The sequence below is a fragment of the Amblyomma americanum genome, chromosome 1 (genome assembly GCF_052857255.1).
Source record: "Amblyomma americanum isolate KBUSLIRL-KWMA chromosome 1, ASM5285725v1, whole genome shotgun sequence".
Classification (NCBI taxonomy): Eukaryota; Metazoa; Arthropoda; class Arachnida; order Ixodida; family Ixodidae; genus Amblyomma; species Amblyomma americanum.
In genome coordinates this window covers 6,426,997-6,487,953 of record NC_135497.1, presented here as the reverse complement: position 1 = coordinate 6,487,953, position 60,957 = coordinate 6,426,997, and the positions used below count along the sequence as shown (strand labels likewise).

Here is a 60,957-nt window from a genome sequence, read left to right as displayed (position 1 = left end):
GAAAAGCAGCTAGCCGCGTGGCATGAGGATGAGCGTTACCGCACTCTGGGGCGCAGAGAGCTTGGCGCGAGCATTTACTACCATAGTTCAGATGTAATTCAAGTATAATTTACTGCAGTTAGCAGTGACAGGAATAATGACGCATTGGCGTTTCGAGTATGCGTATTCCTTTTGGCGCAGTTGTATCTAACGTGCATTTTGCATCACGTCCAGGTGCCGAGCGTGGGCGCAGTTCTGCCGGAACGTCAGCCTGGAGAAGAAGGCGCCGTCGCAGCTACGAGAACTCAGGATTTGCTCTAGGCACTTCGAACCATCTGTGTATCTGCCGTCAGGAAGGCTGCGACACGATGCTTTGCCTACTCGAGCAAGCATTGCCGGTAATTTTTGTTATCAAACTTTTAAGGCATTCGCCGCTCTTGAAATGTCAGGTTTTGTGAAAAAATGAATTTTTTCCTTTTTGTCGTAACCGTAAACAGTCTAGCGTCTTTTGCAAAACGAATTATGTATCTGTGTTGTGACTTTAAAAATTACAGTAAATTTTTACCTGCACCCTGCTAAGCGAAAACGAAAATGGAAGTATCGCTTTCACGTGAGCACATATAATTACATACATATCGTGTAAATATATATATATATATATATATATATATATATATATATATATATATATATATATATATATATATATATATATATATATATATATATAATATTCGTTTTACGTCTCTTGTATGCACTGTACACTGTATGTGAGGTTCGTGAGAAATGTCCAACATAGCATAGAATTAGGTTTGTGCTTGTGGTAAGCTAATGGCACAAGCTTAGTAGGCGAAGGGTGCTCAAGCGAATTTCTAGGCACGGGTGCGGAAAAAGTACACTGACGGTGTGAATACTCTTGCCTGATATTTCCGGTAAAAAAAAGGATAATGGAAGTGGGATATTCGGTAGTCTGGTATGGCAAAGGGCTCCAAAGGATCTTAACGTGAGTCTGTCAGTCTTCCGGTACAGGCTGTTTGATGCCGCTAGCCACTTGAGCAACGGAAACCAGGCGACTCTACATGTTTTGCAGCAAGTGGGAGTTGAATCTTTCATATTCACCGTGAAACCTTGTCTCATGAACGGTCCCTGTCGTGTCCAGAGGGCATTCTCGTCCTTCCTTTGATAGCTCAAAAGAAGTGAGGGGGAAAAAAGGGTGAGCCTTCTAAATGTTTGATGAATTTTAGTACTCCAGAACTTTGCTTTCTTGTATGCAGAGCTTCTTTTTTCATCTTCAGTCTTATCAGGATGCAATCTTATGCCGACTTGGGCAAGGTACGCTTGGTGAAAAGCTTCCCGAGATATTGTGTGCTCATGTGTTATGTATCAAAGCATGCACTGAACGATTATAGAAATGCACTAATAATTGTTTGTGTTGTTGCCTTTTACCTCAATATTCATGCTAGCTAAAGCCAATGTTTGTACAGGTTTTTATTTTTTGCGATAATTGCTTACGAATTCATTCTTGTTGCATCTCATTGCGTAGGCCATAGGCTGACCTGCATAAATCTGTAAACAATATGGGGCACATTACTTGATTTGCGAGCTATCGTTGTTTGTGTGATAGGCGAATTTCGCACTCTTCAAAGTAAAACATAGCATATGAAAATTGCAAATGATTTACTGGTGCTCCACAGCTGCTGATGACATCAAACTAATGTGCCTAACGATTAAGGGTGGTAAACAGAATTTTATTTCATTGGATAAGCATTTTTATTTCTAGAGTGATGACAATTTGAACCGCATGCTGTGGAAGCTATAGTTCTTTGGAAATTATTTACTATAAAGGTACTGAATTCTCTTTTCTCTCCGCAATAATGTTGCCATTTCAGACACCTCAAGCGAATGCAGCAGCGACATGGACTGTTCACAATCTCTGAGCGAAACTTCGGCATCAGTGCGCCGGGCTGGAGAACCAGGTGAGCAGGGTTGTACGCATAACTGACATAAATCTTTTGAAAATGGTGACGACTGAAAGCTCATTGGACTGCTTCCTATGATAGCTGCTGTCTCCGGTGAACCTGTTTCCAAGGGGTACGTCCAGAGTCGGTCGTCCCAGTCGCTGCTACTCTTCCAAGAAGGTGATTGTTATTTCGCATCTGCTCGAACAGCCTGAGGAGGTATGGCTCAGAAATATGCTACAATTCCTTGTCTGTGCGCTGTGCAGATGCAGATGGTGCCAGCCCTACTGGTTCTACGCTGAACCAAGCTTGTTCCCACGCCAGTGGCTTCATAATGGTTCAGTGTAAGTGTTAATTCCGCCTGTGGCGCTTAGTTATTATTTGTGCATTGTTGGGTTGCTGGCTTCCCTGTCAGAACTGTGCTGTTACTATATTTTGTTCTTTATATTCTGTGGGCGCAGCTGACCACACATATGCAGGACCAAGCACTGAAGCAAGCGCTTCATCTCTGGAACCTGGCACGGCAGGGGTGGCCGCAACACTGTCAGCGAGTGCTGATCTGTCACCAGGAGCTCCGTTCAGCAGTTCGCCTCTTTCTTATGAAGGTTAGCAATTTTACAACGCTTTCGCAATATTGCGCACTTTTTGGTGCTACAGGACTACATGCAGCTATGACTAAACCCAACGTAGCAACTTATTGCTCTTCCGTCGACTCTGTACGTTGCAAGGCGTACGTTGCAGGATCTTTCACCAGCCCCATCAATGAAAGGCGGCCACTGCAGAAAGTTCGAGCCCAGCTCAGGCAGCTGCGTAACCGCAACAAGAGGCTGCAAGGACTGCTGCTTCAGCGCCGTCGCATGAAGACCACTGCCGAATTGGTAGATAGTCTGCGTGAGCATTTAACACCAGCTGTTGCTGCTTTTGTTGAAGCTCAGTTAAAGATGCACAATGTCAGCAGGTTTGGCCGTCGATGGTGCAGCCAAAACAAAACCTTTGCTTTAGGTTTATACTTCCACAGCCCAAACGGTTACAGATATTGCAGAAAACTCCTGAAACTTCCATCTGTTAGGTCACTGCAGCTGTGGCTTGCACGCGTACCATTGAGGGTTGGATTTTATCCTGAAGTTTTTGATTTGATCGAGAAACGGGCAGCGTCTTTTCCACGGCAAGACAGGGCTTGCGCCATAATTTTTGATGAAATGCATGTTTCAAAGTAGCTGTCGTACAATCCAGTGTCGGACAGATTTGAAGGCCTTGAAGAGTACAGTGCAGCACAAGGTCCAAATCTTGCAAACAAGGCGCTTGTGTTCATGGCCAAAGGAATATGTACGCCGTGGAAGCAGCCTCTTGGCTACTTCTTTGCAGATAAGGCAGCGCCTGCAACTGTTCTGTATGACCTCCTCTTCAAATGCCACAAAATGTTGGTTGGAGCTGGATTGCAGCCTGTGGCTGTGGTTTGTGATCAGGGGAACCAAAATGTTTCTCTGTTTTCGAAACTTGTGGCCCCTGAAAAGCCGTACTTAAGTGTGAATGGTGAACCGCTTTTTTTTATTTTTGATCCACCGCATTTGCTCAAGTGCTTGCGCAATATGCTCCTCAAGTATGACTTCAGGGTAGGCAGTGACACAATTAAAAGCTCGTACAAACGACAGGCTTATGAGAAGGATCGAGAAATGCAAATTCGGTCCATCCCAAAGTTGAGTGCCCGGCACTTTAATTTAACTTTTGCTTCGAAGATGTCTGTGAAACTCGCAGCACAGGTATTCAGCAATCATTGCGCTGCTGCATTGTGCACATTGGTAACATTCCAACAGTTGCCATCAGAGGCTATCCACACAGCCAGATTTGTTGAGAGGATCGATAGACTCTTTGACAGTCTAAATACTTCACAGAAGCGGGGAAAGTCTCCGTATGCATCTGCAATTTGTGCAGGATCTGTGCATGAAGAGTTTTTGGAAGAGTGTATTGCAGTTTTCGAAAACATCGAAGTTCTAGGCTGTGCGCGGCAGCCTTTTTGCATCCGTGGCTTCTGCCAAACTATGAGGGCTGTGCTGCTGTTATGGAACCACCTGGTCTCTCGCTATGGTTTGACATACCTCCTTACCAGGCACCTGAACCAGGATGCACTTGAAAACACCTTTGCTATTGTTAGGTCGAAATCTGGATCGAACAGCAACTCGTCTTGCCGGCAGTTTCAAGCAGTATTTAGGCATCTTTTAGTTAGCAACCTTTTCAAACTGTCGGAAAGCAGCAACTGTGCTGAAGACATGTCTAGCCTTCTAGCCACTCTCCCAGTTTGTTTATCTAAGTCTGCTCCTTCTCTCTGTACAGCTGCCACATCTTTGCCAGTTGCAGTAGAAGTTTTGCCATATGATTATCAGTCTCCAATACTAGAGAACAACATTGTCTATTTTGCTGGCTGGCTTGCCTACAAGTTTATGAATGATCACAGGTGTGTTACAGGGCCACATACGTGCGAGGTGAGGCTAGAAAATGCCGCCTTTGCCGATCAGAGCCAAGTTCTTGTACTTAAGTGTCAAAAATTCTGGAGAAGGTGACTTTGGGAGCCTGTCAGTTCCTACACCCTCGTTTGTAGCTTTCATCAATGCTCGCGAGCAGGTTTTTGTCGCATCTAGTTCCAATATTGTGGGAAAAGAACAAGTAGGGCATGATCTGTGCATGTTGCTTCATGCCAAGGTAGAAAAATCGCTGACTGTGTGTGGTGATGACGTTTATGATGGTTTGTTTGCCCTGTTCGTCAGGGTGAGGCTGCATTGGCTTGCACGCAGAAAAAATCTTGAACTGCACAGTCAAACTACTAGACGGAAAGCCACGAAGCAAGCACTGAGGCTAAGCAAATGAAAAGGATGCAATTCCCGAGCTGTTGGCTGAATATTTTGTGAAGTTGCAGGCTATTATACAGCCTGTGCAACAAATCAGCTTAGTCTGGTTTAACGGTTGCAAAGGGGTTTTTTCTGGTTCACAGCCTGGTTTTATTCTTTTATTTTTTACTTGTGTATTTTGATTTGCTAGGATGTGACGTGGTTGCTCACAGGGGCAATGGTTTAACAATGTAGCATCTTTCATCGCTCATTCCACTATGTCACTCTTTTAGGGTACTTTTATGCCATGTACAGCCTGTTCAAGTGTCACCTATGTACAGTCGTGAGCAAAAGTGGAGAGATCGGCGCTTCGGCGGCGGGAGCAGTTGCGGGGCCGCCCCACGGCGCTGCTATCTCGCCGCGCTCGCTCGCTGCGAGAGTGCCTCGAGTGACGACAAACTTCCCCCTCGCTCTCGCGCGGGTGTTTATCACGACTGATAAATTCCTAGTGCGGATTTCGGCTACTCTGCTGGTGAACGGTCGCGTCGACGAGGAGTGTGAAAAGAAAAGTGTGTAGTTCCCGAAGGGAAAGTAGCGGCAGCTGCTCCCACTCTCGGCGCGCTTCGGCGGTAACGCCGTCGGTGGCTTGCCTGCCTAATCAGCCGGCGGCTGGCACTTTTCAAGAAAAAAAAATGCTCGGGAAACTTTGCTCGAGCCTTGAGAAGTCACTTTTCAGGCCTGATTTTTGTCTTCAATCAGTAAATAGCTGTGAGAATGCCAAGTTGGGATCGCGGGAAAAACGCAGAAAAAAGCTGTTCTTTAGCACTAATGCATCCGCATATTGAGAGCGCGTGTGAAATGCAAGCAGAGCCTTGATGTTGCGCCTTAAGTGTTGCAAAATTAGCATAGTTTCAACCCTTCACTGTGTGAAATGGGCATAGACTACCTTTACTGAAGTTATTCGTTAGGCGTGTGAATGGTGACGGCCTTGTGATACGAGTTCTCTGTAACAGAGCTCACTATGCACGGAGTCATGTTGCAAATTTGCAAGTCTGATGCGCGCGATTTGCGATGTCCATGAGCGACTGGTGCACCAGAAAGTGTCCCGGAAATGGAATTGTCGCGCAGTAACGGAGCGTCAAACCACTTGGCTCCAGAGTGGTAAAGGGAGGTTTGATGTTAGTTTCACCAATATTTCGCGTTTTATCCATGCTGAAAAAAAAATAGTAATTTTTATCGTCAGTTGGGAACTCGTCTCCATGTTTTTTCTCGTCTAATGCACCTAATAGTAAATTCCAGTCGGCGATCTGGAACAAGCTTTTTTCCTTCATTAAACGGAAAGCGCGTTTCTAAGCAGGATTCGGATTCAGATGCCGAGTTCTGAATGGCTGCTGCCACGCCACGAAGTATTTTCTGCTTCTTCGTTTTCTCACTGTGTTGCTCAAGATCGTACTTAAGCCAAAGTGGAGACACACCGCTGGAACTGCGAGAATACTTCGTGAAAGCGTCATCTCACGGTCCGTGCCTATATGCATCGTGCCTCCTTTTAAATATTGCTATCCTGTTTGCCCAAAGATTTCCACGAGGCAGAGTCTTTGTATACAAAACTGCAGGGTACGTCTCATTATTCTCATGGGGAGAGACTGTCTGGTCGAGCCAGCCGTCTTATATAACTCGATCCCTAATGTGAGCACTTCTCGCGGCGAAGCTGAAGAGCAGATTGCTTGGTATTGAGTGTATATTTGCGGAATAGGCTCGGCAGAAGCAACGTGCGCCTCCCACACGTGTCCTGATTGATTTGGTACAGCGAATACATCAGAAGGAAAACACAAGGCACTCTGGCTCCCCGCTTCATACACCCCCTTCAAATAAGTTACCACAAAATGCAGGGCAATCACGGGATCTTTATTGCCTTGAAAAAAAATTAAAGCAATGGTGCTCTAATACTTTGTAAATTGGCCATTCACGGCAATTACACGAGCTGCACGGCGCGGCATAGACTCGTATATTGCCGGCACAACGCTCTCGCTCTCGCGCAGCCTGTTCAATTCCTGTTGCACGGCACTCCACAGTTCATCTGATGTAGCCGTGCTTAGATTCCGGGCTGCCAGTGCCTTTTTTATCATCCCCCACACATTCTCAATCTGGTTTAGGTCAGCACCTGCTGGTGGCCACTCCAGCGTGCGGATTCCCAGCTGGTTAAGAAGTGTGCCCACGGCGCGAGCTGTGTGCACAGGGCTTCGATCCTGCTGAAACAGGAAGAAGCCGTCGCTGAAGGGGCCACCAAGCACATGGGGGATCAGCTCCTGTTCAATGATGGTAGCATATGCGGATGCGTTGAAGCGGCCCTCAATGCGCACGAGGGGGCCCAGGCCATCCTTGCTGATGCAACCCCACACATTCACAGAGCACCTGCCACTTGAGAGCACGCTTGACGTGTACTCTGGTAGATATCTGTAAAACAGGAGCGTGGACGGAGGTGACGAAGAGAACAAAACAGGTTTACATGATCTCTTTGATCCAAAGGAAGCCCAATAATATATTACAAACCTATATAGAGAAATTTCTGATATTTGACAACCTAAAATCAAGACCTTAACTTTTTTGCAAACGGATACTGCATAAAGACCGGTATTTGAATAAGAGAAGATGAATAACACCGCTACCGCTGTAACAGACCATAGCCATGACAAACATATTTATCTGAAGCGCAGAAAACAAATGTGAGAATTATATTATTTTGAAGTAATGGCACCAATGGCTGAAGGGCGCTAAATTTAACGTCAGTGCTCAACTCTTTTTATGACATGTGCTAACGTTTACGCGTTTCTAATATTACAGAAAGAAAACCATATTAAACCCGCAATTCGGCTAATTATACGTAACGCATTGGATACTCAGCATCGGAGAAACGGTTTTCACATACCTGCAGTTAAAGGCGCCAGACCTTCTGCTGCTGGTCCCACCGACTGGAGAACGTACTCTCGTCAGAAAATACAACCTCCCTCCAGTCGGTGGTCGTCCAGTGCTCCACGGCTTGTGCAAATTGGAGCCGCTGAAGCCGTTGCCTGCTTGTAAGGTATGGCTTCTGGGCCGCAACAGAGATGCTTAAGCCTGCTTCTTTGAGGCGTCTTCGTATTGTTGACGGTGACACCTAAAGGCCGAAGGCTTCACGTATCTCGCGGGAAGTATTGAAGAGGTCTGCCACAAGAGCTGCGACGATCAGCTGATCCGTCTCTTCGTCGGTGATCCGTGGTCGACCACTGCGCTCTGCGTCATCAAGTCGGCCACCTTCATCCCGGTATGCATGTATAGCTCGACTTACGGCATTCCTCGAACGGCCAGTAATCCGGCAAATTGCACTCTGCGAAGTGCCCTGCAATCTCAGTTCGACGATTCGTCTTCGTTCGGCGATAGGCACCGGCGGCGACATACTTGCAAAAGGCAGAGCTTGGCATGAACCAACGGCTAATATAGCCGTCATATCGGACCATGATCACGTGGGAATCGCCAGCACCAAGTGAAAGCCGCGCGATGGCTGAGAAAGCGCAGTACTCGGACGCAGAAGCTTCGACGCGATAGCGGCTCATGATAGAGATCGATTGATAAAGCGACCTCCCAGTGTATCACCAATGCCCTGTTTCGCCACCAAAATGCTTGAACCTGTGGTTTGCTTGTCACTTAAAGCGACTATGTTGCGGCCGTGTTTCAATCTGGACCAAAATGTAGGGCATCTTGGCCGTAGTTGTGCAAGGCTCAGAATTTTGGTAATGCAAATTTACCGCACGCTCGCACGTTTTTACAATATATTAGCCTACGAAGGACAATTATCCTTGATATGGATAGGGCCTTGTCAGGGACCACGGACCCCTACGAGAGCAAGATTTCTGTCTACTACTTATTTCCATCGCATGCCATGTTACCCATTTCCGAGTGGCTGCTACTATTACCATAGTTACCTCTCCGCCGCGGTGACTCAGTGGTTCGCTCGACTGCTGAGCCCTAGGAGGCAGGTTCGATCCAGCCGCGTTCGATGGAGGCAAAACACAAGGCGCCTGTGTACCGTGCGATGTCAGCGGTCATTAAACAACCCCAGGTGGTCGAAATTATCTGGAACACTCCACTACGACGTCCCTCGTAGCCCTAGTTGATTCGGGACATTAAACCTAAAAAAACCGTAAGCTGCAACAGTCACCAACAGCAGCAACCATCCTCATTCAATGGCGAATCGTTTTGTGTTACCCGAGAATCGGAGAGAGCGATTTTTCAGTTCCATTGCTGTATAGACAGGAACAGCAGCTCTGTCTCTGTTGTCCTTCCAAAACGCGTCATTATGCAACTGCTTTCATCAGAAATTCCGAGTTACCTCACGCTGTATTTTATGACACAGCACTCTTCTGCAGATTCAGCAGAATGCATACTGAGCTTGCAGGTATCGTGAATAGAGTTTAAAAAATCTCACGTCTCATAGCACCCTAGTATATTGTGCGGCGCTTCGCAAAGAAACCTGCTTTCAACGCGAATCATTTCACACGCCCGCAGCCTAAAGAAATAAAATTAGCATTTAAAGAAACAACGCTACTAACGCCAACAGGAATTTTTTCTCTTCTTTTCAAGAATTCGCCTGTTTTGTCAGCCAACTCTTGTGGTCGTGTCCCATTCATTTATACTGTACCAAAAAAAAGCTTATCAATCAATCAATCAATCAACTTTATTCAGCATTTTTTGCCCTGAAGAACAGAAAAAAAAATGCTAGGGTAGGAGCAAAAAGCCACAAACTCAGTAGCTTGACGAGGTTCCCACCCCTAATTGACAAGGCCAGCAGACTGTCACGTTATTACATATATATATACACACACACATACATATATATATATATATATATATATATATATATATATATATATATATATATATATATATATATATACATGCAGGACTTAGAACCAGCGAAAAAAAAGTATGCAATGGAATGTGCAGTAAGACAGGTGCTATATCTGAAATAGTTTTGATGTGAGAAATGAACATGTATCTGTGTTAACTCGTCGCAGACTATTTATACATATGAAGATTACAATTCAACGCACAGAAAATGAAAGAAACATATCTAGCAGGAAAACAAAAAAAAATCGCGTCAACAGCTCCAAAGGGTCAAATATAATCAAGTGTACACAAGTTCACATAATAGAAGCAGGAAAATAGACGATGATGAAAAGATACAATACATCCGCAATACAAAAGCAGTTTGTGTCGGAGAAACATAATTAAACTCATATGTCTTCAAGAATAAGGTATTTCTGCCACTTGTATTTGCTAAGGTTATGTATATCTATATTTTTATTTTGTAGGAAATTCAAATATGTAGGCATGTGGTACTGCAGCATGTGCCGACCCTGATTAGTGCGGGAAGAAGGTATAGACCAGTGTTCTCTGTTTCTGAATATGTAGGGCACTTCTAAAGGTCGATGTAAATTACATAAGTTGAGGAAAGTTTCGTTGTTAGTTTGAACACTGTGTTTGTACTTCATAATGAGGTTAAGTTTATGTATATGGTGTATGGGGAGTACATTAAACGAAGCAAAACGTTCTCTTGTATGGGCGTCATATGAGGCATTTGCTACATGACGAATTGCTTTCTTTTGTAATAGCATCAATTTGGTAAGGTTGGATTGAGTTGTGTCCGTCCATACAAGACTGCAGTAGTTAATATGGGGAGCGAAAATTGAATTATAAAGGATTAACTTAATTTTAGTCGGAAGCATCGTTCTAAACTTACACAGTACGCCACAAGCTCTTGCCAGGTTTCCCGCCACGCGTTCCACGTGGGCATTCGAGTTTAGATGTTGATTGAACGTCACACCCAATGTTTTTATTTCTTTAACGACTTTTATTTGTTCGGAACCGAGTTTTATGTCGATATCCCGACTGATAACCTTTTGTACAGGAGTAAATAATATGGCTCTTGTTTTAGCAACGTTAATTTGTAAACTATTTATTTGAGTCCATTGAGAGAATTTTTCAAGTGTAACATTTGCGAAATCAGTGAGTTCTTCAATACTGGATGACTGGAAAAAAATGCTTGTGTCGTCTGCATAAATGATGTAAGATGCAAGTGTGCTGGTGTTTACTATATCATTTATGTAAATATTAAATAAAACCGGTCCGAGTATACTGCCTTGCGGCACACCTGAAGTGACATTTAATAGGGAAGAGTGAGCTTTGTTAATCAGGACGCATTGTTTACGGTGGTTTAAATATGACTTGAGAAGGTTACCAGAAACTCCTCGAAATCCATAATGCTCTAACTTTGTAGATAAAATTTTGTGGTCAATTCTGTCAAATGCTTTCGAGGAATCGATCAGAATACCTAGGGTCATTTTGTTATTTTCAAACCCTCTAAGTATTAATTCCTTCTGCGTCAACAAAGCTAATTCAGTGGACATACCTCGACGGAACCCGAATTGCTGTGGAGATAAAAGCTTGTGCTTATCACAGAAACTGGTGATTCCCTTGCATATTATTTTTTCTAGACCTTTGGAAAAAACGGGTAACACTGAGATCGGTCGATAATTTGAAAAGTTATTTTGATCGCCTGATTTATATATCACTCCTACTCTTGCACACTGCATAATATCTGGAAAGGTACCAGTATGTAAACACTTATTGTAAATGTGACAAAGAGCTGGAGTCAGCAGGTCTAAGACGTATTTAACGGGTTTAATTTCAAGATCATCAATGTCCCGGGCTTTACTATTCTTTAAGGACATAAAGGTAGAGTAAATTTCTTCATCAGTAGTCGGTTCAAAAAAGGCAGATTTAGGATTGGGTGCACCTAAATATTTTTTAATTTCAGCGCTGTCTTGTATAAGTGTTCCCGAGGAAAGATTTGTAAAGTATTTGTTAAACTCGTCCGCTAGGTCCTTCCCTTCTAGTGTTTTAGCATTTACTGTTAGTTGAAGTACTTGATTGTTGCGTGTGCCAGTATTCAATATTTTGTTAAGTTCGCGCCATAGAACATCAGTCTGAATAGTTGAATTGTTAAATAAGTTTTCAAAATACGCATTTTTCGTTTTACGCAAAGTGGTTGTGACAGAATTTCTGTATTTTTTGAAAGCTGAGAGGTCATCTAAGCTCCTTGTCTTCACGAACTTTGCGTATAGTTGTTCCTTTCTCTTAATCATTTTAAAGCACTCATCTGTCATCCAAGGCTTGCGTAACTTTTTAGATTTGTTTACAGTTTTCAGCCTAAAACATGTGTGATAGCATGACTTAAATAATGAGAGAAATATTTCATATGCTTGCTGACCATTTTGGCACGCAAAAACCGGACTCCATTTTATACTGCTTATTTCATTCCTAAACACCTCTAGGGTCCTGGAACTTATATCTCTGACAGTGTACGAATCGGAGTGGCTAATCTTTCTCTTAAGAAATGTATTACATTTGTAGATCATGTATATAGGAAAGTGATCACTTAGTCACGTAATTATTCGGCCCGACTTAGCACAGTCACTCATATTATTAGTCACAAATACATCTAAAAGGCTCTCTGAATGATCGGTGATTCGTTTTGGCTCTGTTATGACATTGCCACAAGATAAAGAAGTAAGCAAAATTTTAAATTCACGCGAGGCAGCAGTGTTACCCAACAGATTAATGTTACAGTCACCACCTTTAATGATTTGCAGCTTATTTGTAATTGTGAAATTCAAGAGCGTTTCTAAAAACTTAAAAAAGCGGTTTATGTTCCCATTAGGTGGTCGGTAAATGACAGCAAACAACTTGTGCTAAGAATATGCTAAGAAAATATGTGCTAAGAAAATAACGGGTAATGTTCTGTGCGTTTTTGTCTGTAGCACCTTCCAAGCTTGCAAAAAAGACCGGTCGCTCATGGACATCGCAAATCGCGCGCATCAGACTTGCAAATTTGCAACATGACTCCGTGCATAGTGAGCTCTGTTACAGAGAACTCGTATCACAAGGCCGTCACCATTCACACGCATAACGAATAACTTCAGTAAAGGTAGCCTATGCCCATTTCACACAGTGAAGGGTTGAAACTATGCTAATTTTGCAACACTTAAGGCGCAACATCAAGGCTCTGCTTGCATTTCACACGCGCTCTCAATATGCGGATGCATTAGTGCTAAAGAACAGCTTTTTTCTGCGTTTTTCCCGCGATCCCAACTTGGCATTCTCACAGCTATTTACTGATTGAAGACAAAAATCAGGCCTGAAAAGTGACTTCTCAAGGCTCGAGCAAAGTTTCCCGAGCATTTTTTTTTTCTTGAAAAGTGCCAGCCGCCGGCTGATTAGGCAGGCAAGCCACCGACGGCGTTACCGCCGAAGCGCGCCGAGAGTGGGAGCAGCTGCCGCTACTTTCCCTTCGGGAACTACACACTTTTCTTTTCACACTCCTCGTCGACGCGACCGTTCACCAGCAGAGTAGCCGAAATCCGCACTAGGAATTTATCAGTCGTGATAAACACCCGCGCGAGAGCGAGGGGGAAGTTTGTCGTCACTCGAGGCACTCTCGCAGCGAGCGAGCGCGGCGAGATAGCAGCGCCGTGGGGCGGCCCCGCAACTGCTCCCGCCGCCGAAGCGCCGATCTCTCCACTTTTGCTCACGACTGTACTTGTGCAATATTGTCAGATAAAACGCCATACCGATAAAGCGAATGCCGCTGAAAGGAGACTTTCTAGGCAATGGATTAACCTAGTTTCCGTGGCGCTGGGATTAATTTTTCCACCTGCTCGCCCCCCCTGCAGTTCCGTGCTGGCAGGTATAATGAAATCAACTATTGTCATCATAACTACCACTCGGCACCACTGGCTACCAGGCCACCTTTTAGCAGGCTAGTTGCATCTCAGAGTTTTTAGTAGGATCTTTGTTAGCGCAACGAACAGAACAGCGCTGGACTTTTATCTGGCTATATTGTAGCGTACAGTACACTGATTACATGCTTTACTGCCCCGCGAATGTCCTTGCACTTCACTCTACGCTGTACTTCATGTGTACTTTTGTTGACGTAAAATTACTTCAAATTGATCCGGCTAACGACTAGAAGTACTCTGGAGATGGTACGCCGGCTCAATGTATGGTATTTGCTCCTACGTTGAGCACGTTTGAGGGTGCTAAAGCTGGCTTTAACATTGCCTTGCAGATGTAAACGCACCTGCTATATTCTTTCAGCTGAAGAAATTAAATGTGAAGAATAATCCCAGTGTGCTCTATGGTCTGTATTGATGCGCCTACTTATGTCATGTTATGTTTGCTTCAGTTGAAGCTGTCGTAGCATTGTTCTCTATACTTTTCAATTTCCTAACTGACAACGTTCGTGGCACTTCAGGGCTTTTTCCTATCTGCACTGAGACTATTGAGATGATTAGCCAACTTAAACAATACTGCTTGTGCTGCCTGTGACATGTATTTTTGTTTGTGTGCCAAGGGTGTGCTTTGTGACTGTATTTGTTTGGTTGCTGCAATAAACAATGAATATTAAACTATGAAAACCATACTTGCCGTACACTCTATTGCGAACTGTGCACTTGAGCCAGTGCTTTGTGCATCATACCTTGCATCATACCTTGCTGTACTCAAAAGCTCTCAAAAGTACTAGCACCAGTATTTGCACTACGAATCATGCATGCTTCGCCAGTGTCTGGAAGTGTTGCTGCCTTTCTATGCTGCCCCTCCTTTACCAGTCACCTTCATTGCATTCCCAATTGCACATTAACAAGGCCATAACTAGCAGGAACTCGAGCACATTTGACTGGCAAAGGTTGGGGCGCGCTGAAAGGCAGCAACCTTCGAGAGGTACGGGGTCGAAAACGCGGATTCTACAGAAAGACCGCTTTATAATTCGCGCCAAAAGCATACGTTGCGTGACGTCATTCTACGTCACGTTTGCGTAGTTTGCCCCCCAAAATCCAGGGGGCGCTGGAGTGCCCACGAGCCGCCATTTTTTGGACCAATGGGCGTCTATGGAGCCTTCGCTACCAGTGTACATCTACCTTGGCACCGCTGCCGATGCGCACACGCGGGAGACGAGATGCGCGGCGGCGCTCCATGCAAATGGGAGCCCTCTTTGGCCCTGACCGCAAGCTGCGAAACAGCTGAACGTCGCACTTGAACTTCATCAACCGCGTGACCTGTCCGCTCGAGATCAAGGGAGAAATCTGTCGTTACAGCGCATACTCTCACAGCGCCGGCGCGAGCGCCGCGGTGTGGCTCGCAGCTGCTCCGCCAATCGGAGCCGTGGGCCGCGTATGTTTGACCGCGCCTACCTCAAGGAAGCATTCTTGGGCCACTATTATTTAACCTATACGTAAATGACATTACCTCCATTCCACATTAAATATCATATGCGGATGACATTACCTTTTTATTTTGCGACCGTAACCTTCAGTCATTAGAGGCTGATATTAACGAAGCGCTTCAAGACCTCAATCAGTGGAGCGCAGCGAATTCCCTGGAAATTAAACACGAAGAAAACTAAGGTTGTCGTCTTCACTCCAAGGCAATTCAAGATACCTCCCGCCTTAAATATCAGATTAGGATCTGAACGAATAGAAAGAATTGATAGAGTTAAACCCCTCAGTGTATAACTAAAAAAAAGGACGTCTTTGGGCACTCATGTTAATTATATTCAGACAAAAATATCGAAATCAGTCGGAATTTTAGCACAATTCCGCTCATACTTACCAGGAGCTGTTAAACTGCACATTTACAATTCCGAGATTTTTTCACACATGAATTATCGCTTTCTTGTTTCGGAAAAATCGACCCTTACTAATCTAAATCGCTTGCATATACTCCAAAAAAATCCATTCGTCATATCGTCGGGGTCGACCCGCAAGCCCACACAGGTGACTTCATCCAGTTTAATATAACAAGTGTACATAATATTTATTTATTTACATTGGCAAAAAGGCGTTAAGAACAACTTCGCAACAATCAGCAAGTAAAATCTATAGCACAAATAACAAGGTCATTATGTGCACGCGATACGCGTTTTCCGATCATTAGAAAACCCTTTACTCACGGACATCTTTGCTCAACAAATGCTGCGTCATTCCCTACCAACATCGCTAAATAAACTTGAGTATAATCGAATAGACATTAGCCACACTACCATCTCTGAAATAAAGCTTGTTCTGTCTGAACGAGTATCGGACAGTTGCATCTGATTACGCTGCCCGAATGTTTATTTGCCATTTTTCTTATGTCAACCGATTGCCCTTATGACTATGTGTTGTAAAGGTGTTTATTAGAAGCGCAAATGGGTTGGCGTTGGTCGAACGGCGACACGACGGACTCACAGGCGTCACTCGAAAATCACAGCTGCACTTCGTCTGCCTCTTCGCTGAGCTGCTTGAACTCCTTCCCATCGGTTCCATTACAGTTTCGTCCCCGCCAAAAAAGGAGACATCCTGGCGACTTACGGAGAGGAAAGCATGGGCGAAACATAATAAGGCTTGAGGCGCTCGACGTGCACAGTTTCTCGCTCCCGGCGACGGTGGTCCGAAGAGGGGGCGAGCGGCTCAACGTTGTTTCGTGCACAGAGGTTTGGTGCACAACGCGGTAAGGTCCGTGATAGCGAGAAAGCAGTTTTGTGTCGAGGCCGGGAGTGGAGGAAGGCACCCAGAGCCAAACGAGGGCGCCGGATGGGTATGACGCGGGAGGGTCTGAGGAATCCCGACGGTCCTTCTGATGCCATCGGAGCTGTGTAGTGAAAGAGCGGGCAAGTTGCCGGCACTCTTCGGCATACAGGTGAGCTTCGGAAAGTGATGTGGTCTCGGAAGGCTCAGGGCGATGGGAAGGATGGTGTCCATGATAAATGTAGGCTCCCTGCCATATAAGAAAAAGAAAGGAGAAAACCCGTCGTTGTCTGCGTAGCCGTATTAGACGCGTACGTGACGAAAGGGAGCACTTGGTCCCAGTTGGAGTGGCCGGTGTCAACGTACATGGCGAGCTTGTAACAGAGTGTACGGCTGCACCGCTCAGTCATGCCGTTCGTCTGGGGGTGATAGGCACTTGTGCAGCGATGAACGATTGGGCATTGCTTTAGCAGGGCCTCGACGGCGTCCGAGAGAAAAACACGGCCGCGGTCACTTAGCAGTTCTTTAGGGGCGCCGTGACGAAGAACAAGACTGTGTAGAATGAAGCAAGCGACATCGTTTGCGGAATCAGATTTGAGAGCCGACGTTTCGACGTAACGTGTGAGACGATGACCCGGTGATTGTTAGCCGAAGTAGTTGGAAGCGGGCCATAAAGATCAGTGCCGACGAGGTGAAAGGGTCGGCCAGGGCAAGGTAACGGCAGCAAAGGAGCGGCGGCGGGGCGGGGTAGAGGATAAACATCCTTGCGAGTGATCTTATTGAGACGGCGGTAGTTCACACATAACCTGATTGAGCCATCTTTTTTCGTCACCAGGACAACAGGAGAGGCCCAAGGGCTGTGAGAGGGCTGTATAATGTCGCGCTGAAGCATGTCGTCAACATTGTCACGGATGACGCGGCGCTCACTCGGCGAGACGCGGTAGGTCGCTGGAGCAAGGTGGCGTGCATACCAGCGTCAATTGCGTGAGAGACGGCCAACGCGCGCCCCAAAGAGGGCTGGGAATGGTCGAAAGAGTTCGAGAAGTTGCAAGATCTGGTCATGGTAAGCGGACGGAAGGTCGGGAGCGATGGTACGGTGAAAGACGTCGGAGGGAAGCTGATCGGGCGCAGTTGCACAACAGGCTAAGGCAGTAGCTGAGGGACAGGCACGGGTGTCGGAGAACTCGGAAGCAAAAGCAGGGTCAAGTTCTTCAATAGAGCCGAGGCTTTTTCCGCGAACAGACGACGGGCAAGAAAATGGGTTAGTGATATAGATGGCGCAGTGGCCGTCGGAAATCGTGACAAGGGCGGAAGGAAGCAGAAGGCGGTGATGGCGGGTGGCGGCTGCGTTGGGTGTGAAAAGAACAGGGCTGCTGAGGGAAGAGTCAGGTCGGAGCGGAACGAGGGCAGAAGAGAAGGCAGGTATGTCGGTGTCGGCAGCTACAAGAAGCTTAGCAGAGCACACAGGCAGGTTACACAATGAAACATTACACACGGGAGAAACCTCAAGTTCAGCACGGGCACAATCAATCCCTGCGCTGTGGCTCGAGAGGAAGTCGCAGCCGAAGATGGCATCGTGAGAGCGGGCGCTCAGCACAAGAAACTCGATGGTATAGGCGACGTCGTTGATAGAAACACAGACCGTGCAAGCTGCGATAGGGTGGATGCACTGAGAGGTGGCCGTACTTAGTGAAAAGTCAGACAGCGGCGTTGTCACCTTACGAAGTTTGCGGCGAAGGGCGTCGCTAATTACTGACACGACAGCACCCGTGTCGACGAGCGCGAGAACGGAGATGCCTTCAACAGACACTTCAATCACGTTAGCAGGAGGGAACGGAGGATTTAACGAGTTCGCAAAACACGCAGTTCTTGCCTCCGGAACTGCTTCATTCAGTTTTCCTCTGGGAGGGGGTCAGGGCGGCGGAGCATCGGAGAAATGGAACGTAGGCGAGGTTAAGGGGAGCGGCGAGTAGGGTACTGGGGGCGAAGCGTAGATGAGCCAGAAGAGACTCTTGGCAAGGGCGGCTCGGAATCGTAGCGGAACATGCGCTCGGTATCCCCAGAACGAGGTGATTGATGACGGCAAAGACGTGCGACATGGCCCGGGAGACCGCAAGAGTAGCATATTGGCCGGTTGTCGTCGGTACGCCATGGGTTCGTAGGGTGTCGACGGGGTCGACGAAACGGGACTGGCGGCAGTGGCATGGACAGCGGTGGAGCATAAATCCCTGGGCTGCTACGGCAGGCGGCAGAGGTTGGCGAGCGCCGTGTACTGGTGACTGCTTCAGCATAGGTGAGCGGTGCTGCCACAGGGGGAAGTGGGGGGATGGATGGAACAACTGCAGCGACCTGCACTTGAAAAGCACGGCGGATAGTGGGAGCAAGGGAGGGCAGACGGAGTCGGGATTGTGATGCACCAAAGAAAGCTGGCGAGCGACTTCTTCGCGGATGAAGTCTTTGACGTGCTGCATGAACAGGGACTGCTCAGAAGACGAGCCACCAAAGGCCAAGCCAGCAAGACCCTCTACAGGCACGCCGGACTGTGGCGTTGATGAGCGTTGCTTTCGTAGTTCGTCGTAGCTTTGGCACAGCTGGAAGACGGTAGCGACGGAGCTGTGGTTCTTCGCCAGGATTATGTGAAAAGCGTCATCGGCGATCCCTTTAAGGATGTGGTTGACTTTATCAGCTTCTCTCATGGACGGGTTGACACGCTTGCACAAGTAAACGATATCTTCGATATAACTAGTGAATTTCTCGGCAGGGAGCTGAGCGCGAGCACGAAAACGTTGCTCGGCGCGAAGTTTCCGGACGGCGGGGTGGCCGAAAACGTCGGCGCAGCTAGTTTTAAAGGAGTACCAGGTGGGAAGATAGGCTTCATGGTTGCGAAACCACAGGTTGGCAACGTCCGTTAGGTAGAAGAGGACGTTGCTCAGTTTACATAATCGTCCCACCAATTGTAAGTGCTGACGCGCTCGTAGGAGTCCAGCCAATCGTCGACGTTCTGGTCGTCCGTGCCACTAAATAGAGTAGGGTCACGCTCTGCGCTGTACCCCGTAACAGAGCACGGTGGCAGGGATGGGCTGCGGTGGTTCGCTTGGACCCTCCGGCGTGGTGGCGGGGACGAGAAGCGTGCCGCTTCGAAGTTCCAGGATGAATACCGGGACGGGAACCGAGAATCCTCCACCAAGTGTAAAGGTGTTTATTCGAAGCACAGGTCGGTTGGCGCTGGAACGGCGACATGACGGACATGCTCACAGGCGTCACTCCAAATCCCAGCTACATTTCGTCTACCTCTTTGCTGAGCTGCTTGAACTCCTGCCGTTTGGTCCCGTTACATTGTATATAGTTTTTTGAAGCGAGATTTATTGCCTCAGAGCATCAATGATGGGCGAAGGTGTGATGAAAGATGTAGTAGTGAATAAATTAATGGAAAAAGGCTAGTTGATTTGATGAAGTCCAGTAGAGAACCATGGTGTGGTCCCAACGTCCAGGCAATATATGAAGCAGGGCTGCGTGGTGAAAGACCCGCTGCCTCCAGGTGCCGGATCCTTGTAGGCTTGAGAGCTCGGCAGCCCCACAGTAAGTGATGAATGTCGGCTTCGATTTCCTCGTGTTTACATATCGGACACCCAGGCCGAGAAAAGAAATCTCGGTACTGAGACCACTTTCGAGTTACAGCAGGTGTGAGGACAACCATGACCCGGATCCCCCTAAGCGCAACCTCCTCTGCACGGGTAAGACCGCGGGGGAGGGCTACCGCACACGGGGGGATGAGAGCACATGTGCGGCGCCGGTAGAGTTCCTTTCTTGATCAAAGGAGGGCGAAGTTGTCCAAATGAAGGAGCCGAGGCAATAATGAGCCTGGAGTCGCGAGGTGGGTCGCTAAATCTGCCTGGCTTTGAGACGTCAGCCGATCCCGTGGGGCCCACTCAATACGTACTGGCTGCGGGATGCGTGCCGCGAGCCGGTGGATGTCCTGACATATCGGTGGACAGCGGCTAACGCGTCGTAGTAACCAGACTACTTGAAGTTCGTCGTTCTCTACTTTGCATTTACTGTACTTAATATAAAATTGTATAAACTCTGCATGAGGCATTTTAAGAGTTATTTCCTATTGTTTCACTGCTTTTTACTATTCTCTTCTGCTGTTGTATACACTGTTCGCCTTATACGGTTAAATGCAAGTGTGTATGTTTTATTCAAAATACTTACCTCTCATTAATGTATGCTATAAAAAAGGGGCTCAAACGCAATCAGGTGAACTTGCTTCACTTTTTATTCAAGCATCCTCCATAGTTTCTTTCGACGCAAACAAAGATCATTTTGATTTTAATTTGAAAAATAATTACCTCTTCCTTTGCTGGCCTTTCGTAGCCACTGGACATAAAATTAGTCGGCAGGGTCTCGTAAATGTCAAAGCTTTCTCTGTAGGAATCTTCCTTGCAGCGGGATACTGAGCTTTGCAGCAAGGCATCGACGTAATCTGCAAGGAGATTAGTGAATTTCAGCATTGTTATGCCGGCTTATTTGTTTCTGTCTCCTTATCAAGACAACAGGGCTCTTAGTTTCTGGTGCATAGCAAGGACGAACACAGCGCGGTGTTCGTCCTTTCCGCCTTTCCTTCTGTGTTCTTATTTGGCCTAGAGACATTGCGCTGTTGTCTACGAACATGTCCAAACTACAGTACCGACTAGCCCAACAATTAACACTTCTGAAGCAATCCTTGTTGTTTCACATCACAATCACCTGCACAACATTCATACACTAGAGTATTCCATTCGAGCTTCTTTTTTTTGATAGCGTTGTTTATTGCCCCTGGGCATAAGAGGGTTAGGAAGAAAAGGGAAAAGAAAGTAAAGAAAAGAGTGGGTGGGTGTTAAATAAAACAGGAAAGATGTGCCGATCTAATGAAGGCGAGGAGGGAGCGGTGATGTAGCCCCTGCGTCCAATCAATATATGAGGACAGGTTGTCTGGGTGGAACCCGCTGCTGCCAGGTGGCGAATTCTGGTTGGCTTCAGTGCCGGGCAATCCCACAAGTGGTGAATATCAGCCTCAGTGTCTTGTGAGTTGCAGACTGGACATGCTGGGCGGGGATATAAGTGGCGAAATTGAGGCCACGTCCGAGTTACGGCAGGAGTGAGGGCAACTCCGACCCGGATCCTCCGGAGCACAACCCCCTCTGCACGGGTAAGACCGCGGGGGAGGGTTATCGCACACGGAGGGACGAGAGCACGTGTGCGGCGCCGGAGGTGTTCCTTTCTTGTGAGTAGGAGGGTAGCATCATCCATACTGAGGAACTGAGGCATTGACGAGGGTAGGGTTGACAATCGGGTTGCAGAATCTGCAGATCTTTGTGAATTGCGCAGGTCACGTGGGACCCACTCAATTCGAATGGCTTGCGGGATGCGAGCCCCCAGGCGATGTATATTCTGGCACGTTTCTGGGCTGCAGCTGACGCGTCGGAGTAGACGAGTTGCTTGAAGGGCGTCAGTATGAATGGTAATGTGAGCTGTAGGGAGCAAAGTAACTGCGACTACAGAGCGAAGCGCATCTTGTATAGCAAGCAACTATGCACAAAAGGAAGTAGGGGGTTCAGCGAATCGAAACCTGGCCGTCTTGTTAAGTGCAGGCTGGCAGGGACAGTGAAGTGCAGTCATCGTTACACAGCCCTGGATACTGGCATCAACATATATATATAATAATTGAGCCGCGGGGTAGGTGGCTATCTTGTTCCGCGATTCGCTCGCTAAGTTACGATGCGGCATAAGGTGCGGTTGGGCGACGTAGATCGGTAGGTTTGTTGTCCCTCAACTGCACAAAGTCCCATGGAGGAAGAACTGACGGTGGCGGCGACAGTATAATGTGTGATGAAGCAAAGGCCCGGAGTGCTCGTGGTGAATGCAAAAGGGTGGCCTTAAGGCTACGAGCATCACGGCGCTGCTGCACAAGCTCGTCAGGGGTATTTAACTGAGCATTTTGAAGTGCCACGATCGGCGTGATGCGTGGAAAGCAAGTGATACCTCTCATTGCCTCTCGATTGACGGCTTCCAGACGATCCCACTGAGCTCTGGTTAAATGTTGAAACTGTGCTTGGTAAATGAGGCGCGGTAGCAAAACCGCTTTCACCAAATGTCGTGCGACATGGGAGCGAGCGCCGCCGGTTTTGGGAGCAATACGCCTGATTAGGCCCAAAGTCTGCAACGCCTGCTTTTTAGCCTGAGAAAGCCAGGCAGTACCTGTTACGAACTGATGTATCGACAAACCCAGAATTTTCAGTGTCGAAGATTCTTGAACTGGGGTTCCAGATAGTTGAAGACGGATTGGCGTGGCAGCAAGCTTACGGCGTCCCCAGCGGTTGGCCACTGAAATGAACGTAGTTTTGCTCACTGAAAGCTGTAGGCCGACAGACATAGCGTAATTGGCGGTAATATCTAAGGCTGATTGTAGGGCCGCCGCTTGAGTTAGCAGGTCATGGTGAGTGCTCCATACCGTGATATCATCAGCGTACAGTAAGAACTTAACGTCAGGGACATCATGTAAGCGCCATGATAGAGGAATGAAGGCAATATTGAACAGTGTTGGTGACAGCACAAAGCCTTGGGGTACACCGCGAACAGATTGAAATGATCCTATGGAGTCACCACTGAGGCGTATGGCAAATCGTCTGCCTTCAAGGAAGGATTTTATAAAATTGCATACTCGAAGAGGGAAAAGCAGCATGTCAATAGAATGCAAAATGGCAGCATGACATATTATCGCAAGCCTTTTCGATATCCATGGCGAGGACGATACGTACAGTGTGGCTGCGGGTTGATGACAGAACTTGCGACGCCAAGACAGCCAAACCATCTTCAGTGCCGATGAATGGACGGAAGCCAATTTGGGCGGGGTGGTAGAAACCGTGGTGCTCCAGCCACCACGACAGTCGTGTCGCTAACATTTTCTCTGTCAGCTTGCACAGTGTTGATTTTAGAGAAATAGGCCTGAAGTTACCAAGATCCGTCGGTGGCTTCCCGGCTTTTGGAATTGGGATCACAGTGGCCAATTTCCAGGTCTCAGGCACAGAGCCGTTTAGCCATACTGTGTTAATGGTGTCGAGAAGTTGAGGGAGGACAGCACAACTCATGTTCTTGTACACCTCATATGGAATGGCATCCAGACCGGGTGATGTCTTTCGTTTAGCCTCATCTATTGCTGCAAGCAACTCGGGCATGGTAAAAGGAGACGCAATACCTTCGGTATCTGGTGCTGATGGCAGTCTATCTACGTGAGCTGGAATCCCTGCCAAGTTAGACTGGTTAGCTGAGGGGGGCAACACATCATATTTTGGAAAGAATTTCCGCGCCGCTTCTCTGGCGAAATCATCCGGAGACAAGTTAGCTGCGAAGCATGCGGTGCTAGCTGCGTCGGGGCGACGGTGGCCGTGTTCCATTGCATGGAAAGTTCGCCAGAGAGATGGATTCGACTACTTCGCAAAAACTGCTCGCAGCACGCATGCCACTGCCTTCGTAATAGATCGCGTTCGTATTTGCGAGCCTTGACAGTAATATAGTTCAGTCTTATACGTGCCTGTGCAGATGTGGAATCACGTGACGCTTCCAGCTCGGCCTGTCGGCGAGCAGCCCACAAGTTTACCAGACCGATATCTGGAACCGGTCGATCGATGTCTGCCCAGGTGCAGGTGGAAACCCTGTTTAACGCGCAATGTATGCGGTCAACAAGCGATGGTGACGACTCTGCAGGGAGATCCTGGAGAATAGCACGGAAACAATCCCAGTTGACCACCGTGCACTTGCGGCGTAACCGTCGAGCACGTGATGGATGAACACCGATGATTATAGGGTGGTGGTCACTGCCCCAACAGTCAGGCTCAAGGTGCCACGAGAGAGTGCCGGGGCCAGACCACCACGTCAGATCAGGAGCATAGGTGGCACTGTGACTGTGACGCATAGCATAGCCCGCGTTGCTGAACCGGGGTGATTTAGAAGAATAAACAACGCATCCGCGAAGGCATCCCGCACACGTCTGCCGCGGGGGTTTGAAGTAGGGTGCCCCCAGTCTGGGTGTGGGGCGTTGAAGTCACCTCCGACTAAAATCGGACCCCTACGCACAGCCAATAACCAGCCCAGATTAATACGGGAGGGAGCGCCACCCGCTGGTCTTACGTTAAAAGATACCACCACAACAGTTGCCTTCGGTAGTTTTACAGCAACTGCAACTACCTCCTGATACGAAGTGCACCAAGTTTCCAGAGAGAGGCATACCTGAGGGAAACGCGTGTTAACGTGCACTGCCGCCTTTCCCGGAGGGGAAGCAGAGTGCACACGATGATCGTTCATCGAAGGCGACGCGTAACCACTGAAGCCCGAAATTGCTGGCAAGGCATTGGTCTCCTGCAGTAACATGGCCCACACTTGGAGCTTGTGCAAGCGAAGACGGGTTTTGAGCTTTCCCACTTTAGTAGAGAGGCATCTACAGTTCCACTGGAGCACACCAGAAAAGCCGGAACACGCCATCTTCGGTTAGTAGTCCAAGCATTGCAAGAGAACAGATGTCAGGTTGAATAACTGGGTAACTATGAAGCGGAGCAGGGACGCTGAAGAGTTATCTGGCAATGTAGCAGGTACTCTGGGAGAAGCGGTGAAAGAAGCTGGTAGGCGGGACATGTTCGGTGCTGATTCATCCCTTCTAGTGGCGGTGCCAGATCCCGCTGCATGTCTAGGCGGGCAAGCAGTTCACGGTGTTGTCGGATCCTTGAGACCTCTGCCAAAAGGCGTGAAATTTGGTCATCAACTGCTACCATGTCATCGTTGAGAGGTTCCGGGATGCTACTCTGTTTTTTGGCCTGCTCATGTCGGCAGCCCTTACGCGCTTTATCGCTATAAGTATGCTTCATGCGTGTGCAGCATGGGAAGTTCGGGCCACTCGTCATTATCCGACTGGAGAGGTGCAAACCAGTTGAAAGTCTGCACAAGGGGCGTATTCACATTCTGAGTCATTTGCTTAGAATACCCACGACGAATCTTTTCTGTTGCCTTTTGCTTTGTGGGGCAAGTGGGTGATGTGATGTCGTGGTCGTCAGTTTTGCAGAGGCCACATCTGTACGCCGCTGCGCCTTCTGACGCAGGTTCCGCTTGAGTTGTGAAAGGGCAGGATCTACGCATATGGCCAGGTCTGAAGCAACTGTAGCAGTAGACGGCGGTTGGTTTGTATGGCCGAGGCCGTAAAATGCAGCCATAATAGTACAAGCAGGCGGCGGTGTTGGTGGGCCTTGCAGGGTGACGATGCATGAGCGCCCTTTTCCCATGTAACGTGCCTGGATCACTCGGTGAGTGGGACAATAAAGCTCGCGCTGAAGGGCGGCCTGGTCCTCATTAACATCGACATTGTAGACAACACAACGTTGCAAATCGGATCCACCAACCAGGTACACCTGTACCGGTACCGAGACCTCGCTGCTAACTGTAATGCACTGTAGCGTTTGCAGACGTTCCACGGCAGCTAAGGTCGGGAGCCACACAGCAATGGTATTCGACTTCTTCCTGGCCGTAAAGCCGCGAAACCCTTTCGTTCCGAGGCATGCATCCAGGTTTGCCTGCAGAATTCTGGTCGGTATATCTGTAAGGCTTCTCGTTGCCAGAGATTTGATAGTGGCTTTGTAACTCACTGAGCCGTGGGTAGACACAACTGGGCGGTCTGTGGTTAGGCAGGAACGTTTGCCTTGTGAGCCGCCGCTGGCCGAAGAGGAACCCGTAGCAGCGTCTCCCGAAGGGCGCTTTTGAGGAGAGCGGAGGGCTGGCGGCCCAATTGGCGGGGCTGATGGCAGGTCCATTGGAGTGCTCAACGTGCTATGTGGTATTGGTAGAGGTCGATCCAGAAGTACAGGCTGAGCAGCCGTATCTGTGTTCCGTCCAGAGGGTAAAGCACACACGAGCTGTTGTACATCTGGAGAAGGCAGGTCAGGCGCCGTATCTGATGAAACAAAGGCACGATTTTGGAGGTCCGGCCCATGCTCGGTGGGCTGTTGTACTGGCGGGAATGCCACCGAGGCAAGCGGCGCCGGCGGAGCTACCCCCGCCAGCACGTTACCGGAGGCGCTAGGCCTAGCCTCGTTGCGCAGTTCAGGTCCAGGAATAACTGCGTGACATTTGTTGTGTGAGACGCAACCAGGCAGCGATTGGGCGTCCGAAGCCTCCTCGGATGGCGTGAATCCAGTTCGTTTGCTAGAGGGAACGTGGTTACGCGGCAGACGAGATTTCCACAAGAGCGATGTGAAGGCACTTTAACAAGGACACTTCGTCTTCCTCCCTAGCTTCTTTTCATCCTTGCCCTTTAGTGAAAATTAGTGGACTTAGCTGCCTGCTTTTATTCAACAGCCTAGAAGTTAAGGGTTTCATTTCTGGAGCAGATAAAGCCACCGTCAGCCAATAAAATTGTTCATTACCATGACACTCTTTTGCGCACTGCATTTTCAAAGTTGACATTGAGTTTCCCACACGTGTAGTGACCACTTACCATACGTGCGCTTCTCTTTCAAGAGGAAGGCTGTGAAGTGCCCTTTCCTTGCTTTGGACGACATCACCTTCTACTGCTTCTCTCTTTCCTTTGTTTCAGCTTGTTCTGTCGGCGTTCTCATTTAAGTGTAGGACAGCGAGCTGAGTTCTAAATGTATTCATGGGATACCCGCCGCGGTGGCTCAGTGGTTAGGGCGCTCGACTACTGATCCGGAGTTCCCGGGTTCGAACCCGACCGCGGCGGCTGCGTTTTTATGGAGGAAAAACGCTAAGGCGCCCGTGTGCTGTGCGATATCAGTGCACGTTAAAGATCCCCAGGTGGTCGAAATTATTCCGGAGCCCTCCACTACGGGACCTCATTGTTCCTCTCTTCTTTCACTCCCTCCTTTATCCCTTCCCTTACGGCGCGGTTCAGGTGTCCAACGATATATGAGACAGATACTGCGCCATTTCCTTTCCCCCAAAAGCCAATTAATATTATTATTATTATTATTATTATTATTATTATTATTATTATTATTATTATTATTATTATTATTATTATTATTATTATTATTATTATTATTATTATTATTATTATTATACGCTTCTAAACCACCTGTCAGAGCTACATGCACATTGCCTGCATCATATCCGATGAGAAAGTCTAGGCCTCAGGAGCGAACCGGATCAGAACGCTGTTGAAGGACTCCTATGAGAACGTCTGAACCACTGGAGAAAGCTGGTGAAGGTCGCGTAGCAGCGAAGCAGAGTCTATGACCGCTTTGAGGGTCGTGAAGGCTTCTGAGGCTACAAAAAATAAATATAAAATTTGGCATGCATATTTCTCCATAAAGTATAGATGCTGCAGATCTAGCTCCAAGTACTATTAATTGAATGTTAATTACTGGTATACATTGTTCATGCTGGTAAAAATAGAGACAAACTTCAAATGACTCTTGATCACATAAGATTTGTGCATTAAGCACAGAAAAATTTCAATTGACGTTTTATCACACAAGATTGGTGCATTAATTGTGGAAAAAGGTGCGCTGAATTTTTAGGAAATAAAGCCGAAAAATCCAAACCCTACTCATGATACAGTGCGCAACGCATGTAGTTTCTTTTTATCATAGAGTGCGGCCCACAGTCAGGTGTCGCCTTTTCCATTGCCATTTCTTTATTGCAAGCTGTACATTAGATACATAAAAAAATATAATAATTTTGTGTTCAGCACGTAGCTTTTTGCATCACTGACTTGGCATCATGCAGTGCCTGTCTCCCATTGGGTCGTGCATACACTTGCAGTAGGGTCCATCATGTCCCACGCGGACGTTGCAGAAGTTGTTGGGGAGACTTCTCCACATGCTGACCACGAGGAGCCCGTTGCCTTCACCGCGCCAGCTACCCAGTATAAGTGGGTTGACAATGCTATGATGGTGTGCTTCTTGCTCAAAGCCCACAGCAACTTCTTGAGGCGTAAAATGCATGGAGTTATCACATTTCTAAAAATGTCTTGATGTCTCCCCTCAAGAGATAGCACACTGCAACTCATCTTTGGCAACATACCAAACATCAAACCAGTGTGTCATCTGTGGCCTGCTTACTCTGCAGTAGCTCCTCACGCCAGGGTGCCGGCCTGAAAAGTAACCTGACCTTCACTCCATGAGCTTGGTGCTAGTCAATAAGCCTTAGTCCTTGGTCCATGCCACGAAACAAAAGGCAGCGGCAAAAGTTAATTCGGTTTTATTCTTTGCTACTGTCTCTAGTTGACGCTGGCATCTGTAATGTTAAAAATCGCACCATTCGCTAAATTCAAGCTGGCTAGCAAGTGGCACAAGCCACTAAGGAACAGTGCGTTTCCAAAGTAGATATAGATATAACTCGGGACTCTCTAAAGTGTCAATAGCTTGCTGCAAGTTTAACATTTGAAGCTTAACGAATTCTCTGTCGCTGCAATGAACATGGTTAACTAGACTCCCAATATTGACGCCATCGCATGATTTTCAGTATTTTTTTCATACTACCAAGCAGCAATTGTAACAGTACCTGTGGTTAGGGAATTTGAGAAAATGCCCCTCTCTTCAAGTGCATCCAAGCACTTCAAGAACCCTTGCTTTTCCATAGACACACTGTTCGGAACTGCAGGTGACTGCATAAAGGGGTACAATAAGCTTACTGTACTGGTTCACCTCACTGCTTGAAAGCGGAGATATCAAAAACTCCTCTCCCCAACCTGCACTTGTGCAGTCCAATCTGCATGGCCAGCACATTGTTTGTCAAGTACTTGGCACTGTGACCCGGTGAATCGCATCCCCCATCGCCTGCCAGGTCCACCGCCACACCATTTAGTTCAGCCAACAGCAGGGCCTTCCATTGTCCAAACAGCTGCATGCAAAATAAAACATTATACTTTCCTCCCATGTCAAAAGTTATTTTGTAACGTGCGTATATCATTGGTATTTAAAGTTATCACATGCTCCATATTTCGATCCCGCAGTTATAGCAGTGCAGGTGTATGCATGCCCGTTTCCCATGTAGGCTGTTAAAAAGACAGCCTTAGAGATTTGTTGTAATAAGTGTGTTCATCATATTCTTTCGCTGTTATGTTCATTTGCTGGCACATTTTCTTAACAGATGAAACTTTCATTATGCATGTACAGCAACCTACCGCTGTTTGCAACGTCTCAGTTTACAGACCGGGGTGAGTGTGACACTGCTTAAATTTTGAAAGCACCTAAGTCACAAAAAAGCCAAACCTCATAGACAGCTGGTAGAAGGAATCCCCGCTCGTAATTGTAGAAAGTACGATGTGATATCACTCGCACATTGATGAAGTCCAGGCAGCCAAGTGGTGCCGCCACTGGGCATCCGGAAAACAGGATGCCAGCAGCCAAGAGAAGGTTGCCAGCCGGGTTACCACCTACCAATGGCTGGCTTCTCCACTTGATGTGCTGGCCTTGAGGAGAGACAGCTTCCACTATTAGTAGGTGTCCCTTACTGTGGAGTCACAGCGGCACACTTGGCTGCACACACGACACATGCCCATGAACTCTCTCAGACAGCTCTCAAATATAATAAACTACCGTTCAGTATGCATGGGTGCCTGGACATCCATTCCTTGGTCACTGCAAATAAAATACAGCACATTTCATTTCACAGCACATTCCTTTCGCTCATCTAGGCTTTCTTATATACATACAACATGGTTTGGAATTATATCTTTTTTTTCATAGTCACGCAAAATTGAGAGTAGGTCATGGCGTTCAACACTGAATTGAACCAATACTTGATAATAAGCCCACGATTATTTCACAAAGCTGGTCAGGAAGACTCTTCAAGAGTAGGAAGAAGGCTGCCAGGCCTGTTGTGCTTCTGATAAGTGCCTCATGTTATCTGTCTTGAGTATTAACAAACGCTTCAGCCCGTGCATATGTCATGAGAACACTCTGCATAATCCCTTAGTGTAACATGTTGCATTCAGCACCACATCAGAAGTGTTGTTGGAGGCCTCAGTCTAGGTGCAGGCCCATTACTCGTGTTCATTTGGCAATACAATATACAGTCAAATGCAGTGATAACTAATGGCTAATGTACTTTTCTATAGAAAGTAGTGCTCCTTTGTGCTAACTACAAGTTAACTACAAGTCTACTCTAGACTACCTGAGCAGGCAATATATTTGGAGTAGCAGCGGCACTTTTTGCATACCTGCTGAAGGTGTCATTAAATGATGTGTAGTGAATCATGACGGCCGCGCCTCATGCCGCCTAGGCAGATCACTGACGAAGCGCCGATGAAGACGAAGCGCTGATGAAATACGAAGCGCCGCCGCGCTGCACGAGATTTCTTCGGTTGGACTGACCGTTGTTTGCGCTGCCCGCCGTTCTGCTCACCGTTTTGTGTCGCCTGCCGTCAACTCCTTCCCCTGATCTATTTGTGCACAAACTCCCTTTCACTTGGTGGAGGTGCGGATTTGCTGACGTCCTGGAGCTTCGAAGCCGTACGCTTCCGATCATCACCATGCCCGAAGATTCTGGCCCTAGTCCTGTCGCATTGGCGCTGACCGTCGTCTGCGCTGGAGTTTTGCGCCAGTGCGATCCTGCTGTATTCAGTGGCACTGGAGACCATGACGTCGAGGATTGGATAGCCTCGCACGAGCGGGTCAGTACTCATAACAAATGGGACGATGCTCTCAAACTGAGCAACGTCATCTTCTGTCTCGCGGAGGTTGCGAATCTGTGGTACCGCAACCACGAGGCGGACATCGCATCGTGGTCCGCCTTCAGACGGAATTTCGCCGACGTCTAGGGCCGGCCTGCAGTGCGCAAGCTGCGCGCCGAGCAACGCCTGCGTGCTCGGGCGCAGCTGCCTGGTGAAATTTTCACCAGTTATACTGAGGATGTGGTGGACCTGAGGAAGCGTGTGGATTCTCCGATGCCGAAGGGCGCCAGGATCGATCACATCCTGAAGAGCATCGACGATGACGCGTTTCAGATGCTTGTGGCCAAAAATCCAGCAACCGTCGCCGATGCATTTCCCAATGCCAGATCTACGACGAACTACTCAAGCGCCGTCTTCTCACTCGCTCTCGTCTATCGCACCCGGAGCCTCTAGCGGCTTTGACGTCTGACTCCGACCACTCGCCACTGCTGCCCCAGATCCAGAAGTTTCTTCGCGAATAAGTTGATCGTCAGCTCTATGTCGTCCACCCGAGTCCTGACGCTGCCTCTCCTCTTGTGCCTTCGCTACAGCGCGTCATCCGCGAACAAGTCGCCCAAGCTCTTCCTACCCTGCCTGAAGTTCCTTCCGTCCCTCCTTGGTCGCACGCCGGCGCCGCGGCATATTATAGCCTCTCCACTCCTGTGGCGGCGCCGTTGACGTACGCCGCCGGGACTGCGCGGCCTCGGCCTGTGGCGTTTCCACCCAGTCAGCTTATCGGGTACCCGGCACCGGTACCACCAGCGACGCCGCTTCGTTCTCCCTCTTCGCCACATTACAACCCTTGGCGCACACTGGACAATCGTCCAATATGGTTTTTGTGTGGTTTCCCTGGACATGTGGCACGTCTCTGTCGTCGCCGCATGGTCGCCCCTCCAGTGGTTGCGCCTTCTACCTGATAACCGCAGCTGCTTTGTTCTGCTCCACCCCCGGATGCGTACGCCAACGGCCAGCGTCCGTACGCGACCTATCGATCCCGGTGCACACGTCGCCGTTCATTGTCTCCTATGCGCCGTAGCCCTACGTCCGCTGACGAGGAAAACAAGTTCGGCAGTTCCAGAGGAAAGAACTGCGTGCTCTTCGAATAGTTGAAGGCCTCATCTTTATCCCACGAACATTCCAGTGGTTTCTGTCGACGGTATGTCTGTGTACCCGCTTGTCGACACGGGTGCTGCTTGCTGTCTCAGTGATTGCTGAGAGACTGTGCCGTCGCTTACGTGAAGTGAGGACGTCATTTTCTGGTTTGTCGCTTCGCACTGAAACCGAAGAAAGGATCGCACCTTTGGCCGCATGCACCGCGCGGGTTGTCATTGCAGACATTTTGTACAGTGAATCATATTCTTGGTCATGCCGTCTTGTTCCCACGACGTGATTCTCGGGTGGGACTTCCTGTCAAAAAATAACGCCGTGATCCATTGCGCCCACGCTGAGGTAGAATTTTCTGCATTTTGTGGCGAACTGGCCGACGACATCCATTTCATGTGTCCGCAGAAGCTCACTGTCACTGAAGACGTCGACGTCGGTCCGGAGGCTTCAGCGTTTGTATCCCTCTCGCGTCCTGCCATGCCAGCCGTCGCCGTTTTATTTACGCCGCCTTCTTCCGTTGTCCACCGCAAAAACCTGCCGCTGCCGTCTGCTGTTCTCGATGTCCACGGAGGTCTGACGAAGATGCTTATCTACAATCCGTCTCCTTGCCCGCTTACCCTGCTACGTGGTGAGTCACCTGGTTCAATTCAACCGGCCCACCTTCTCTCTGGCCTGGATGCTGCCGTGACCTCCCGCAGTTCCTCCATCAACGCTCTTCATTCCGATTCTGCACCTGATTCATTGCCCGACGCCGCTTTCCAAGCCGCCATCTACGACGCTCTTCCTTCCGCCCACCGGACGCAGCTCTCAGCTCTTCTGCACACGTTTCGCTCCGCTTTCCAGGTCGCCCACACTCCTCTAGGCAGGACTTTCACCGTCGCTCATAGCATAGAGACCGGTTCTCACCCGCCTTTTCGACAGCAGCCATATCGTGTGTCGGCGGCAGAGCGCCACGTGATTATCGAACAAGTTGAGGACATGCTGCACCGTGGTGTCATCCAGCCGTCTCACAGCCCTTGGACTTTGCCGGTGGCACTTGTAAACAAGAAAGATGATTCAATCCGATTTTGTGTCGACTACCGCCACCTCAACAAAATTACCCACAAGGACAATTACCCTCTTCCCCGCATCGACGACGCTCTTGAATGCCTCCAAGGCGCTGAGTACTTTTCTTCCCTTGACCTACGTTCCGGCTACTGGCAAGTACTGATGGCTGCACCTGACAGAGAAAAGACAGCATATGTTACACCCGACGGCCTCTAGGAGTTACACGTGATGCCATGCGGTCTGTACAACGCGCCCGCCACATTCGGAAGGATGATGGATAACAGCTTGCGGAAGTTCAAGTGGCAGATATGCCTCTGCTACTTGGACGACATTGTTGTCTTTTCCAGCGATTTCACCACGAACCTCGCACGCTTACGACAGGTTTTGACTTGCCTGACTGAGGCCGGCCTGCAGCTGAATCTCAAGAAGTCCCACTTCGCCGCTCGGAAGTTGATCATCTTGGGGCACATCGTCTCCAAAGAAGGCATTCTCCCTGACCCGGCCAAGCTCCGTGCAGTGGCGCAATTTCCTAAACCTCTGTCGCTCAAGCAACTTCGAAGCTTCATAGGTTTGTGCTCCTATTTCCGGCGCTTCGTACGCAATTTCGCATCGATCATTGCGCCATTGACGAAGCTACTTGGCGGAAACAATGACATGTCGGGCTGGTCGGCCGACGGCGACGAAGCGTTCACTACCCTACGCCATCATTTGACTTCACCGCCAGTACTCCGACACCATGACCAAGCGGCACCTACCGAGGTTCATAGGGATGCGAGTGGCGTTGGACTCGGAGCTGTCTTAGCTAAGCGAAAAGATGGGTTTGAAGAATACGGCGTTGCGTATGCGAGTCGCGTGCTCACCAAAGCTGAATGCAACTATTCCGTTACTGAGAAGGAATGTTTAGCTATTGTATGGGCGCTAACGAAATTCAGGCCTTATCTGTACGAACACCGGTTTGGCGTCGTCACGGACAACTCTGTTGGTTATCTTCTATGAGTTATGGTACTCCGGTACAGCCTTCAATACCACCGAAACTACATGCCTGATGGTCGGCGGTGGCTTCTCTCGATTCCCCGTCATTTACGATCTGAAATTAGCGCCTCTTACCACGATGACCCTCAGTGTGCGCACACTTGTGCGCTAAAAACATTCAAAAGAATTTCTCGGCGTTACTATTGGCGCAGCATGTACGCCTATGTTCTAAAATACGTGCGATCTTGCATCGCCTGTCAGCGGCGGAAGATATCCGCTCCCCGTATGACCGGCCCATTGCAACCACTCCCTTGCCGGCACGTCCTTTCGATCGTGTTGGCGTTGACCTTTACGACCCGCTTCCCTGTACGGTCTCTGGCAACCGCTGGATGATCGTCGGCGTCGACCACCTCACCCGGTATGCCAAGACAGCCGCCCTTCCTGCTGCTACTGCCCGCGAAGTTGCGATGTTCCTGCTGCATCATTTTGTTCTTCGCCACGGCGCGCCGCACGAGCTCCGAAGTCACATAGGCCGCGTCTTCCTTTCCCACGTCTTGAAGCTCAGCTTACGGAATGTCGCATCATCCCTAGTTTGGCTCTGGGTTCCAGGAACACCACCAGGATTGTCGTCAAAATTGCGCACAGAATACCACGGCCCTTATCGCGTCGTCCAGCAAACGTCGCTTGTAAATTAATTCGTGGTGCCGCTCAACCTCTCTTCGGACATGCGCCATCGCGGCCGAGAAACCGTCCACATCAGCCGCCTGAAGACCTACTACGACCAGCCCCTTTTACCTTCGCCATAGGTCGCCAGAGTGGCTCCTCTTCGTTCCCTGCGCAATTGCAGCGAACCATGACGGCGCGTCTGATGCCGCCCAGGCAGATCAGTGACGAAGCGCCGTGAAAGGCGAAGCGCCGCCGCGCTGCACGGGATTGCTTCGTATGGCTGGCCGTTGTTTGTGCTGCCCTCCGTTCTGCTCGTCGTTTTGTGTCGCCCGCCGTGAACTATATCCCCAGTTGTATTCGTGCACAAACCCCCTTTCAGATGGTATGCACGTCGTGCCGTGCTCTGCCGGCTGTTCTACCTCATCATCATCGTCCTGCCATTCGCAGAAAGATTCCTCAAACTGTGGTGGCACAGGCACCGAGGAAATTGGGAACAGCGGTGCAAGTTCAATAGCTGAGGCAATGGTCGGCAGTGGTGTTGAGGCACCACGAGGCCTGAAGCTGGTAGGGGATAGTAAGAGTGCCTCAGTGTGCTTATTGGCTTGCTTGCAGACAAATTTCTCCGATGCAGACTCCTGGAGGGCACATGGATCTGTCTGGGTCTCGGCAGAAACCAGCACCTTCAAGCCCAGGGATACTCGTGTCGCTACTACACTGTAAAACAATTATTACTGCATGTAGTTGTGCACCTATAGTACAAATAAAACACGTTGTCGGGCTAGCTGGTGCATTGCGTCAAGGAAGGTAACACCAGCCAAAAGGAGACGCACACAGGAAACTGGGAAGATGACAAGAAAGAGTCAAACCTCTTTCCTGTCATAATGCGTCTTCCTGTTTCTGTGGTGCGGAAAATACAACGGGTACTTCATACTTTTTAGCCAATTTTTTTAGCCTGTACGACAAGGCATGCACATATGGCAGAACAACAGGTCACCTGTGCATGCCTTTTCGCACAGGCTAAAAAGTGGCTATAAAGTATGAAGTACCCGTTGTATTTTCCGCACCACCGGAACTCAAAAGCATGAGTGAAAAACTCAATTCCCTCCAAGAAGACGAGCACGACGTATGTTCTTGTGGCGTGAGGCACAGGAAAATGTTTGTTGCATGCGCTGAAGGTGTCGTGTACAAAATACATCTGTCTTGCAGCTGGGCTTACGTCGGCCAGACAGGAAGGTGATGAATGAGCTGTTGCGGGCGCACAATTACAACTCTCTGGTCAGTGCCCCTGGCAACCTCGCAGTACACTGCGACGTGCACAAGCGCGAACCTCTTCTGGACAGAACGACAGCTCTTCTTAAACCGTAGGACAAGACCACAATGAAATTGTTGGAGGCATTTTGCATGGCTGCAGTAAAGGACGGCGGCGGGTATGTTAGCCACCAGTCCGTGGTTTTAACAAAAAAAAAAGAAAAAATGTTTTTAGCCAGCCAGTTGTAAAATTCATGACTTGCGAGGATAGTTTGTATCTCGCATGGTTTTCGATTGCTTGGCTACCTTGGCTGGTTTTAACGCTTTTATGTTAATGTCTCCCATGATTAGATGCGTATAAATATGCGCCATGTCGAAAATAAACCCAGTTGAAAGTGCGCTCGTGTCTCGTGGTGTTTAATGTGGTGGTGTTCCCTTGTCTAGAATCTAGCGCTCCTCGGTCTCAGTAAATATATTTACATAAATGCACAAGCGCAAACTGAGTTACAGAAGCTTAACTTAACAGAGGCAGTCAAACTTACTGTAACTAAAAAAAAGGAATTCTCAGAGAGAACACGCTCTACAAGACCTTACTTATCGACCCACAGGTTAAAGCCTAAGCGCTTGTAGAATTACGTGCCACTGCACGCATCCTCTAGCGCTATACTAGACAGGACTGACTCTTGTCTAATACATTTGCTTGAGTGTTGGTAGGCTTCGGAAACAATGAAGTTGGGGTGGACATATTTCGAGGCTTCGAAACCAATGAAGGTAGCCACAGCCCCTGAAGGTTGGGCACAACCTCGAGCCCAGGGCATGGAGAAAAGAAGAAGAAACTCATAACGAAAACATTCCGAAAACCCTCTCCCAGCGAGAGTTCTTGCCCTTATCGCGTAATGCTTTTTTTTCCTTTCCCGCCGCACCTGCGCGTCGCATCTCGAAGGATGAGTTTTTCCAGTTAACTGGCAGGGCCACTAACTTTCTTGGCCCATCGCGGAAATGTCAGATGGCGGAGGCCCGCGATGCTTCGGCGCCATCAAGAATGCCAGCGGAGGAAAGGGCCCTCCGCGGTACACAAGGCATTTCGCATATTTCCGTAGAAGCGCCTGTTCCCGGCTCACACTCTGTTTTCTGGGTGCGCTGGTTCGGCCGACACAGCGATGCTTTCAAGCGGACAGTGACACGCGGGTGGGGAGCTTGGTGCTTTACTGGGACCAGATCCCCGTAGACCAGAGACCCGCAGGGGCCTCGAGCTAAAGGAATTAAAAAAACAAAACACGTTGATGAAGCGCGGCCTTACACCACCCTACATGTGCTTCACACTGAGAGCATACACGCCCCTCGATAATTAATAAGCCGAATAGTGTTAGTTAAACAGTAAACTATTCAATTAATGTTCGCTAAATATGCAGCGTGCTGGTTAACACGTCCTAGCTCTATATTCTGACGTACTACACCGCTAACAATGTTATGCCGCAAAAAGCCCTTTTCTAACTCAAAGATCCTATTTTTTAAAATTCTGTAAAGTGTCAGGGAGAACACCGTTTATACTGAGCCTGACCGTAGAATGATGTTGGACACTCGGCTGCGGGATCGAAAAAGCGCGCTGCCCGACTTAGGAACACAAGGGACGTACGGCATTGCGGTCGTGAAACGACGGAGGGGAGGGAAAAGGAAGGTCGGGACCGAGTCTGCATGTCGAAGCAGCTGTACGTAGCGGTTAGGCCAAGGCCCTTCGCGACAGTAAACGCCTTAAATTCGTCCTGTGCCCTAAGTAAACGCGTCACCTTTTTTATATCCGCGTAGATAAAATTGTCATCCATCGCAGAGCATATCGTGTGCATACGCTCATACCGATCAGTGGCGTAGCCAGAAATTTTGTTCGGGGTGGCTCATGTTGCAGCGCGGCCTCCTCATAAAATTTGCGGAAGGATCAAACGCAACAATAATTACTGCATTGCCATTGTCATTGACAATGCCATTGTGTATTATAGATAACGCTACGCAAGGTCTGGACAAGTGAAATGTGTATTTTTTTAGTTAAACGCAAACATTCGTATGTCTTAAAAATCGGGGCAGACATGATTACCAAACATAAAACTGAGCAGGGGACAAGACACAGGAGAGAAGGAAAATGAACGAGCTCGTCCTGTTTGCTTCTCTTGTGTGCCTTGTCCCCTTCTCAGTTTTATATGTTGCAATCAGGTCATACCAACTATCCCCTTAGCGTTCACTCGTGGCAGACATAACTGATACCAATGCTTCCATGTTTTCGCGTATTAATTAAGTGAAGAAAATATCACACGAAGTCTAGAACTATATCGGTCCGGAACCAGCAAAGCAGTTCATGCCGCTGGTATGAAAAACGTGAAGGCCATGAAGTTAGCAAGTAGAGGACAAATATTTTAATGAATCTTTATCGTTCAAGAACCTTCACATTTTTGTACATATGCAACGGCCAGGCAAAAATCTCATTGACGCTGTCCTTCGTTCCAGTGTACTGCGCAGCAGCAACTGTCACCGGTCATGCATTGCGAGTAATTGCTGTGAAATTTTAGTCGCAACAGCGAGCCATCGATAGGCCCTTGAAAGTTTGTGCTAGGATCGGATCCCTAGCGTTACATTACTCCAGGTGCATGGGAGTTGCCACGAAATCGAACCCGAGTTAGCAATGTTCGCGCCAAAATGTCTTTTCTAGTCTGAAAAAGACACTGTAGGTGACAAAATCCAGAATGACTTCCGGCGCCGGTGGTTGTTTCGGTCAGCGGTGCGTGACAGTTCGAAAAAATTTCGGGGGGGGGGGGGTAGCTGAAACCCCATAAGCCTCCCCCCCCCCCCCCCCCTGGCTACGCCCCTGATACCGATCGCTGTAAGCTGGAAACTCACCTTACCGGGGGGAAGAAACAGGGACTTCGGTCCAAGATTCAGGTGCTTGACATTCATACCTGACTGTCCTGGGTTATAGTAGTATAAGCGTCACGTGCCAAGTGTCGACCGCAAACGCGGAAACTTCAGTGGGCGTGCGACGCTGGCAATCCACTGTAAACAGGAACCAACCCAAATGGGGGTTCAAAAGGTTGGCGCCACCCTTTATACTCCATATGCGGAAACATTTACACCATGAATGAAGTAAAAATGTGCTAATTTACTTATTTTGCCCCCTGCTCTAAGTAATGGTGCATAAAGGAGGATCCTCCTCTTTATAACTCCCATTTTTAAATGGAGTTTCTTGGTCTCAATGTGCCCCAAGTCCCCAATGGAGTAAAAAAAAACACCATTTTCCGGCATCCACCCCGCCTCCTAGCGTCTCGTCTGCTTCTGGTTAGTCGTTTGATAATGGCTGTGAGTGACGGCCCACTGGTTACCATGATTTAAAAGAAGCTGGCGCAAAACTTGGAAGCTTGTATTTTTGTATATATTCCGTATGCCACACCCCGTTAAACAGTTGGTAGTAGCGCTTGTCAGTCGTCATTTGTGTTTCGCCTCGGTCCTTGTCAAAGTTTTGCGCCCACTTCTTTTATTCATGCAAAGCCAACTAGCCCGACAACACGCTCTCCTGGTTACCATTGTCACTGGATCTCTACTGACTACTGCGTCTTCACGGGCACCTGCCGCGGTGCAAGATGTCGGCTTGTCGCTGTTTTCCGCTGCAGTAAGCTGCCTAATTGAACTACCCTTGGAAAGCCTCCAGTGCTTTAACCATACATGACCTTCCTTTGTTAGTGTCGCCACTCCGTTAGAGCCCCCGCTTAGGCCTAATTCTCACAGCTTTTCTCAGTGTGGTGCCCGCGGTGCGTTGCAGCAGATCACAGTGCGCTGCATAACATGGAACTGTGACAGAACATAGTTTCAACGCGGAGCTCTTCATTGAGCTGATCAGGCTGCATTTTTCCTCAGTCATATCGAAATGCCAAGCCTTAAAGAAGTGAATATGACAGCAAAGACTGCCATACCAAACTACCTTCAGGGGCGTTTTCATTTTCAACTTATTTTGCTCTTTCAGTCAAATGTCGCGTGGTGCATGACCATGAAAACTTCTCCCCGACTCCTTTTCAATTTTGAACTGTTGATTCTAATGCCATATCCCTTTATCAATGAACATAGCCAACCAAACAAGCTGGTACAACAAAAGCAGACGACTCCTGCCGCCTCTGCCTACGCCGCCGCTAGGCTTGCAGACGACGAAAAGAACGCGTGACGCGAGGTCGCATTAGGGCAGCGCAGCTTCCTAAGGTGGTTTGTCGGCGGCCCCCGCAGCTACTGCCCGTTTCCGCCGCTGGCACTGCTGTAGGAATGCGCCTGGATGAGGATGAATAAACACGACACCATTTCGGGCTCAATTTCAGTGGGTAGTAAAAAAATTACTCCCTTGTACTCCAAAATAACTCTCTTGCATAAGGGAGTAAGTGAAATACTCCATTTATATGGAGTAAATAAAACCTCATTTTGGGTGTGCGCTAGAGGAAAAGCCATTTCCTCCCATTTGGGTGTTTTTTGTTAACAGTGTCGTAAGCGCTCCATCCAGGCCGCTCGCCCACGCATGTTTCTAGGAGTAACGTGCCTGAGTTGAACACGTCGTCAGTCACTGGGTTTGCAGCCGACGACACAGCAAGGCGTATTCATCTCGGGCGGACGAAAGATACTGCGAGTGGCTGCGGAACTCACGACCGAAAGAGGCGGCAGAGGTAAATTGAAACCATGTGCGCGAAGGCAATGAGCTGGCTCGCGCTTGCCCGAGGGGCTCGCGCGGCGGCACGAGCAGACGACTTTCACGGCTACCGGAAGTGTGCCCGTGACGTCGTGGCAGCCGTGGCTCCAGCGAATGACAGCGTGTGGTGGCCTGCCGACGTTACGGGACTAGTAACGTCTATTTTAACGATTTTAGTTTCAAAATCGGTCACTGCAAGCGCACCAATCGGCCCACAAATTTAAAAAAGGCAGTTTTTTTTTTAATTCATAATAAATTGCCGGCTCAGTAGCGAAGACTCATACTTGGTTTGAACGCTTCTTAGCATCATTTCTAAGCACTCAAAGCATGTACAAGCGACTTTTAATTCGGTGCATAGTGCCTTGTTTGCTTTTGTGAACAGCTGTCTAAGTGCTCCGAATGCTGTTTTACTATTCGTGAGTGCATTTCGATGCTTGTTCATCTCGGTCTGCGGAAGCAGGTTTGTTTTGTCTTGATGTGTTTGGCGCATGTATTACTAGGTTGGTTTCGCATAACCCCCACTTCTGCTTACAGCCTCAACTTGAGGCTGGCAGTATTGTATAAATAAATACGTATTAAATGAGTGAGTAAATAAATAAACATAAATCAGTTGTGCTCTCCGCTGTATGGCCGCCGCAGTCGACGCCTGGGGAGCCGCACTGACACTGTGCAGACGTGCTTCTTCTGTGCCGTCGCAGCGCACGGTGTCCGCTAGAAACCTTTCTTTCTAACGCTTCACTCTGAGGCAGCCAGGATGTGCCATGGTCAGGCCGAAATCAGTTCCAGCCATTGAAATGGGCCTTCACATTTCCGAGTCCTTTGTCACCGTGCAGGACGAAAGTAAGTGAGTCACACGTGGTGCACTGTGAAGAAAGGCTCCCACAAGGGCCAGCTCAAATTCCAGACCGGAGGCTGATGCGAGGTTTTGTGTCGTTTTTTTTCGGCATTGTTTGGTGGCCAGCGCTTTCCCCGCGTGAGAATGCGAAGACAAGAGCGATGTTCGGAGCTAGCACTTCATGCTTAGAAGAAGCCAACGGTTTTAATACCTTTCGAAAGCAAAATTTGATTCAGAAGCGAAACTTGGCCTTCAAATGCGCGATGTTGCGATAAGGCAAATAGGTATTTATGGGCAGCAAATTCATGGCGGCATTTCTGATGTTGGAACTTTCTGACCTTAACAGCGGTTCTCAGCTTGGCAAATGTTAGCAGTGCGCAAACTCAAATGACAGAGCGCAAAGATAACAGCGACAAACCACCTTTAAATGCCTCACTCTCCACGGCGAAATTCCCGCAACAGCGCTGGAAGCGACGCCGCAGTGCGTGAGGACTGTGAAGCCTACGGCTGTCTGCGCGCTTTCCGTGGGTCAACTGTTTCTGTTCTTCGCGTGTCGGGAACGCAGTTGAGCTGAAATCCCGGCCCTTCCTTTATCTGCTCTCTCTCCATATCGTGCAGAGACGCGTGGAGAAAACATGGTTTTCCTCTGCGCTCTGCCGCGCAGTTTGCAAATCCCGAAGTGCAAGCTGCTGCTCGCTTCATTAAATCAGGAGCCGAGCGACAGCAGCATGCCACACGTTACCGCGTCCGTCAGTTGTGCCGGCGACCCAGTGCGAATACCGCTGCGCGATTAAGGGTCGCGCGCCAAAGGATTTAAACACTTGGTCGCTGGTTCGGTGGAGACGACCGTGTTTTTAATGCCAACAAGACAGCGAAATTCGCTGCCATGAGGATATCTCCGACGCCGGACACCTCGTATCAGCACTACATAGGACCCCTTTTTTTATTGCGTCCAGATACTGCGCGCCTATAGACCCGACGCTTCCGATGTCGGGAGAGTGGAGAACATATTTCATGCGTACGCGAAGCTGGACTGCCACCACATTTTAGTTTCCGCAGCTCATCTGCAAGGACACACCCGCAGTGGCACAAGGAAATATGTCTCGATTATAGCAATTTTAACGCGCCCTGTGTCGGGTCGACACTGCACTTTAGTGTCCGTGCTGCGGCACTCTCTTCGGACCGAACAGCCGACATGCTCCATCAACAGGTGCGAAAGGCAGCTTTCGGGCTGGTTCCGCCGAACGATGGTTATTTACTCTGCAGAAAGCGCAAACGCCGGAAAAAATTTATTCTCTCGGCTTCTCGCGGGTTCCTGCAACAAAGAACGACGACCTTCCACCGTTTTTGAGGGAAAACGTGACTCGGGAAGGAGCTCTCTCGGCCTTCCGATTGGCGCGTCGCTGTCTGTGACGCGCCTGTAAACGAAGGGGCCGATGGCGCGACACGGAACGTCTTGGCCGTCCCGGGTGTCTCTTCGGCCATAATCCATCCTGGTTAGAAGGTCAAAGAGCTCATCGCGCAAACAAAGAAGCACCCAATTGATTCCCGGGGTGCCCCCCGCGGGACATGTTTTATTCAGGTCGCCGCTGCTCTCGCGCAGTTTTCGCCCAAGCGGGGAGCGCGTAGGCCTGATAATGAATAATGTCAGCGCCGGCAATGGAAATTGCCGCGCCCGGCGTGGTGATGAACAGCAGCAGCAGCAGCGGCCGAAGGGAGAGGGCCACCAAAATGCACCACCATCAAAGCAGGGTGGAGCTAAGCTGGGGAGCCCTTCGGTGCCGCCAACTCCGCCTCTCGGCGCTTTTTATTGGCTCCGGGGGCGCAGCCCGCGGGCCTGCGATCCCCTCGCTCACAAATCAAGCCCGCTCCCGGGGCGACGCGAGGCCCGGGCCCGCCTCCGGGCGCCCCTCTGTTCTTTCCCCCCGGATGTCGCTGCCGCAACCACGGCGGCGCCACGTCTCGGAGAGCCCGCGTGCACCAGCTGGGAATTGAGCGCCCAGTGCGTGCTTTCTGGCAGAACAGCCCCCTTCTTGTGCTGCCTCGCTTCTTCGCTTGTCCTCCTTGATCAAGCGAAGAGAAAATTGCCGTCAACTGACGCAAAACATGCGCCCGAAGGCCTCGTCATTTAGGCCACCACAAAAGGAGCACATTTTGTACATCAGCACGCCTAATCATTATATTTTTAGGGGGCACTTGAGCCTTTTAGTTCCATCTTACTTGAAACGGTTTTCCCTCTGAGCACCAGCATTTGCGACTGTTCGCATGTGGCTGTGGCACACAAAGAGAGTGCCAAGAATCAGTTGACACGGAGAAGAAAGAGTGGAATGCATTGCATCCGTACATACATTGCATACATTGCGCCAGCAGTGGTGTCATGTTTGAGCATTGCAATTTACGTACTATTGAAGAATTAGTTGGAAGAAACGGCCTTCGTGTAGGCCTTGTTTCCAGTTCCTTGCACCTAAGATATCGGCGCGACCGGCAGGCACACTCCACTCAGTTGTCAGTCTTTGATGGTGTGAGAAAACTGGCGGTTCAAGCTGCAAATGCGAAATATTATAGTGCCGGACTATTGAAAGTGCCAATCAGAGAGAGCGGTGCTGCGTTAGCAGTGACCACGAGAATGAGACTGCCTTCAATCCCGCTTTTGCTTCACCACACAACAGCGGCGGAGCACTCTTTACAGGGGCTACCCAAAGAGAAAACGCCTTTCATATGAAACGTCGCTGCTCTCCGAAGACGGAATGCGCAGGCTGTGTCAGTTTTATGCACCCGCCTGTCGCGCCATTTAGGGCTCACAAAATGCTCGAGAGACAACGGCGTTGTTTCCAGTATTCCTCTGAAATAAATTTTGACAATTGGTTTTTGACGAAAGTAAATGGCGCAGTAATTGTCTCACGTATCTTCATGGACAACCGAATCGCACCGTAAGCGAAGGGAGGAAGCTGGAAGTGAAAGAAAAAACGAAGAAAGGAGTGCCATAGTGGAGGAGGCCTCTGGAATAATTTCGACCACCTGGGGCTCTTTAACGTGCACTGTCATCGCACAGTACACGGGCTCCTTTTGCGTTTCGCCTCCATCGAAACCCGGCCGCCGCGGCCGGTTGCAAATTTTTTTCTTTAATTTTCTGTCAGTGTCATTTCTAATTGCGCACTTTTATTGCCGGGCTGGTTGACTCGGCACACATTTAAAGCGCAAAGCACCAGGACGAAACAGGAATGCCGCCTTGAGCGTTGACGAGCAGTTGTGATTTTATTGCCCTGAAAGGGTATCTTTACTCACTGTGGGAGTGGCACCTAATCGCCACTCCTACAGTGGACGTTGGGAGCAGAGGGTTATGTGACAGCAGGCCATATGCCTCAGATGCTGCTGACATTAGTTTCTCCCCCGTTTATGGGAGACGTGGTCCGGACTGGGAAAATAAGACAGCTCCGTTTTTGTTTCAGGTGAATAGAAGGAACGCTCATGCACTCATGTGAAAATTTCCCATGCTTCTCCTGTTAGCGCTCGTCCTGTCTACTTCTTTGTCTGTGTCTCTGTTATTTGCGCTAGTCTTTTAATTCATAATTCTCCTGTTTCTTTTTCTAGTTTTATTCCTTAGCTGGGTCCTATCTCCAGTTGCTACGGTGCACACCGAGGTGCCCCGAGATAGCTTTCTTGAATGGTGTTCTTTCAAACTGCCGTACCCTCTTGCACTAGCTTAGCCGATGAAAATACACTACACGGCAAGGGGACTTGTAGACCACTTATTCCGCACAATATGCGTAATGCGTTCAGCGGTTCATCGAATGAAGCTGCGGTTCTCTGTGATGAAGTTTACCGTCCTGTAAAAGAGTGTGAAAGGAATGCTTTCAAAACACTGCTCTGTTTCTCAATTTAACTCATACTGTGCGGGACAGACGCTAACAGCGAAATGTGGCTTCCGCGCTTCACTCCCGCTGGCTTCTTATGCATTCTTTCAGCTATCGTGGGCCTAGAGAAGGCGCCCGTTACCAAACCATGCAGACGAGCTCAGCTGGTCGAGTTGCTTAGGATCGTCAGCCCAACTGCTATTGTTCTGCTTGTATAAAATTCTCGCGTTAGATCAGTAAAATAACCTCATCTGTCGTGTACTACGCGCATTTTGCCTATGCTGGCGTCTTCCGATAAGACGGGCTGAACTGCAAATCCCCGGCCTCATGTTTCTGCACGCCTGCAGTTCTTGTAAACCTTTTTTTTTCATAAAAAACAGACAAGACTTGTGTTACTCGTTACGTACCTTGCAGCTCGCGCATTGTATCGTCGTGCTGCAAGCGAATCCTAACCCGCGTCTGCCAGAGGTTCATGTCTTTAAAGACATTGACGACCCGCAACCCCAGTCCACGTGTCCTCGGCCGCCATCACGTGACCGAGCCTCGCACCACGTGCAGCGTTTGTTGTCATCGGTCTGGACGCGCAGTCGCAAGACGCCTCTCGGACGCTGCACGCAGCCTGTAGCCCGCGCACATTAAGAGGGAACACGGGCTAGAGACACTTCCGCAAACAGAGTGTGGTTACACATCTCACAGAATGCACTCCAACTCGCTCAAGTTCGCGATTGAAGCTGCGGCACTAAACGCCGTCATGCGAGACCTGCATGGAGGTGTGCTGTATCCATGGGTTCTCTCCTTTCCAGTGCAGTGCTTGTATGCGCTGACATCTTTTTCGGCAACAAGCGCGACAGCACCACTGAACTTTAATCGCCCACCGCAGTGCGTAGGGCGCCCTCATGAAGCACCACTCGTGGCCGCGCATGATCCGGATACCTTAGTTAATACTTAATTTTTTGCGCCTCGAAGGTTGCACTACCCAGACATATCACGTAAAGAGCGCTGACAGCGGATGTGGTACTCATGCTTTTTGGCGGATAAAGGCTTCGTGCGAAGCCTGGAGGCCACGGGCCTTCCAGTGAGCGGCAGAAGAATGCAGTGCAAAGGTGCGCAGCGTGTGGGTGGCTGATCAGGAGCGGATTATGAGAGCGATGAGGTACGCAGCGCAGAGCGGCGCGAAAAATTAACGCCAAACTGGGTCGCAATGAAAGCTATAGAACTCAGTTATGATAAGCTAGCGTATCGATGAAAACGTCTAGAGGGGTGCGGTCTTGGGCCATTATCAACTGATTTCTTGAAGGCACGGGCGCTGCAGTTGCCCTCTTGCAAAAACTGCACGTTTTCCGTGGCTTTGTGGCCACGGGGCCCGGCTACTAATCCGATACTCCGGCCTCTTAGTGAGGTCCAAACAGGCGATGCAGCTTCTAGTATTCACGTCGCCAGTAGCATCAAATTCTGAAAGCACCGCGGAGTCTTAAAAAGCAATGTTTTATCGGCTGATGTCCGTCCTCTGGTTGTCCCGGGAGAGATAAGGCCAGGTTTTTGCTGTCACTAAGGCAGTTCGGTAAGAGTACCCAAACTATAGTTGCAGTCACGGTGGGCACATAATCAACAACAGAGAGGAACTGAGGACAGGATCTTGCGGGATGCCCCACGTTGCTGCAGAGCAGCTGAAAATGTGGCTGCAAAGATAGGTCGAATGTGGTTCGTTAGAAATTCTTTAAATTACCTAACGCTAGCAGCGAGGCCAAGTTGAGAACCTGAGAGGCGTGTTTGTGGGAAAACTCTATGGAAAGCTTTTTTTTAATGACGGAAATAGCGAGCAATTGAAGAAGCACAAATATCATAACTAGAAAATGACAGGGTAATTTTGCTGCACACATCTTAAAAATTGGATCTGCCCTGTGATCTCTTGTTTCGAGCCCTATTGTTCATTCAGCGACGGAATATTGACAATCATTCGCGACAGTTAGTTTCTTTTTGTCTAAACCGTGTTTTCATCGAATAAATATTTCTGTACTGCCCATTTTTAGAGCTGCACGTAATTTAGGATAAGAGGGTGGACAAATCAAAACACTCTACGGCTACCAGGCCTAAGCATCCTGATAAATAATTTGCATTACTTAGCTAGTGGTCGTCATTTGCTGACGAATCTTCCATGCTAAATATCTGTGTACGTTTAAAGAGATTGAACTCACCTAATTAGCGCAATATAAGCCCTGGAACCAATCACACTTTTCCGTGCGGTCGCTTATTTCAAGCAGAATAATAACGTTAACTGCAAGGTAGATTAGCAAACACCATATACTGGACACATACATAGCGCTGTCTTTAACGCTCTTGCGCAGTCTCGCCATTTTGCACCTCCTTAAAGGAAGACACCGCTCAGTCGTAGTCGGTACACGTAAAAAGCAAAACACCACAAACCCCTGCTCCTTGCTGACGGCCTGCATAAAATCTGAGGAAAAAGGGCGCTGCAACCTCGCATTTTCAGCCTTCCGGCCACATTGGAAACGCTGAACAGCACGTTCTGCAACCGAAACGTATAATTCGGGATTTAGCGATGCGCCGGATAAAATGGTTGCCAAGCTCTTCGAGGTGGCTTTTCTTGATGACAGCTTGTGACAGCGCTGCCGCAAACCCCGCTCAGTGTGCGCCCCATAAGTGGTTGTCGAACCATTAACCACAGTGTCTGATAATTCCCCGGCATTCAATTAACCGGTTATGTGGACTGTGCGGGAATAAATTACACTCCCCTGTCTAACACTTTGTGGGCCATTAATACATATTGAGAGCCTGTTTAAATCTCCGGACGGAACCTCATCAGTGAAGCCCCAGAGCAGAACCGTCCTCATCGCGACCCTAATGCTGGCCCGAGGGTGAATAAAAAGAGACAGGGCAGCTGGAGGTAGCGCCTTTCGCGAGCGACTCCGCGGGAAACATCGACTGCGCTAAGCGCATTTTACTGATGCGCAGAAGGAGAACTCATCTCAAGCACCAACACGGGCGAAGTGGTAAAAGCAGCAGTTTTCACTTAAAAGCTCTGCTAAGATCGTTGTTGCCAAAGCTTCCTATGAGTGAAACGGTGACCCGATGTGCCGCTCTGAGCCACAGTGCTCTGGGCAGCGCCTCCTAAAGTACTGCACTTACTTAATGGGCACCGGATTTCGCACAGCGCATGGAATCGACTTGGCCAACTCGTGCTCGGTAGCCACACGCTGCGGCGACTCACGCGGAGAGAAAAGGGAGCCGCACTCTGGTGTAGGGCTCCACACTCCGGTTTCTCGGGGGTGTCTGACAGCTCACCCCTTCAGCGGTGCAGAGGCAACTGAAGCTCACCCTTAATCTGGTGCCCTTCGGCGCGAATGGTAGCATTGCACTTAAAAGCGGTAACGCGAAAGTCTTTCCTTCTCCTCTCTTTCTCCAAGTTCATTTTTAGTTTTTCCAGATCTTTGTTGTACTTGGTTGTTTGTTTTATTTTTGGTACTTGTTTATTTCTATTTTCCCGTTTTTGGATTTTATTTTTTTATTTTATTTTTTATTTCTTTACATATATGTTGCTTATAAACTCCCCTTTAATAACCTTTCAAATTTTATTTTATTTAGCGTACAACTTTTATTCGCAGTTCGTGCGGACAACTTCCGTCAACGCCAGTCCTGAGCCAAGAAAGGCTTACGCCTTAAAAGGTGCTGTTGTATCCAATTGTCGCATGTCTTGGAATAGTACACGGCTTTAAAATCCATGCCTCGCGAAAAGCTCTTAAAGAGGTAATTCCCGCGGCGCGCTCATATTCTTTTGTGTATTTCTTTGCTCAGTGTAGAGATTTGTCTCGTGCCTGGAACGCAAAATTAATGGTCTATCTCAAGTACGAATGAAACATAACCTCGAAGGAGACGGCCCAGCAGCTGTCAGGCTACTGAGTTGCGCTTGAAGCCCTGGGGCTCTGCATACACTCTGCAGCTACTACACCTGCTCGCCCCAACAGCGGGTGTATTGTGCGCGTTCTCCCGCGCAGTTTGAAAAACAAGTGTTTGCGTCCTCCGCGCCAAACTGGGCCGAATGCTGACACTTTATAAGCCGCAGTGGAAGACCTGCTCCCCTCAAAATGCGGCGTTTTCCTTGCCCTCCTAATCTGGCATACGCAGTGCTCGTGTGCGAAACTTGGCCGCCCTCGTCCATTCGGGGTGCCGTGTCCCTCGGGGCTTGGTCGGGCGCTTTTCTAATTGGCGGGCCCCTAATGCCCCCCACGGGAGGAGCGGCCGGCGCGGCGCTCTCCTTTTTCTCGATGCAATCTAATTGACTTTTGACAGTTTTTCGCGCACCGTGCACGGTAACGACTGCTGGGGGACTCTCGAGCCGCCGGCGCGTCATTAATAATGCGCCAGTGACAGCCGCGAACCAAAAAAGCGCGCGGCCCGAGGCGGCCTCTAATGGCCGGCGCCGATTAGCGTCTTGGCCTTCATTCGTTTCTGCCCCGAGGAATGGCTGACACCGCCCCCTGGAGGCGACCGCAGTGCAGAGCCTGCGGTGGTCCGCACTGCAGCGCCGCCGCCAAGAGGCGCGGCTGAAACCGGCGCTTTGCCGCCGGCCGGCTCGAAGGCGGCGCGGGTGTCTAGGATATGGATACCCGCTGCATGCGACACCCTGCGCTTGTGGCTCTGCTAGCGTTGGAACAGCCTGCCTAACTGCTCAACGCCCTTCGCCAAATCTTAGTCATTCAATGGCCAAAACACTGCCATTTACTGTACTGCACTTGAGACCCAGCACCTCTCTATGTAAAAAAAATTACCTTGTCAAAAAAAAAACAGCACAACGCTGTCAGACACGAGATTGAGCAGCACCTGTTTTGCGGTAATGTGGTAAGACAAAATTACTTATTACTATTGGTCCTCCCCGGTAGAGTGCGCATAACGCCACTGTCCTGACACTCGTAACATCATGCCCTCGCACCACAAAGCGCGGCGCGTTGCAGGGCTGTCATGCGGGACGTGAACACATGCTGACCAGTCAGCGGCGCGGTGTGTTGGGCAAACACCGCACCGCCGGGAAACCTGCCTTTCACCTCTTGCGCTGTCAGATGGACGCATGCAGACATCCGTACCAGACGACTGCTGCTGTTTATTCACCCTGCGAACTGCGCGGGCAGACACGCGAGGTGCGGCTTACGGGCAAAAGAGGCCACAGTTTTTTCTGAGTTGTGTCAGGTAGCCATCGCAAAGTCCACGAAGCACACGGGCGCCAGGTGCGCTCGAATTGACTCTTTTCTCCAGTGCAACCTCTGTCGATAATGAGTCGCGCAGAGTTGTGCCAAGTTTCACAAGGACGTAGGGCAAAATTCGGAATAAAAGAATGATTCCAGTGATATACAGACGACGCTCTTGTCATAGTGATTCAAATCATGTAGGGGTGTACCATGTTTTTCAGAGAATATTTTAAAGAATATTTAAACGGGGACTTTTTGAAGTAAAGGGGCGTTTTCTTTTTTTGGCACATCGGTGTCTGCAAAGGCGGACGTTACGAACACGGTAACCTTGTGGGTTGGCAAGATGTCTTCATAAAAGTTTATGATTTTAAATTTAAACTAAGCGCGTTGGCGCCTTATTGCGAGAAATAATAAGTAAAGAAGTATTTTCTTCGGTACAATGGTGCCTGAGGTGACGGACACTGCAAACAAGAGGCTCTGTAAATTTGCATGGTGTCTACGCGTAAAGCTCATGAGTTCACTTTTAAACTAACCCCCTTTGCAGCCGTTTTCTCAGCAAGAATTCCTTCCTACAAGGTGGTGAATTTATTATCAGTTCTTAAAATTAAAAAAAACATGGTCATCATTCATGCTCCGGCGCCAAGTATACTGAATCTCTGGACGTGGGAAATGAAACTGGGCGTCCAAAGGTCTCCACAGTGCTGTCTGCTTCCTGGTGCTAAACACGCCTTCTTTTCACCTTCGTTCATTGATGATGATTTTTTGTGGCGCAGGGGAAGCTTTACCATTCCACAATGCAATTTTTGTCTTCTCCAGGAATATCACCTCAAAGCAGCCGAGAAGCAGGCTGACTATACAAGTAGTGGCTACGCGGCGGCACTGGGGATCGAACCCCACACCATCTGCAAATGATTTAGATAACCAAACTACGGTTCATCACATTTATTCACATGTTTGTTTTTTTTATTCAATTACAAGCAATAGTCTAGCACCACAGAAGAATGTTGCCTTTACTCTTACTTGTGTTCATATGTCAAAGTGTTTTACGCAGACAACGTATATGTACAGTTGGCGCAGACGAAAAGGATCGCCTGATCCCCCCTTCTTCCCCAGCACAAGGCAAATGAAATGGTTGGTTTACATTGTACCGCAGTGTTTCACACCTGCGTGTCGTTATACAAATACACAAAAACAACAAATGCAGGTTGCGACTAAAATGACAACAGGTACACAGTCATCTCCTTTCTGGGGCTTTCAGGGACTTGCTTTGTTGAACAATGCTAGCAGCGGGATGATAATCGTTTAAAAAGCTTAAAATGATCTAAGTAAGTATCTAGACGCCGTAGTTTTGTGCGCCGCCGCGTGTGGTAGTTGTGTACTTTCGCAAGCAACTTGTGTAAATTGCAAGTATATGTGGGTGACGCAATCATTTTGTTTATAACATTCCATATAGTATGCAATGGTTTTTTTTTAGAAACAATGAGGGAATGTTGCAAAGGTAAGGTGCATTTTTTTAAGATTTCTCCGTTTAGCGAATTAAGCTCTTGGACCATTAGTCCATCCGCTGACAGTCCTTAGACGGACGAGCTTGTACCCAACTCTACTAGCTTAAGTGTTTACCAAACTTTAGTTACCACTGAACTAACATGCTTCTCGTGCATTTTTTTTAAAAGTCAGCCATTGTTAACGATACAACCCAGGAAAAAAAAATGTGTCGATAGGTGCGCACATGCCTGTTTTTACTCATTCCTTAACAACTCTGCTGAAAGATTCTTTATGTTGCCGTAAGTGAGATAGACAGAGATATATTTTGGCCCAGCACTGGGCGCCCAGCAAGTCTTGTGCCAAAGTGTTGCCCTGGGTAAGCCTCGAAAAAATTCAGTTGCGCAGCTCCTTACCGCCTGAGTGCACAGCATGGAATGGCCCGGCTCTCGGCCGTCGCACAGACGCTGCATTCCGGGCAGCTTAGCTGTTCGACACACGCGCACTTGTTTTTTGCTTGAAGAGAACGCCACTGATGGGGACAGGCGTTGAATATCATTTGTGAGAGGTCACACACTGTTGGGCGTCAATTTTTTCTCTCCATCATTTGTTGCTGGGGAGAAAAGAAATCCCCCCCACAATGGCGCTCCGACGAGGCGGAGCGTTGAAAGTGGCGTGCGCCTCGCTTCTCCCGAGGGGTGGCCGGGGGAAATCGAATCCCGGCGGCAGGGATCTCACGAAACCCGGGGTCATTCTTTTCGCGCTGCATCACTTTCTCGGCTCGATGTTTTCAAGTGTGACACGTCCTAAGCCTCGTTGCCGGCAGGAGAGAAAACAGGCAGGCACCGAGTCATCATACGTCTCAATTGTGCAGTGCCGAGTGCGTTCATCTTGCCCGCGCTTCGCTTCCCAGCAGCGGCGGCAAAGACGCTCACAAGCGCGCCAATCCGCTGAAGGTGCGACGTGGGGAACGCTGGGGGCAGAGGGCGAACGCGAAGCCTTCAAAAATGCGCTACGGCCAGCAGAATACTTACGTGTCGAAAGAAGCATGTGCCAAGCCCATAGGCCAATCATTTATTTCATACTCAGTGGCTGTGGTCTCTTTAGCCATATGATATGCATCTGGCATTACTCGCGTTCACATCCTGGAACGCTTTTTTAATATCTCCATTGGATGAGAATTGTAAGGCCAAGTCGCATTTTCGACAATAATTATCAATGAAGGACGTGTGGGCGACAAGAAGCCATTCTCTATGGAGTGACTAGCGCTCCCCTTTTAACCGTGTTCACTTTGTTTCGTGTTTTCAAGATTCCCCCTTTCCTGCCTTCTCTCTACTGGGAATGCTCAAAAAGGTAAGCGCACTCTTTTTCCTTAAATCTTAAGTCATGCTAACGGATGGAGTTTTCTTGGACAATATTGCGAATGTTATTTTTGCGTGCGAAGGGGGCTGCGTTGCAGTTTGCAACTGACTAGTTAACATAACCTCGGCTTTTATGGCACGTCTGTAGCCCAAAAGAACTCGGCACCTCTAGTTCGAAGGAGACAGCGAAGCCTGCCGGCTCTCTTGTTATTATTTCACACTCAAGCTCCTTTCGCCGACTACAGTGTATCACCTATCTGGGAAAAGATCGCACTGCAAACGAAGCAACCACTTTCCAATTAAGGCAGCCGAGCACTTCGCATGTGAGTCAAACGTGCGAGCTGGAGCGACAGCCACCAACAGCTACACTTTTCGTGTTCAATTTATTGGCCTTGGGGAAGCACCGGTGCACAGAGAGCCTTCCCCATTTTTCAACCTTGCGACGAGGCTCGTCCGATCGTCGTCACGAGTGGTAGCATGCATATCCCCGCTCTGTGACAGGCGCGCATGAATGTCGTGCGTGCTTTGTTGGCCTCTCCTCCTATCTGCCTGAGTTTATTTCTTTTTCTTTGTCTCCATATCTTGGAAACAAGCTGGGAGCGGAGTCCACTCTTGGCGGCCAGGGACGCTTGTGTTGAACTCCTATTGTAATGGCCAGTGAGCCATAAAAGTTTTTGACGCACACGATGTGGCTACAGGTGCTCGTCGGGTTCCTGGTTTTCTGCTTCGATGAACGAACAACGTTCTGCGGTAATGGCCGAAGGAGCTTTGGTCCTTTCCCACAAAGCGGCACGTGTTTTCGACACGGAAAGGCAGGTTTACATCACGGAACCTACATGCGTATCCCAAGGGGTCCGGCTAGCACGCGATAATTTTCGCCTCGCATGTTACGAGGACCAGCCGTGTTCGGAAAACACCGCTGCCACTTTTTGGGTACTGCGCTTACAACCTCCAGCCACCACACCTGTATGCAAGGTGGGACAAAATCAGGTGTCTTGTAATTTTAGATTCCCGACAGCCTTCGCCCGCAGTGGGGCCGAAACCGCTTGGCTGGCCGGCCTGTTAACACGCCCTGACAGCTTTCGGTGGCGAATCCGTTGCGTTTAACTGCTTCCTTCATGCCAGTTACAGTCTCGCTGAATGAGCTCTCAAACTGCCAGGTGAAGGACTCTCGGCGACGGCACATTCGGGTTGCTGTCGACATAGCAAAAAAGCGGAGTAATCCGCCAGTGCGCATGCTGCATGCTCTTTGCTTATCAAAGCTCTGTTTATTATAAACCATTTACCATCCCGGGATGACTTACCTTTCCACTTTAGTATCCCTTTACGGGAGCTCCTGTGTTCGCCTTCAACGTCCACTATAGTCTAGGCTCTAACTACTGTCAGTCAGTCAGTAGACTACTGTCAGTAGACTGCCGGTAGTCACTTATGTAAACGTTTGAACCGATAAAAGGTGCGTCCACTGTGTGATCAAAATCAGTGGCGAGTATGCGCTTGTTGTGTGCCCTTCTCGTCCTTGTTTTTATGTGCTCAGTACCCTTTGCTGATCCTGGCAGACCGACTCGCCCAATAGCGCGCACACTTAAACTTTCAGGACTCAGTTAATGATTACTCCATAGTTATCTGTACCAATCATCCTTTTTGCTGAACTACTTTTCCTCGTGGCCTATAATATCAAGAAATCAGTCTCAACTTTAGTAGAGAAATAAGAAAAAAGCTCGTCGTTTTGGGCAAACCGGTTGTTCCTTTCATGTCTCAAAGCACTCTACATTCAGCAGCTGGGATGACATTCATCTATTGCACGTCTTTTTTGCGTTCGCAAGAACATGGCAGAGAAATAATGAGCCTTCCTCTCAAGTAGAACGTTCTTGCGGGTTAGTTTGTTCCTTTCGTTGGAAGTTAGCTAGACTAGACATATGAACGAAAACGGCACCACGGGCACAGGCTTCCAACTGTTCGCCGAAACACGCAACTGTATACCTTGTCAATTCGCACATGCACGTATTTAAGATTGCACACACTGATCATATTTTTCTTTCCTTGGGCAAACAAATCTGAAGAAACAAAAACACGTCATTGCGGACTGCTAGATAAGACATCATGTTGCTTAAGGCTTCAAGCCAATGCACATTAGAAAAGAAACAAGATTCGAGAGTCACAGTCAACGTGTATAAAGGTATGGGGAAAAATGAAACGCCATGTTGCATTGTAGACAATCACCCAAAATAACGGCAATGATGAAAGGGTAAAAGCATGCATTGTAGGTTGGTTTGGTTTATGGGGGTGCAACGTTCCAAAGCGACTCATGCTATGAGAGACGCCGTAGTGAAGGGCTCCGGAAATTTCGACCACCTGCGGTTCTTTAACGTGCACTGCCATCGCACAGCACACGGAATTCTAGAACTTCGCTTCCATCGAAATTCGACCTCTGCGGCCGGGATCGAACCCGCGTCTTTCCGGCCAGCAGCCGAGCGCCATTACCACTCAGCCACCGCGGCGGCATGGTATGGTAGGAACCATGTACAAAAGCATGACCTGATGAAAACAATGAATAACTCTATGGGTGAACATTAGAACCAGACAAAAGCCTACATTTTTCCGCTTGAAAAACAGTTTACAGCAGCGCACGGCATTATAGGATAAATGCATAGTCTGAAGAACGTAAAATGGCTGTGGTTTAGCTCTGGTTAAGCCTGTAATGACGCGATAGCTGCAGCTGGCCGAGTGGAACCCACTCAGTCGAATTGCGAAGTCAGCTTTTCGCAGCGGCGTTTCGCTGGGCGTTCCTTCTTCATCTTCGTCCCTGGACGTGGATTCACTCGCTCCCCATCTCCCCCTCTCCACTCATCCTCCACTCGGTTTCGCCGGCGCGCCGCGCCGCCGGCAGCTGCCACGGTGGCCACGGTGCCGCCACGCTGAAGGCTCGAAATGCTAGCGTAATGTAGGCGTGCGGCGCGCACACCAGCTGCGTGCTCTGACGTAACTCCGCGCATGCGCACAACTGACGAGGCGAGCAGCGTCTGCTCCGCCGTCGGCGCAGCGGCGAGGAGCGCGTTGCGCACACCAGCTGCGTGCTATGACGTCACTCCGCACATGCGCACAGCTGGCGGAGCGGTGGTACCACGGCTTAGCGCGCAGCCACGCTGACCTCGCAAAGTGGCTGGCGTAGTGTAGCTATCGCTACAAAAACAAGCATGAGAGGCTGGCAATAACAAGGAACAGGTGTATAGGCGAACATTAAGATAAAGCAAAATTATACCTTTGCGTGCCTAAAAAAGAGCTTACAGTGAAGCATCGGACATTAAACAGCCAAAAAATTACACATGGCCTTCTAAAAAAGAGTTCTTTCTGTGAAAAATGGAATATATGGAGTGCGGAAACAGTTTTCACCAGTTTTTAAAACGTGAAAAACATTGACAACCTCCCTCGTATTCTTCGTACTCACGTATCTTGTCCTTTTTTCTTTTTTTTTTCAAAAGTGCCTTGGCTTGAAGCTCTTAGCATATGATGTCTGATTGCCCACTTGTTTTATCTGGCCTTCTCATAATGAGGCTATTCTATTTCTTGGGTTTTCTTTTCCCACGGAAAGAAAAAATTGGCTGAGGTTCAACCCGGCAGAATCTTGTACACTAGCGAAAGCAAAGCCGGCTGTATTTATAGCGAAGAATGGTGTGACATTATTGCTACGTCATCGCGTGCAGTCACATCAGGAGATGCAAATCTCAGCTTGAAAGGTCAACGTAAAACATCAAACCTCAAGGTCAAAGGTCACATGACTGCTCGTCAGTGGTTATGCTATAGTTGGTCATTCTAGCGAGAACCACCACCGGCAGATACACCCTACATAATCTCGGTATCCGCATATCAGCCACGGATCCCACGCAGCTCCAGGTTCCTCGCCACATTCACCGCGAACTACTTCTTGAACCTCTCCCCCAAAAAAATGCATCCCACCTACTAGAACCCTGCCGCAGAGCTCGCGCGCGGGCGCTCCACAAACACTATGGCATGGAACCGGATGCCGTTTGGGTGGATGCCGCATGCACAGGTGAGGACGCGGTTGTAGCCATCACGAACCCCTCCCTCCAACCGATTGCCACCTTTCACCTAACCCCCAATGCGAATTCGGAGGAGGCCGCAGACACCACCATTGCCCTGGCCATCACGCTCACGGAGGCCCGGTATATACTATCAGACTCCAAAGCGGTCATACTAAATTTTGCTTGTGGGAGAGTTCCCGTCCCTTCATTTCGCATATTGAACTCCCTCGCCGCACATCCGCCCCGCCACATGGAGCTCATATGGGTGCCTGCCCACTCCGGGAATCCCGGAAACGAGGCTGCCAACGCTTTATCCCAAGGTTCTCTCAACCGGGCACCGGCGGCCTTCGATCTGGGGTTCTCGCAAGAGCGCATGAATTCGTTCAGTGAACTGACGCAGGTCTGCAAAGCCGAGCGTCGGCTCTGCCCCCTCCTGCCCCCCCCCCCCTCCAGTTCCTCCCTCGGCAAATATCGTCACACATTTTGGAGGCGGCTGTAAACACACACCTTAATCTCCCCTTTTATACTCTCCCACTATCACCAAGTCCACACATACCCCTCCTGTACCCTCTGCCACCACCCCAAATCCACTCTCGATCATATCATTTTCTTCTGCCCGGCGGATCCTCCCTCGCGGGGCCTGGAGCACCTTAGCACTTGGGAGGCTTGGAAGACCCTACTGCGCTCCGAGGACCCAGCCAAGCAAGCCATCGCCGCAGGCCGGGCTGCCAGCGTCATGAGCCTCCAGGACATGAACGTTTGAGTGTAGTGGGGGCGTGCGGGGGCCCAAAGGCCTGCGTGTCGTAAACTCCCCTGTTTCAAATAAAGTTTTCACCGTACCATCACCCTCATGCAATATCATGGCTATGGAAGAATGTCTGTCCTTTGGCATTGCTATGCGTTGAAGGTCACAGCGACGAACGGCCGCTAAATCAAAAGTTGTACCTCGTGTAGTACAGTTTTCGATCCAAAATATGTTCAATGTGTGCAATCTTATACTAATACAAGTGCGAATTGACAAAGGTAGTTTCGCGCCTCAGTTCCCGCGCTTATATATCATGTGACTCCATTCATCAATAAACATTTGGAAGCCTGCACCCGTGGTGTTGTTTTCGTTCCTTTGTCTGCTGTCCTTGCCTTGTTCACGCAGTGCTTCATTTTAATAGACTTCTTCCCTGCCCAGTGCCTCCTGAAGACAATTTACCAGAATCGTGCGCAGGGAAAGAGTCGACAGTGCATGCACAGTGGGGGCAAAAAGTTTGCGGGATGCGAAATTCAAGCAAAAAAAATATTTCTGCGTATCCACGGCAGCCAGTAAAATCCTATCGACTCATGTAGATGAGAAAGCACGACCTGATGCGTCTAAGCTTTTTATTGACCTGGTTTGCATGGCAGCATAGGAATATTTTTTCCCACCATTCCGCATCCCGAAAATGTTTTCCATGACAGTACATGGAAGAAATGTATCTTTTTCGGCGTGCCAGTCACCTGGAGAGTCAAGAAAGGGTGATTTGCAGCAAAAAAAAAAACAGGTTTTTTTTATTTCTGCATTATTACAGTTAAATTTTCTCGGGGCACTCAAAACTGGTAAAGGCTGGAATTGCGGTGACGAGCATTTGTTCAAGCCTGATAAAGTCGTGCAATCACTGCATAGCAAATAGTGTGGTGTTGCCGACACATAGGATAGAAGCCGCAGACTTTCCTACGGTAGTGATTTGAGCAGCTTCCGAAAAGCTATAGCGGGCTGTACAGGAACGGTTTTCAAATGCTAGAGTGGATAGGAAATAAAAAAATTAGCTGCGGTTTAACTACTGCTTAACATGGTTGTAGGGCTAGAGTGAAAGTTGTAGTGTATTGGGCAAGTAGATGCGGCTTGGCGTCTGCAATGTTGAGCGCGTTCCGCGCACTGGATAGGCAACGCGCCCACCCTGCCACCATGGCAGGCGCTGGTTAAATTAATGGTTGATCGCAAGAGGTTGATGACCCAATGAATGCTGCGGCCTATTGCTGCAGTGCTGCGTGTCTGCCACAACGTAGTCAGCGCGAAATCATGCATGCAGCCCATATTTCTCTCTCTCAACACGGTCACGTACCAGAAAGCGCGATGGAGGAGCCCACTGACCCAGGGAGCAAGTTAAGCGCCCTTCCTTTCCTAAAAATCATTGGAGTCTAGAACGTTGTCTACGCCACGCCAGTGAACACAATGAACGCCGAAGGCCTATAAAAGCAGAGGCGAACGCTCGGTTTCGGCGGCGACGGCGGCTGAGCGACGTCAAAGCTTTCAGGTGGTTTCTCCTCGGTTCAAGGTCAAAGAAATTCAAAATTAGTGCCACGCGAAGAGCGGTTTTACCTAGCGTAGTGCAGCTTTCGTTTAAAAAAAAACCTTCATTGCAGAAATGCGAAAGCATTGACACCTCCTCGTTTCTCTTTGCCCCTCTTTTCTTTGCCTCTTTGCTTCACTCATCGCCTGTCTTTACTTCACTTGTTCCTTCTCCTCACATTTACTCGGTTAATGATCCATGTAAATTCATCAAATTTCTGGAATACCACAATTAATTGTCTTACTTAACCAAGTTCCATCAATTGCCCATTTCGAGTTTTCAATCTTGGCAGCACGCTTCGCTTTCAGATTTGTCGCCACACGTTGCCCTGGCTCCGCCCTACTTCTTAGGCATTTTGGCTTTAACTATTTAACTAATGAACTTATCGACATAATTCTTTTTTTCGACATGGACCTCACATTATCCTCTTTCGATTACAACCTTTCGTTTGGCGCTACCTCTTCTAAGTTCCTCACAACTGCTGCGGACACGTTTTGCGCACAACATCTTGTCGACATAGCCTAGTAATGTTTTCGCATTAAAAAAAAACTGCAGTTATCTGTACGAGCACCGAACAGCTCGCAATCTGAAAAAAAAAAATGGATGTGGTTTAGCTCTGGTTAAACCCGGAGTGACGCGATAGCTACAGCTGCCAAGTGGAACTCGCTCTGTCGAATTGCAAAGTCAGTCTTTCGCCGCTGCTTTTCGCAGGGCGTGCCTTCTTCATCTTCGTCCATGTACGTAGAGTCACTCTCTCCCCCTTCTCCACTCCTCCCCCACTCGGTTTCGCTGGCGCGCCGCGCCGCTGGCAGCTGCCGCGGTGGCCACGGCGCCGCCACGCTGAAGGCTCGAAATGCTAGCGTAATGTAGGCGCGCGGCGCGCACACTAGCTGCGTGCTATGACGTCACTCCGCGCATGCGCACAGCTGGCGGAGCGGTGGTGCCACGGCCCAGCGCGCAGCCACGCTGACCTCGCGAAGTGGCTGGCGTAGGGTAACAAAAGCTGGTGGTTCGGGCTAGTGGGTATGCGTTATGATCCATAGCGCACCAAGAAAGAAGGGGAC

The 60,957-nt window shown here is 49.0% G+C and overlaps 1 protein-coding gene across 1 annotated transcript; it reads left to right on the top strand.

The window, feature by feature from the left end:
• The first annotated feature begins 283 nt into the window (after positions 1-283).
• LOC144114993 (uncharacterized) lies at positions 284-5,336 on the top strand. Its single transcript, XM_077649118.1, has 7 exons — positions 284-377; positions 1,869-1,955; positions 2,040-2,117; positions 2,204-2,281; positions 2,399-2,542; positions 2,679-2,747; positions 5,101-5,336. Exons 2-7 carry the CDS (start codon positions 1,895-1,897, stop codon positions 5,334-5,336), a joined length of 666 nt encoding a protein of 221 aa, XP_077505244.1. The 5' UTR covers positions 284-377; positions 1,869-1,894.
• The last annotated feature ends 55,621 nt before the right edge of the window (positions 5,337-60,957 follow it).

What these genes read in the sequence shown, in the direction of transcription:
- LOC144114993 (XM_077649118.1), top strand. Translation starts at nt 1,895, where the DNA reads ATGGACTGTTCACAATCTCTGAGCGAAACTTCGGCATCAGTGCGCCGG. An exon ending in GCGCCGGGCTGGAGAACCAG is followed by an intron (nt 1,956 to 2,039) that starts GTGAGCAGGGTT and finishes TTCCTATGATAG; the next exon opens with CTGCTGTCTCCGGTGAACCT. An exon ending in GCTGCTACTCTTCCAAGAAG is followed by an intron (nt 2,118 to 2,203) that starts GTGATTGTTATT and finishes TGCGCTGTGCAG; the next exon opens with ATGCAGATGGTGCCAGCCCT.